Source organism: Rhamphochromis longiceps, linkage group LG20 (assembly GCF_057381845.1).
Source record: "Rhamphochromis longiceps isolate RC_006_pf linkage group LG20, R_longiceps_female_GT1.1, whole genome shotgun sequence".
NCBI lineage: Eukaryota > Metazoa > Chordata > Actinopteri > Cichliformes > Cichlidae > Rhamphochromis > Rhamphochromis longiceps.
In genome coordinates this window covers 28,837,276-28,909,364 of record NC_140576.1, presented here as the reverse complement: position 1 = coordinate 28,909,364, position 72,089 = coordinate 28,837,276, and the positions used below count along the sequence as shown (strand labels likewise).

The 72,089-nt window shown below is 40.5% G+C and overlaps 2 protein-coding genes and 1 long non-coding RNA gene across 3 annotated transcripts; 2 read left to right on the top strand and 1 right to left on the bottom strand.

Moving 5' to 3' along the window:
- The first annotated feature begins 27,839 nt into the window (after window positions 1-27,839).
- On the top strand, window positions 27,840-37,350 carry LOC146645558 (deoxynucleoside triphosphate triphosphohydrolase SAMHD1-like). The gene is made up of 10 exons (XM_085392585.1): window positions 27,840-27,935; window positions 28,091-28,170; window positions 29,494-29,649; window positions 29,744-29,838; window positions 29,928-30,036; window positions 30,136-30,227; window positions 30,358-30,473; window positions 30,722-30,877; window positions 36,411-36,541; window positions 37,243-37,350. The coding sequence occupies exons 2-10, from the start codon at window positions 28,123-28,125 to the stop codon at window positions 37,348-37,350; spliced, it is 1,011 nt and encodes a 336-aa protein (XP_085248711.1). The 5' UTR covers window positions 27,840-27,935; window positions 28,091-28,122.
- A 153-nt stretch (window positions 37,351-37,503) lies between these two features.
- On the top strand, window positions 37,504-38,404 carry LOC146645557 (uncharacterized). The gene is made up of 3 exons (XR_014908991.1): window positions 37,504-37,539; window positions 37,678-37,792; window positions 38,267-38,404. It is a non-coding gene; the product is annotated as an uncharacterized LOC146645557 (long non-coding RNA).
- A 19,640-nt stretch (window positions 38,405-58,044) lies between these two features.
- Window positions 58,045-71,421, bottom strand: LOC146645556 (G2/M phase-specific E3 ubiquitin-protein ligase-like). Its single transcript, XM_085392584.1, has 7 exons — window positions 71,322-71,421; window positions 60,407-60,488; window positions 59,880-60,172; window positions 59,377-59,600; window positions 58,888-59,088; window positions 58,584-58,773; window positions 58,045-58,352 (listed from the first exon to the last, which is right to left on the bottom strand). The coding sequence occupies exons 1-7, from the start codon at window positions 71,419-71,421 to the stop codon at window positions 58,045-58,047; spliced, it is 1,398 nt and encodes a 465-aa protein (XP_085248710.1).
- Between the last annotated feature and the right edge of the window lie 668 nt (window positions 71,422-72,089).

Below are 72,089 nucleotides of genomic sequence, written 5' to 3'. Positions count from 1 at the left end.
GGATGAGGTGTTCCAGGCATGTCCCACCGGGAGGAGGAGCCGGGGCAGACCCAAGACACGCTGGAGATTATATCTCTCGGCTGGCCTGGGAACGCCTTGGTGTTCCCCCGGATAAGCTGGAGGAGGTGACTGGGGAGAGGGAGGTCTGGGCCTCTTTGCTTAGGCTGCTGCACCCGTGACCCGGCCTCGGATAAAGCGGATGAAGATGGATGGATGGATGGATTCAACAGTTTAGTAAACTTAATAACTTACCTAGAATTAAATTGAATGAAATTTAAGATTCCCTTGTTACTCCCTGTGGCACTTATAGTGTTTTCAGTTATTATTTTTAATAAATGTGTCCAAATCAAAGATGAGTTACTCACAGTAAGCAGTACAAAGGCCTCTAACGTTGTGTTGTTTCCGGGCGCTTGTGAAGTGCAGTTAGCTTCTTTAACCTGTAGATGTGAATCAGGTCAGTGCCTGATGCTGTGCAGTTCTTCATAGTGGAGACTTTCTTGCATGTCTCCCACTGTGATGGTTACTGGATCTTGTTCAGTGAGGTTGCTATGCTCTGCTTTTAGATCCACTAGCCACTGAATATTGTTGTTGTGTTTCCTCCATTTCCCACATGCTCTTCCAGAATTGCGAGCCTTGGTGGAGTTGTTCTCATATTGTTCCCCTGCCAATGAGTGTACACTGTGGATCATTAAATGGAAAACACCTGATTTAAACAGTCCTGTTTAGTTTTCCGGAAAGTTCATGCTAATGCAGCAAGTTGAAGATTTTAGCTAGCCTTACTGTGAAACAAACGCCTGTTTCATTTGGATTTAGCAGCTAAAGCTCCTGGGCAATCTCAGTCCACGAGGGCCGGTGTCCCTGCAGGTTTTAGATGTGTCCTCGAACCAACACAGCTGATTTAAATGGCTAAATTAGCTCCTCAACATGTCCTGAAGTTCTCCAGAGGCCTGGTAACAAACTAATCATGTGATTCAGGTGTGTTGAAACAAGGTGAGATCTAAAACCTGCAGGGACACCGGCCCTCGTGGACTGAGATCAGTGAAGTCACTGAGGGGTTATGTATTTCACTGCGACCTGCTTCTGCCATCCTGACCATTGTAGAGGAAATTTTAAAAAAATACACGAGTTGGGTCAGTCATACTCTGAATAAGCTCACTACACTTCTTAAAACTGAAACAACATTATCTGATGAGGGTATTGCCAAGCTTTGTGAGGCGGTCAAGGGATCCAGGCTGTTTTCTGTATGTCATAAAGGGCCACTGAGGACAACATACTCCAGAACACAGACCTTCATACACATGTTGAAGTATGTGGAGTCCAAGAAATTTTTTTTAGGATAAAGTAAGAATAGAACAGATCATTTTGCATACTATGTACCTCTAAGAGAGACTCTGAAATATTTGTGGCAGAGATGTGTAACAGGTGAGCTATCAGCTGAGTCTTCATCAGATGTACAGTGTGACATTAGTGATGGTCAGATATTCAAAAGTTGTAATTTTTTTTTTTTTTTTTACCAAAATCCATTATGTTTCAAATTACTGCTATACCAAGATGCCTTTGAAGTTGTTAATCCTGTAGGTAATGGAAATAAATAGATAAAACTATAGTTAAAGGAACCTTGTTTTGCATGCTGGAGATAATTCGGGCTCACATTGCACTGGTGGCTTCTCCTTTAGTCATACACATCATTTCTGTAGATACTGTTTAATGACACAATCTGTTTTTCAGGGTGGTGATCCAAATCAGTGTGGAGCAGAATGCACCATAGAGATGTACAACTCTCCGGTTGAACACCTCAAGACTTAAGGTACACCAGAAGGAGTAAAGTTTGAGTCAGTTTTCAACTGTTTAAAATATTTTCACATTTGTCAGCCTGGTTTGCCATTTTGATTAGGGCACAAGATTTTTATGGCATGTCATATGATGTTGTGCTGTTTCTTAAATTTTTTGGTGAAAAAAAAATAATGGTTTTTGGAGTTATGTAATAACGACAGGAGAGGTCTCAGTGTCTCACTCCAACTTCATTAACTGACTCAAAATTTGTCTGAACACAAACTGCACTTGTTGGTCCACTGTGATGTATGTGGCTGAAAAAAACAAATTGCTGTTATTTTTAGGTTGTACAGTCCTGATCAAAAGTTTTAGACCATTTGAAAAATGGCAAAAAATCATATTTTGCATGGTTGGATCTTAACAAGGTTCCAAGTAGAGCTTCAACATGCAACAAGAAGAAATAGGAGTGAGGTAAAACATTTTTTGAGCACGCAATTTATTAAAAACAACGCTTAAACTGAAAAAGGCTGTTTTACAGCTGATCAAAAGTTTAGGACCACACATCCAAAAAACATGGGTATACCCCCAAAACAGAAAGTTCCAAACTTGAACTCAGTAATTAATTGGTCAGCTGTTCTTGTTGATCACTTCATGCAAGCGTTTCCATGAGGCGAGTGGGAACATTTCTCCAAGTGGTGAAGACGGCCACACAAAGGGCGTCTACTGTCTGGAACTGTTGTCCATTCTCAGTTGGATTTAGATCAGGGAAAAACACAGGATGGTCCAAAAGAGTGATGTTATTCTCCTGGAAGAAGTCCCTTGTCCTACGGGCATTGTGAATTGTAGCGTTGTCCTGTTGAAAGAGCTCCTTCAGTGACAGACTGCTGCATCCTAGATGCATGAAGGAGCGTTTCCGCAGGTCCTTCCTCCCTGCAGCTGTCAGACTGTACAATCAAAACTGCTCCCAACAAACATAGATGTTTACATCTGCGCTGTAACTGCTATAATTTAATCAACCGATTCGCACTACAACCTGGTTTGCCTCTTATCTGTAGGTATTTGTATTTAATTTAATAACTGTACAGCACTCTGTTTATAGTAACCATTGTCCTTAATGTAAATATGTAAGAAAAATTGTGTATGTTTCTGTTCTGTGTCCTGTGTACTGTTTGTTGTATATGTGTCTTTCTGGCTGCTGTTACAACCAAATTTCCCCTTGTGGGACAATTAAAGGATTATTCTATTCTATTCTGAAAAACCCAGTCGTTACCACACAAATGAGGGCCTTCAGTCATGAGGGATGCTCTCTGCAACATCTGGACATAGCCAGCAGCTTCATTGTTCCACTGAAGGAAAAAGCATCTCCCCAATCATTGTGGCGCCCCCTCGTCTGCAAGGCGAAGAAAACATCTCAGGTGGGACCTGTTTGTCATGTCAGTAAGGTTGGAAACCATCAGGACCATCAAGGTTGCATTTTTTTACAGGAGAAAAAAAAAGGTTATATTTTTTTCTCATCAGAGAATTGGTTTTTGAAGCCCTTCAGTCTCAGATGCCGTGTGATGCTTATGGGGTGCAGTTGGCACCACTAATGGCCTTAATTCAGGTTGAAGATTTTTTAGGTCTTCCACTTCACGTTTTTGTTCCATAACCCCCAGGATTATTTAAGAAATGACCGTCTTAACTGCATCCCACCTCAGCAGCGATGGCGCGCTGTGAGCGACCCTGCTTATGCAGTTCAACGAGCTGACCATGTTCAAAAAGAAATGTTTTTTTGCTTTTGCCATCAGAACATCCTGACAGTCTGACTACCTGACAGAAAATGACAATGAATCCACAGTTTTGAACAGATTTGGCCTTTTAAAGGCATGTGGTCCTAAATATTTGATCAGCTGTAAAACAGCCTGTCCCAGTTTAAGTTTGTGAAATGTAAGTTAAATGTTTTGTCTCATTCCCATTTCTGCTTGTTGCATGTTGTTGGAACCTTGTTAAGATCCAACCATGCAAAAGATGATTTTTTGCCATTTTTCAAGTGGTCTTAAACTTTTGATTAGGACTGTATTTAATAACCGATTAGTTTCTTCTGAATGGATTAAGAATGCTTTTTTTTCCCGCATTGCAATGCATCACAATTGTAAATCATTATACGACTAATTGTGTCAGCTCTATTACATGTAAGATTGTATATTTGCTTTTGAAATGGGCAGTTTGCTTTATTGTGCTTTGTATTTGCTTTCAGACTGCAAGGAAAGAATGCTAATCTACACCAAGCATCTGAAGAACAACATGCAAGTCCTCCAGCACATTGAATCCAAAACCAGTTCCAGTTCCTCAGACACCATCAGAGACTGTTTTGAAAGCCCTCTAAAAAGAAACTTTGTCAACCACTGCAAGTATTAAGTGTTTTAAATTTTGTTTGACTGTTTATTATGTACTCATTTATTTTTGGTTGTATTAAGTTTGATATTAATTAGATCAGTGCCTTTTTAGTCATTAATTTTATAATTAAATATTAACTGTTTAGTGCAGCACGGTGGCATGGTGGTTAGCACTGTTGCAGCACAGCAAGAAGGTCCTGAGTTCAATTCCACCATCAGGCCGGGGTCTTTCTGTGTGGAGTTTGCATGTTCTCCTCGTGTTTGCATGGGTTCCCTCCGGGTACTCCGGCTTCCTCCCACCGTCCAAAGACATGCAGTTTGTGGGGATAGGTTAATTGGATAATCCAAATTGCCCATAGGTGTAAATGTGAGTGCGAATGGTTGTGTGTTAGCCCTGTGACAGACTGGCGACTTGTCCAGGGTGCACCCCGCCTCTCACCTTATGAAAGCTGGGATAGACCCCAGTGCCGCAACCCTGAAAAGGATAAGCGGTAGCAAATGGATGGATGGATGGATGGATGGATCCCTATTCTGTTTATTACCTCATTTGTTGGACCTTAATTTTTTTAGACAACATTCTGGCTGCAACAGCTGCCAATAATTTTGTGTAAATATTAACTTTTGAATAAAAAGGTACGTTTTGTATTATACAGCCCTTCTGTGCTTTGTCAATAGGAGACGGTAAACAAGCTTATTAAAATGTATTTTAACTGGTTTACTTTATATTAGTTTTTTATTTCTGTGTAATAATTGTACAAAAACCAAAGTTCACTGTGAATTTTACATTTATCAACAAGTATACCGTTATGTATTCTGCATTATCACAATATTTTCTACGGTGAAATTCTGGCAACCACAGTTGCCAGTAATTTACAGTAATATTCAACTTTTTAGGTATGATACTGTATTATTTTATACAGTTTCACTATATTTAACAAAGTAAGACTGTAATCAGGTTAACGGAATGTCTGTTGTTTTCACATGAATTTATGTTTAAATTCAGTCATTTAATGTAAAAAAAATAATTATTATTTAATGTGAAATTTGAGGTTACCAAAATAGGATACCGTTTTGTGTTCTACATTTACAATTTATTTTCCACGGTGAAATTCTGGCAACCACAGCAGCCAGTAATTCACTGTAAATTCTACAATATTTTTTTACAGTGTACTATAAAGAGAAACTTCACAATTATAATTTACAACTGAGGAGTGCAAGGAGGTCCTACTTCTCTGACATCATCACTAAAAACAGCCATAATGCTCGGGTCTTATTTTCTACAGTTGACAGGCTAACAAACCCTCCTGTGTCAGTGGCAGCTGAACTTCATTCGACCATGGCCTGCAATGACTTTGCCAAATTCTTCACAGAAAAAATCCAAAAAATTAGACAAGCAATTGGTACATCAACAGCAGATCCAGGATATGTACTGTGTCCACCAAAAAACTGTTTAAATACCATGAAACAGTTTCAACCTATTAACAGCAAATACCTGGAGGACATCTTAGGTCAACTGAACTCCTCCTCCTGCTGTTTAGATGTCCTGCCAACAAGTTTTTTCAAAAAGGTCTCAAAGACTTTAGAGTCAGACCTGTTACAGATCATCAACTTTTCTTTAATGTCAGGTGTGTTTCCAGAATCACTAAAAACTGCTGTAATAAAACCTATACTGAAAAAGGACAATCTTGACAAGACACAGATGAACAACTACAGGCCGATCTCAAATCTCCCATTTTTAAGTAAGATCATTGAAAAAGCAGTTTCTCAACAGCTCAATTACTTCTTAAAACAGAATAATTGCTACGATGCCTTCCAGTCAGGTTTTAGACAGAACCACAGCACTGAAACCGCTCTGACCAAAGTGTTTAATGACATATGTCTGAATACAGACAGTGGAAAAATGTCAGTCTTAGTTTTACTGGATCTCAGTGCAGCATTTGATACAGTTGACCACAACATATTACTCAAACGACTGGAGAACTGGACAGGTCTTTCAGGAACTGTACTAAACTGGTTCAAAACATACTTAGAAAACAGGAAATATTTTGTATCAATAGGTAACTTCACATCTGAGCAGACAAGTATCACATGTGGAGTTCCCCAAGGTTCCATCTTGGGACCCCTTCTGTTTAACATTTACATGCTCCCACTGGCACAGATTATAAAGAACAACAAAATAAACTATCATAGCTATGCAGATGACACACAAATATATATCACAATGTCACCAGGAGACCGAGGCCCTGTACAGGCTCTTGGTAAATGCATTGAGGAAATCAATGACTGGTTGTGCCACAATTTTCTCCAGCTAAACAAAAACAAAACTGAGGTAATAGTCTTTGGCGCCAAAGAAAAACGATTACAGGTCACCAGAGAACTTCAATCTATACATCTAAAAACCACAAACCAGGCGAGAAATTTGGGTGTAGTGATGGATGCAGACCTAAACTTAGAAAAACACATTAAGACAATAACAAAGTCAGCTTACTATCACCTCAAGAACATTTCAAGGATAAAAGATCTGATGTCTCAACAGGACCTGGAAAAACTAGTCCATGGACACATCTTTAGTAGGCTTGATTACTGTAACAGCATCTTTACAGGTCTACCTAAAAAATCAGTCAGATAACTACAGCTCATTCAGAACTCTGCTGCTCGAGTCCTCACTAAGATCAAAAAAGTGGACCACATCAGTCCAGCTCTGAGGTCTTTACACTGGCTGCCTGTCCGTCAGAGGATAGACTTTAAAGTTCTGATGCTGGTCTATAAAGCTCTGAATGGTTTAGGACCAAAATACATCAATGACCTCCTGACCCAGTATGAACCTTCCAGATCCCTCAGGTCATCTGGATCTGGTCTTTTATCAGTTCCCAGAGTCAGAACCAGAAACGGAGAAGTTGCATTCAGCTTTTATGGTCCTTATATCTGGAACAAGCTCCCAGAAAGCCTCAGATCAGCTGAAACACTCAGTTTATTTAAATCCAGGTTGAAGACTCACCTATTCTCAGCTGCATTTGAATAAAGCACCAAATCCACACTTTTAAGCTTAAATTTTAAAACTTACATTTTTATCTACTGTTCTGATTTTATCTGTTTTGATTTTATATACTGTTTTGTTTGTTTTTTTTTGTTAATTAGTTTGTTTGTTTGCTTGTTTTAATCAATTTTAAATCCATCCATTTTTCCATCCATTCGCTACCGCTTATCCTTTTCAGGGTCACGGGGGGTGCTGGAGCCTATCCCAGCTGTCATAGGGCGAGAGGCGGGGTACACCCTGGACAGGTCGCCAGTCTGTCGCAGGGCTAACACACAAGGACAGACAACCATTCATACTCACATTCACTCGCACATTCACACCTAGTGGCAATTTGGATTATCCAATTAACCTATCCCCACAAACTGCATGTCTTTGGACGGTGGGAGGAAGCCGGAGTACCCGGACGGAACCCACGCAGACACGGGGAGAACATGCAAACTCCACACAGAAAGACCCCGGCCTGATGGTGGAATTGAACTCAGGACCTTCTTGCTGTGCGGCAACAGTGCTAACCACCGTGCCACCGTGCTGAAAGAGGGAAAGAAAAAGAACGGGGAAGAGGGATGGTGATAAAGGGCAAAAACCAACAAAACAAACTGACAAAAAATACATATATCATTCACCTTGTTCACCCTGCTGAGAAAGAAAAAAGAGAAAACAAGCAAAGAAAAACAGAGCAATATAATAAACAACATCATCGCGATGATCTATGTGAATATAACAGTAAATATTAAATATTATTGTGCAGCACGTAAAATCGACAGCGCACAGTGTGTTTTGAGGTAGCAGCCAAAAAGGGTGTAGTTTGTGTCTGTGAGCACCCGTGTGTACACCTGTGAGCATGAGCGCGCTTGTATTTAAACGGTTCCTTCATGTAATGATCTGCTAGAGGTTGTGGGGAGCCATAGCCCTGTCCTCCTGGGTATGAAACAGCTATGGAGGAGATCCAGGCTAAAGACATCCAGAGACCCCCAGAACACAAGAGACCAAGGAAGACCAACGAAGGGGCAACCGTGCCACTATCCCTGAAAGAGCTGAGGAGAGCCCCAGATGAGGGGTCGCTCAGCAGCCACGGAGCAGAAGCCAGGGGGAATTGCAGTGGCTCTACCGGCAGCCAGCTGTGCCAGAGTGACCGAGCTCCAGGCCCAGAGGCTGAGGGCCCGAGCGAGCCCCAGGCTCCAGGCCCCGACAAGCAGCCACCAGGAGTGAGCCGGTGGGTACCTGGACGCCCATCCCCGGACACAAAGAACCACCAATGCACCGATGTCTGAGGGCGTCTGCCACTGGCAGGGGGAGTGGTGGGGGGAGATAGGCTATTTGCCTTTTTTTAACCTCTGCTGATTTCTACTGGTTTCCATTAAATAATGTGGGTTTCTGCATAAGCCATTAATATATAGTAAACAAAGAAATATAAAGGGACACGTTGAAAACACATCGGATATCAATGGGGAAAAACAATGTATGTGCCAGATGTGCATATACACAGTTTTTTCTCCAACAGTGGCAATTTTCTGGGCAGAAAAATCTAAATCGAAAACAAAGATCTCCTTTGCAGGATTTGTTGCCAAATGTGTCAATCATTATTGGATCAAAATCAACACATAGGAAATTGACCTCCACTGAAGACATCGAACAACAGACAGCAAAACAAAGGTCACCTTGGAGGATGTCACAGCAAAAGCAGAAGGTGATATTACCACCGAAGTACACAAAAGCCCACACACAAATAAAAATCTACGTACAGCACTAACACCTAATCAGAAGAAAAGAATGTTACAGTGAGCTAAAGAGAAGCAATCATGCACTGTGGATTACAGTAATATTTACAATCAGGTGATCATGAATCAATCAAAACAAATAAGAACTAGCCAAGGATGATGATTGAGGAACTGTAGGCTGCTTCTCCATTAAAACATAAAGATGACTTCCTTAACAAAATACACATTTTCCATGTGTATTTTGTTTGATGAAAAATGTGATGAAAAGCAAAAAAGTTCAAAGAAAGAAAAGAGGAACTATAATTTCTGCCAGGGGTTGTATAGTTTCCTGTATGTCTAAGCCAAATGAAGTGGAGATGTTTGATCATAAATGTGATTTGCATGTTTTAATACACAGTAATTCAAAGTGGGATCAGTTTCTTTCTGTGTCAAGAGGGAAGGTCAGTGACACAGAGGTAGATAATCAAATATTGAATTTGCTATACAAATGGGTATCAAAGTTATTACCTCAATGCTCCACCATTTTGAGATCTGATGCTGTCCGCGTACGGTGTCCATCTCCCACGCGTGTGATCATTAAAATCATCGTTTGACTCAACCCGGCCGGACCAGTGTTGTTATTTTGGTTTTTCCTCTTGTATCCATCCCCAATATTTGAATCCGTAACACTTCCTCCATTGAAACAAATGTAATATTGTTTTCTGCTGTGATCCATCAGATAGCTCTATTACTAACAGGCCCAGCTTAGTTCCCATGGCTTAGGTTGGATTGGTTTTCTAAAGAGAGAATTTAACACACTCATGGGCAACAACAGTGAGACCCAGAGGGTCCTAACTGGGAGGAATTCCCTGCTGCAATTTACCTAACAAAAAATTAAAGGCAGGTTTTCAAAGCAGATTTGTCCAAATTTCCAGCCAGTGATAAGTTAGTGAGAAATAAAAGCTTTAGTATACACTTCAGTAAACACTACTGAATCACACTTGTCTGGCTCTTTTCCACAGAACATCTTTAATCCTGTCTCCCTTCTCTCACCCCAACCGTTTGCACCAGATGGCCCCTCCCTAAGCCCGGTTCTGCCGAAGGTTTCTTCCTCTTAAAAGGGAGTTTTTCCTTCCCAGTGTTGCCAAAGTGCTTGCTCATAGGGGGTCATGTGATTGTTGGGTTTTTTTCTCTTTATGTATTATTATAGGGTCTACCTTACAATATAAAGTGCCTTGAGGCGATTGTTGTTGTGATTTGGCGCTACATAAATAAAACTGAATTGAATTGAATTGAACTGAATTGAATTAAACATGTTTATCCCACCCTGAAGCACACGAGCATGTTGTTGCTAATTATTTTGTTTTGTTTTGTTTTTTGTGTTTTTCCCTTTACTTCACATTGTATCACGTACCTTGCTAAATTAGAAAACTACAATTTTATTAAGGCAATCTTTCTAAGATTTACTAAGCAGGTAAATTAGCACGATGTCACAATCACAAAAATACACCAATATGAGGCAAATTTCTGTGGATGATCTGCTGTTGGTAGCAAACAGTAAAAGCGAATGACTGAGAAGGCTGGAGAGAGGGCTTGGGTGAAAAGTGAGAGATTGGCAGGCTTAAAGGACCTCAGGCCTGCAAGTAGGAACTGGTGGCTGCAGCTAAAACTAAATACCTGTCACCTATCTGGCAAATTCTGCCACGGCACTGGGTCTACAACCCAGTGTTTTCATTTGTTTTAGTTATATTCGTTGATTATTGTATTTCATGGGTTTTGGGATACACTGTGTAGATATACACAGCTATTGCAGCAGTGATGTAAACACCACAGCCATAGATACACATACACAAATAAAAAAGACAGCACAGGGGCAGAGATTAAACACCAAATACATCTTATAAGGAGGAGAGCTTGAAGTGCATAGGAGTCAGAACTTGACATCAGTAACAGAAACATTGTTTTTGTGCAGACTGACGTTCATCACCATTGCCAAGGTAATTAACACACACAGACTATTACATGTAAGATCCTTCAGTTTAAGGTTTTAAATGGCAGTTATCACAGGTCTGTATGTATTAAAATGATTGATCCGCTGAGTATAACATGTTATCAACACAAGGAAAGCGGCGGGGCCAGACGGCATCACCGGCCGTCTGCTGCGCTGCTGTGCTGACCAGCTAGCAGGTGTGTTCACTTACATCTTCAACGAGTCCCTGGCGAAGTCTGTGGTCCCCACATGCTTCAAAAGATCCACCATCATCCCTGTGCCCAAGAACAGCAAACCCTCATCCCTGAACGATTACCGGCCAGTTGCACTGACCTCTCCTCCTCCATCCCAGACACCACAGATCCGCTGCAGTTCGCCTACAGATCCAACAGATCCACAGAGGATGCCATCGCCCACGTCCTACACACCACTCTCAGCCACGTGGACAAGAAACAGGGTAACTATGTGCGAATGCTGTTTGTTGATTACAGTTCAGCGTTTAACACAATAGTGCCCTGCAGACTGTTCACAAAGCTCAGGGATCTGGGACTTAACAGCCATCTGTGTGCATGGGTGTTGGACTTCCTCACTGGCAGAACTCAGGTGGTGAGGGTGGGCAGGTGCTTCTCCAACAGCATCACCATCAACACAGGAGCACCTCAGGGATGTGTCCTCTCGCCACTGCTCTACTCCCTCTACACTTCAGACTGTGTGGCCACCCATGGCTCCAACACCATTGTGAAGTTTGCTGACGACACAGTGGTGTTGGGTGCCATCTCCAACAACGATGAGGCGGCCTACATGGATGAAGTGAAGAATCTGGCATCATGGTGCCAGGACAACCACCTCCAGCTGAACGTCGGCAAGACGAAGGAGCTGGTGGTGGACTTCAGAAGGGGTCAGCACAGAGACTACAAGCCCATTATCATCAATGGAGCTCCAGTGGAGAGGGTGCAGTCCTTCAAGTATCTTGGTGTTCACATCTCCTCAGACCTGACATGGGCTGCCCACATTCAGGTCCAGACCAAAAAGGCTAGGCAGCGCCTGTATCACCTACGACAACTGAGGAAGTTCAGGGTTTCTCCAAAGATCCTCAGGATTTTCTATACAGGCGCTGTGGAGAGCATCCTCACACAGAACATGACATCGTGGTTTGGGAACAGCTGTGTGAAGGACCAACAAGCTCTCCAGAGAGTGATCCGTACAGCAGAACGCTGCTGCAGGATTGCTCTCCCCCCGCCTCAGGACACCTACACCAGGAGATGCCGGACTAGAGCAGCACAGATACTGAAGGACCCGTCCCATCCTGGCAACAAACTGTTCCAACTTCTGCATTCTGGTAGAAGGTTCCGCATCTTCCGGGCAAGGACAGAGAGACTCAAGAGGAGCTTCTATCCCCAAGCCATCCGTGCCCTAAACACACACACCCGCCCTCTCACATCATCTATAATTGACTGAGACAGGACTCTTCCAGACACTAAACCAAGGAACAATGTACATTTCAAATTCCTTTAATTTTAAATATGTTTATATTGTCTATCCTGTAAAATAGTCAGATGTCTATTCATATTAATGTACAGAATTCACCTGCTTGCGGCTACTACTGCACATTCACCCAATGTGTATATATATATATATATATATATATATATATATATATATATATATATATATATATATATATATATATATATATATATATAGATATAGATTATATATATATATATATATATCTATATATATATATATATATATATATCTATATATATATATATATATATATATATATATATATGATATATATATATATATATATATATATAAATAATGTTCTTCCTCTACAGCCACCCCCCCAATTTTTGCACATGTCAAGGAGCGTGTCAGGCTACATTTCACTGTGTGTTATACTTGTATAACTATGCATGTGACAAATAAAGAGCCTTGACCCTTGAACCTTGAACCTTGAATTTTATAAAGAAAGCAGAACGTTTTGGGTTTTTTTTAAAAAAAGGAAAAATATTTGGCAATTTTTTTTCTCTATTTTGTTCAGAAGAAAAAAAAAATCAGAGTTACAAAAAGAAGAATTTATGGTTCCTGCAGTGAACAAAACATTTTTTCAACTTTATTATGAAAAACAATTGACAGTCAAAACAATCAGTAACTATAAAGTCAGATCAGTCAAAGTCAACAGAAACCTAAAAAAAAGGACTTACAGCTCAGTATTGCAACAATGCACAAAGTCTTCACATTTAGTGAAGGCTCCAGACATGAAATGATACCTGAAAGTGAATTAGTTTTTACATAAAATCGGATATGTCACATCTTCAAATAACATGCTAACATAATCTGGTGCTGAAGAGACACGGACTCACCACATTCTAATATTTAAATAATGTTTCATTTTCTCTGAAACACCTAAATACTGAGTATGTAAAAGGAAATGATATGTAGGTGACGTGACCCTGAAGATACACATTTTCCTTTCCATCAAAATCAGGCACAAAAATGGCAAACAAACTGCATAATTATTTAAAGTATGCATTGGGTTTGTCAAAATATGATCAGAGTGACTGGTAAAGGAAAACATTTGCTGTTTACCTCGATTAAAAATAATCTTAGACCCTAATAATTTTAAAATAGTCAGCAAAAAATGTGCTGTAGTTAATTTAAAAACAGTAAATAGGAAGAAAAATATCTTGATATTGTTTGAAAGAACAAGGAACATTATTGTATGTGCACCACACACATACTGTTACTACACTACACTCACACAGCAGCAAAATAAAATTAAACTAAATCACTGAAAATGAATCAGGTCAGTGAATTTTATTAACTTTAGACATATCAGCAACTGGTTTGTTACGCATTGCACTGAATTATTAAGTAAAACATCCTCATAACAGAAGCACAATGTTCATTTTAGTCACAGCTTGTTGTCTTTTACAATCTCAATGTTTTTTGTTCCTTTCCTACAGGGATTTCTTCAAAACATGTTTGTTGAATTTTCAATAGTCTGGTATAATAATAAGAATTATATATAGGAATTCTATATGTAATTCTTATATATATTTCTTATATTATAAGAATTGTTCATGGCCTGTCTGCATCATTGTTTCACAAAATAGGATTATCAAGACCTGACGATAGCAAAAAGTGGACAACAAATGTTAGATTGTTTCAAAACCTAAATACCTCCTACAGTTTTCCAGAGCCTTGCATTGCCCATCACTAAAATTAAAACACACATTAAATTACATATTTCTTTCTCCATCAAAACACAGATGAATCCTCCACTTTTTTTAAGTGCATTTCAGTGCAATCATTTGCATGTTTTGGTCTCTGTCACTCCTACAGCTTTCTGGTAAGGGCCACCTCTACTTTATACATACAGGAAAGGACTAGCCCTGGCTAAAAGCTTTCTATTGAAAACAAAACAAAAACTTTTTTCATCAAATAAGCAGATCACAGATATGATCAAAACTATTTTTGTTTAATACCTAAACATTCTGGCTTTTCACCTCCTTGGGGTTTTAAATTGTTTGATGCATGGACCCAAGTTTCTGTAACCATTCTCACAAACAATAGTTAACATGGACCATTTGTACCATGACATTCCTTTCAGATTGAAATCTAGATAGAGTGCTGTGCAAGTTAATACTTAATATAAGTTAATATATGAGTTAATATAAGTTTCCTGATGTTACGTCCTTGGCCTAGGGGTAACCTGGGCGTGACCCACCCACTCCAACTCCACCCAAAAAAGAGCCAAAACTCTGAGCAATTAAAAATTCTATCAAAAATGATTATGCTTTAAATCAGGAAAGCTGTAAGCTTTACAGATTACTGAAAGAGGGAGGCTAACGTCATTTCAACGAGATTAACGCTGACAGCACTAGTGGGAACACAACGAATATGACTGCACATTTAGCCTTGAGGCGACTTTTGTTGTGATTTGGCGCTATATAAATAAAATTGAATTGAATTGAATTGAATTGAATTTACTCCGACATCATCCTAGTGCAAAGACAAGTTGAAGCAGACAAAAACAACAAGCACGAATGCTACAAACTTTACCCGAGTCATTAGACAGCCGTTAGCACATGATTCCCTTCATGGGGAACTGATATGTTTAATATGCTGCTGAGAATATAGCCCAGAAGAAGCGTATAGTATAGCTTTTATTTTAGAAAGAGACATTTCTCTGTAATAAACTCTTTTTTCCAAAGATGAGTGATTCCTCAATCAGATATATATATTTTTTTTATTACTTTGTTTCAGCAACATTAAATTTAAAAACTGTACTTTTGAGTTAAAATATATATGTATAATTTTAAAAAATGACAAATTAAAAAGGCATGAACATTTTTTTTTGTATCGAAAAAATATCGAACCGTGACACCAAAGTATCGAACCGAACCGAACCGTGAATTTTGTGTATCGTTGCACCCCTAAAAAAAAAAATATATATATATATATATATATATATATATATATATATATATATATATATATATGGTTCTGTCCCGTTTGGTTCTTTTGCCATCAGAATTGTTGTCTATAGGCAAAGAAAGATACCCAACGGATTTACTTTATCAAATGGACCATCCCAGCCTTGCCATATTGGTCTATTTGATTCACCTTTGCTTTTATTGTTTATTTTATTTTCATTTGCTGAACACGGGACAGACTTAACTGGGGAAAAGAAACAGGAGAAAGAAAGAGGGAAAGAAAAAGAACGGGGAAGAGGGATGGTGATAAAGGGCAAAAACCAACAAAACAAACTGACAAAAAATACATATATCAATCACCTGGTTCACCCTGTTGAGAAAGAAAAAAGAAAAAACAAGCAAAGAAAAACAGAGCAATATAATAAACAACATCATCGCGATGATCTATGTGAATATAACAGTAAATATTAAATATTATTGTGCAGCACGTAAAATCGACAGCGCACAGTGTGCTTTGAGGTAGCAGCCAAAAAGGGTGTAGTTTGTGTGTGTGAGCACCCGTGTGTACACCTGTGAGCATTAGCGCGCTTGTATTTAAACGGTTCCTTCATGTAATGATCTGCTAGAGGTTGTGGGGAGCCATAGCCCCGTCCTCCTGGGCATGAAGCAGCTATAATAATAATAATAATAATAATGGATTACATTTTATATAGCGCTTTTCGGGACCCCTCAAAGCGCTTTACAATACCACTATTCAGTCACTCTCACATTCATACACTGGTGAAGGCAAGCTACAGTTGTAGCCACAGCTGCCCAGGGGCAGACTGACTGAAGCGAGGCCGCCATATTGCGCCATCGGCCCCTCTGGCCATCACCAGTAGGCGGTAGGTGAAGTGTCTTGTCCAAGGACACAACAACCAAGACTGTCCGAGCCGGGGCTCGAACCAGCAGCCTTCCGATTACAAGACAAACACCCAACTCTTGAGCCACGATCGCCCCTATGGAGGAGATCCAGGCTCCAGACATCCAGAGACCCGCAGAACACAAGAGACCAAGGAAGACCAACGAAGGGGCAACCGTTCCACTATCCCTGAAAGAGCTGAGGAGAGCCCCAGAGGAGGGGTCGCTCAGCAGCCACGGAGCAGAAGCCGGGGGGGTTGCAGTGACGTGCCCGTGAGCTTCAACCAGCCAGCTGTGCCAGAGTGGCTGAGCTCCAGGCCCAGAGGCCGAGGGCCCGAGCGAGCCCCAGGCTCCAGGCCCGGACAAGCAGCCACCAGGAGTGAGCCGGTGGGTACCTGGACGCCCATCCCTGGACACAAAGAACCACCAATGCACCGATGTCTGAGGGCGTCTGCCACTGGCAGGGGGAGCGGTGGGGGGAGATAGGCTATTTGCCCTTTTTAACCTCTGCTGATTTCTACTGGTTTCCATTAAATAATGTGGGTTTCTGCATAAGCCATTAATATAAAGTAAACAAAGAAATATAAAGGGACACTTTGAAAACACATCAGATATCAATGGGGAAAAACAATGTATGTGCCAGATGTGCATATACACAGTTTTTTCTCCAACAGTGGCAATTTTCTGGGCAGAAAAATCTAAATCGAAAACAAAGATCTCCTTTGCAGGATTTGTTGCCAAATGTGTCAATCATAACTGGATCAAAATCAACACATAGGAAATTGACCTCCACTGAAGACATCGAACAACAGACAGCAAAACAAAGGTCACCTTGGAGGATGTCACAGCAAAAGCAGAAGGTGATATTACCACCGAAGTACACAAAAGCCCATACACAAATAAAAATCTACGTACAGCACTAACACCTAATCAGAAGAAAAGAATGTTACAGTGAGCTAAAGAGAAGCAATCATGCACTGTGGATTACAGTAATATTTACAATCAGGTGATCATGAATCAATCAAAACAAATAAGAACTAGCCAAGGATGATGATTGAGGAACTTTAGGCTGCTGCTCCATTAAAACATAAAGATGACTTCCTTAACAAAATACACATTTTCCATGTGTATTTTGCATGATGAAAAATGTGATGAAAAGCAAAAAAGTTCAAAGAAAGAAAAGAGGAACTATAATTTCTGCCAGGGGTTGTATAGTTTCCTGTATGTCTAAGCCAAATGAAGTGGAGATGTTTGATCATAAATGTGATTCGCATGTTTTAATACACAGTAAATGGTAAATGGCCTGTATTTATATAGCGCTTTACTAGTCCCTAAGGACCCCAAAGCGCTTTACATATCCAGTCATCAACAGTAATTCAAAGTGGGATCAGTTTCTTTCTGTGTCAAGAGGGAAGGTCAGTGACACAGAGGTAGATAATCAGATATTGAATTTGCTGTACAAATGGGTATCGAAGTTATCACCTCAATGATCAACTGTTGCTTCCTCCATTGAAACAAATGTAATATTGTTTTCTGCTGTGATCCATCAGATAGCTCTATTACCAACAGGCCCAGCTTAGTTCCCATGGCTTAGGTTGGATTGTTTTTCTAAAGAGAGGATTTAACACACTCATGCGCAACACCAGTGAGACCCAGAGGGTCCTAACTGGGAGGAATGCCCTGCTGCGATTTACCTAACAAAAAATTAAAAGCAGGTTTTCAAAGCAGCAGATTCCAGCCAGTGATAAGTTAGTAAGAAATAAAAGCTTTAGTACAACCTTTAGTAAACACTACTGATTAGGCAGAGGATCAATAGGGGGTCCATGACCCTCTTAGGGACATTCCTAATAGAGCTTAAATCTGGGACTCTCCTTCAAGCACTCATAGAACTGAAGAAGCTCCTTGGATGAGAGGTGAACCGTCTTCAGGAAACTTAAAGAAGTCCAGACGTTTTTTTAAGACTATGTTTGTTGAGCATAATGATTAACATACAATAATCATATGTTGGTGCAGTGAAGTTTGTTTCTCAAATAAAATAGAAAACTCTTACATGAGAAGAATAATTTAAAAATACAAATGTTGATGCATGAATATGCAGTGAGTCCAAGCATCAAGTTAAGTGTACATATGGGTCAAAGGAGCTTGCAAAGAAAAGCGTCTGGACTTCTTTAAGTTACTTGAAGACGTTTCACCTCTCATCCGAGAAGCTTCTTCAGTTCTAAGGTCAAATGGTTCCCTTCCCTGGTTGAGTTCCCTTCCCAGACACCTTAACGCCCACTCACATCCTGGGCCATCTGACCTCAGGAATTCGCATGATAAGGTGGGGCCAGGTTTCACAATGAACCCACCCGAAACTCTGGCTGATTGGAGCCCACACCCAGTTTCACACCTTGGCTCAGGCGATTAGAGGATCATCAGGGGGTCCTTTTGTCCCTCTGAGGGGGGTTACTCCCACTAGGTTTATATCTGGGACTCTCCACCATTTGACCTTAGAACTGAAGAAGCTTCTCGGATGAGAGGTGAAACGTCTTCAAGTAACTTAAAGAAGTGTGGTATGGTATGGTGTGGTCTGCTGGGGCGGCAGCATCTCTGCTGGGGACAGGAAGAGACTGAAGTTCATCGCCATTGCCAAGGTAATTAACACGCACGTCAAACTTTACATGTGAGATCCTTCAGTTTAAGGTTTTATATGGCAGTTATTAAAATGACTGGTCTTATGAGTATAACATGTTATCAATACAATTTTAGTAAGAAAGCAGGAAGTTTTTTTAAAAAGGAAAAAGATGCAGGTATAATGTAAAGTACATTTGGCAAAATGTTTCCACCTTTAATGTTCTTATTTAATTTTTTTGTTCACTGCATCTTTAAATCAAATCAAATCACTTTTATTGTCACATCACATGTGCAGGTACATTGGTACAGTACATGTGAGTGAAATTCTTGAGTTGTGCAAAATACAATAACGTAAATAAGCAAAATATAAGAATGGCTAATCTGAAACTAATAAATATATGTACAATATATAATAGTATACTTTGTGAGTGAGTTAGTGTTGGAATTTCTGCATAGTTCCATTTTGTCTTTTGTTAAGTTTTTGATATAATGTCAACCATTCTTAAAACATTTTGTGTTCAGAAGAAAAAAAAATCTGAGTTACAAAAAGAGGAATTTATGTTTTCTGCACTGAACAAAACTTTTTTTTTTTCAACTTTATTATGAAAAAAAAATCATTGGTCAACAAACAATCAGTCACTATAAAACTCAAATAAGTCAAAGTCAACAGAATTGTAGAAATGCTATTTCAGCTCAGTATTGACTGTTTCAAAAAACTGACTATGTTAATTCCACACATCATACAAAATTGTATAATAGTTCTTTTTGGTACAGCTTCTTGATCCACAGAGTTGTGGATCCAGACTCTCTCACCACCTCTCTTTAGTGATGTGTGAATCATGAACGAATCGTTCAATACTCGAGAATCACTTTACTGACTCGTGAATCATGATTCACAAGCTCAACTGACTTATTCACTGACTCATCCCTGTTGCTGTTAGCAAACTAATTTCATAGAAATATATCTAGCTGATAATTAAAATTGTGGAAAGAAAACAACAGCCAGTTTCTTAACAAAAAAATTTCTGCTCTGAACTGGAAGAAAAAACCCTGAGTGGAAACTCACATCAAGACAATAGCTCATCAGTTTACAGTAGCATCACTCTGCTAACATACTAACAGAATCGTAGCATGAACGAATCACTCACTCACTCACCCCCTCCCTTCCTGTGCTGAATCGTAGCATGAACAAATAGGGGCCCTTTCTCAATTCTCAAGTACGCGAGTTCGTTCTCGGTGAGAACGCATGTGAGTATGGACTTGCCGAGAACGTGAACACGAACTCGCGATTTGTACAATTGGGACACCAGCGTACCTGATGATGTCACAGGTCCAGAGTTTTTACTGCCGTCCCCTCTTAATTTAACTGTGATTAATATGTTATGAAGCTTAACTTTAATCACATCCAAACCGATTTACTCAGGAACAAATAAAACACTGAAATAAACCAAACATCAACATTTAGAAGTGATCTAAGTGACTTATATATCATGTTTAACCTCAGTAGCAAAAATAATGTACATGTATGGCTTAATATAAACAAACAGGTGAGATGTTAGAACACTTTATTTTTATATTAGTGGACACATCAAAAATTACAATAGACAGATGCTGGGGTTTGGAAGAGAACTGAACAAATATTTAAAATATAATCTGATCATTTTGAAGCAGTCTTTAGAATCTCCATGTATTAACATGCTGTTTTTGTTAGCAGTGAAAATGTTTCCTCCTGAATTAAAATATATCTCAGCCAAGCCGATTTACTCAGGAACAAATAGAAACACTGAAATAAACCAAGCATTAACATTTCGAAGTTATCTAAGAGACTTATATATCATGTTTAACCTGAGTAGCGAAAGAAAACGATGTGCCGGGAGTCCGCCAATCTCGTGATCCTCGACCTTCCGGTCTGCTATGGAGCTGGTGGGTAACAGACGTCTCTGAAAACGTCGGAGCACATTTGGAAATATATGATATCTTGATAAATCGAGCAGATATTTGAAGCTTACACTTGAAAATAACGTAAAAGTTCATTTTGCGACCCATAAAGAGTAATATTTAAAAGTTTGTAGCTGCGCTCCTCCCCCGCCATTGCTGCATTTGGGATTTCGACGAAATGCATTCTGCAATATTTAGCTGTACCAAGTAAACACAAGTCACCACTGATGGATGCTCGATAAAACAGGCGGAGCGAGAGCACACCCGGGAATTTTTTGCGTTCTCGGCTTCATGCGTACTTTGAATTAGAACAGTACTTGGTCTCCAGCTGATGACATATCACGAGTACACAAGAACGCAAGAGTTACAATCTTCACAAGAAAAGTTAAGTCTGCAGAGACAGTTGCAAACAATCTGTCCCTAAATAATTTATACCGCGCAAAGAATACTTTATAAATAACAATATTACATAAACATGACCTGGTCATCTGAGGTTGGAAAGAGTTTGAAGATGGAAAGATGGCTACTGGCTAGCTTACCTTTGAGGGTGTTTGCACTCCAGGTGCCTGGTGAAGGTTGAGGTAGTCCCGGCTGTCTCGGTCAAGGAGACTTTGCAAAATCTGCATTTTGCCGAATGCTTCTTTTTTGCACTTACCGAAAACTCTTTGTGTTCTATGAACGCAAACTTTATGAAAAAGTCACTGACATTTCTGGAACTTACTGACTTGGTTTACTGCTCAATCTAACGGGTTGCATTTAGTTGTGTTCGAATGGCACGGAAGGCTAAATAATAATATGCCACAATATGGAGGGATTTGAGCATAGCTGAGCCACTGTGTGCCACTGTTTGAAAACTGATCAGCGAAAGGAAATTAAGTGAGGAGCCTGACTTAAAATTCTTGCTGATGCTACAGCAATAGGACAGTTTTTGTAAAAAATGCCTTTAAGTCAACAGACCCTGAATCAACAAAAAGCCCTGAGAGTGATCCCAGAGCTGAGGATTATTTGGGGATTGGTTTTACCTGTAGAGTGAAACCATTCCGAGAGCAAGTCTACCCTGTTCGACCAGGAGAGTATGTCTTGACAGGAGGTCCTAGTTGGTCCACGTAATGATGCTAAAAGCCAGCCTAACATTTTATATACACATTTTTCAAAGGCTAAGAAAAGGTTACAGAATACTGAAAGAGGGAGGCTAGTAGCTGAGCAAGCTGAGACTAGAGGAAAATAAACTTAAAAGTACAAAAAGCCTTTTCTTAAGATTGTTTATTATGTTCGTACTAGGCCTGTAGAAATATGATAAAGGCAACTGGATTTGTAAGCCAGCCAATGTGCACTGATGCAGTTTTGAAAAATTAAGGCCTTTTATTACTTTTCCAAACCTATTTTTAGTCCCGAGACTCGAGTGTTTGATGTCATTTTTTTGGTCATAGGTTTTCCATTTTCCTTTCTAATACATTCACAATTATTTCTAATAACAGGATTATGAATACTTGATTGAAAATAAATAATGATCCTACACACAGGTGTCACAGTAGTATTGTAACAATGTGGAATTGGGTAATCGAGAGGAGTGAAAGTGCCACATCCACAAAGAGAGAGACAGAAAAACACGATAAGAGAAAAGGGTGGAGGAGAATCATAAAACACAACACGATTGTTCAGAGCTACAAATACACAATTATGAAAATTATTAGTAATTATGAAAACAATATTCTCTTTCTGAAAATAGATTCACTAAATCCTCTGCACAGGTATTGCAGCAGTGATCCCAACGCCACACCCATAGACAGACACACACACACACAAATAGAAATACAGAAAGCACAGGGGGAGGAGACTGAACACCAAACATCTCTTTATATAAAGAGGACAGCTTGAGGTGCATATCATCAGTAACAAGGACATCCTTTTCATGAAGACTGAAGTCAGATTCATTACTATTGCCAAGGTAACTGACACAAACATACATAACATGTCTCTTGATAATCGGGTTTTAAATTGCAATTATCACAGAAGATTGTATGAAAATGATTGACAATGTGTCTGTAATGTGTTATTGATAAAGAGTAATTAAGAAAGCAGAAATAAAGAAGAAATTGAGTATGATGGAAATTACATTCTGCAAAATGTTTCTGTTGTTTACAAACTTGGTTTCATCTTATTGTTGAATGCATCTTTACTTTATACAAGTATTTAATTGTTCTAATTTCTGCATGTGTTGAACTAATAATTTCTCTTTTTCTCCTCCCTTAATTCTTACGAGGAAATCCAAAGTATTTACTTAAGATTGAATTCATTTTGATTCCACATCATTTTTTCATCTATTGTAACACAAATCTATTTGTCAGTGTCAGAATTGTTCAGTTATTTGAAAGTATAATATATTGAGTACACATGAGTACTTTAGGCACTTTAAGTATATTTTCATACTAGTGCTTAGGGGAAATACTACTACAAAATCACTGTTTTGATAGAGTTGCAGTTCAGAATTTTTTCAATAATATCAGTATGGAAACAAAACATTTTCATACATTGCAAGTAAAAACAGGGTACTATTCAAATTAAGAGAGGGGAATGATATCAGGTAGTTATTTTTTAGAGAATAAAAAGCTTGCCCCTTTTAATACTTCTAATTGTTCTGCCCCCTTTCTTCAGTGTCTTGGTGAAGTTAAAGCCTGGAAGTCAAATAATCTACCCCTGCACATCAGACAAGCTCCTACTGTCAATCTTTTTTAATCTTATCTTAAAACACATTTTATTCACTGGCTTTTAATACAGTATGAGAGTTATTTGGTATTTGATGTTTGGTACTAATATTATAAGTCATTTAACTAGTTATTCTGTATTTTTGTACAGCACTTTGATCAACATTGTAATTAAATGTGCTACATAAATAAATAAATGATAAACAAAAGGACTATCCCGTCCTAAAGGCTTGACATCTGAGAGCATTCTTAACTTGCCATTATTGCTAATAATAATAGTCTAATAGTCACAGTTGATAGATCACAGGACTGATAACCTTTTCCTTATGTACCCAGAAAACAACATCACTGATCTTCGTCAGCTAATTCCTGATCAGGTGGAGAAAATTGGCATAGAGTAAGTTTGTCCATGTTAAAAGAAGTTGCATTGTTTACTCTGTTAATTTAGTATGTTTCTGCTATGCTTTCTTATGTTTTTTTATGTACTCTTTAGGGATAGTATCCATCTTCCAATCTACAACACTATGGAAAATCAACATGACACCAAAGAAAGCAAGGTGATTTAACATGACTCTCGGTCTTCATCTTACAATAACTGATAAATTGATGAAACCCATTTTTCTAATTTGATACAGTATCAAAAATATTCAAAAGGACAAGGATAAAATATCCTTTAGATTTCCTCGTGGGAAAATACATTCTTTCATTTAAAATTTTCATTTGGGATGAAAGACACGAACGTCATTCAAAGTAAATCATTTGTTAATCACAAGAAAAACCCTGAGAAATTAATTCCAATCTCCCACTCAAAGATGATAACACAGCATCACTTTCCATGCACTGTTTGTTCTTCTTTTATGCATCTCCATAAGACGACTTTGGCTGTCTAATATGTCATTTTTGTGCTGTTGTCCCTGGTGTCCGGTGTCCAAGAAGAATGATTCTGAGCGCATATCAGAGGCACAGACAGGCAACCAAAAGCGGTGCAAAACACCACCCTTTGAGGTACTACTTTATTTCATTGTAGTATACTACAATGAACAAACTGTAACTGAATACCCAGCAAGAGTGCCAGTCTTCTAGCTTGCTTACTTGCCACAAGTGCACTGTGCCACCTACCAATAGAAAGGAAAAGATAATGTGCATATTTCCACGAGAGAAATCCCACGCCTGGACCGTCGTTGACCGGCGCCTTGATTCTAGCCTACGTCACAGCATCATGTGCACGTTTTACATCCAACACGAAAACTGCAGTCGTGGTGCTTTTGATTGTACTCAGAACTCGGAAATTCTGCCTTCTGAATAGGAAGATGTCGGTAACACCAGACTGCAGATGAGCTGCATACAGAACTGGACTGGGACAAAAAAATTGGCCCGGACATTTTGACTAGAGACTGGCCCACCATTATAGGAAAAATCATAAAGCCTTTGAATGAAAACAAACACTGTTGTGACAGTGATGTACACTGTCTTGTGTCAATCTATCAATCGTTCGTTGTAAGACTCAGACAATTATTTTTTAAAAGCTAGACATTTTAAATGAGAATAAGAAAGTATTTCCTTGTGCCCCCCTCTCCCTGTTAATGCCCTACCTGGCCCCCTGGCAACACTTTGCTAGGCCCGCCCCTACACAGTTACCAGCTGTCAGCTACTTAGAAAAGGATCCTGGTGTTATTTGTCTCTCAGAAACAGTTCAGAACTTCCCTTCAACTCATCCATGTCACCTAAAAGGTAAACCTGTTTCTCCATCACCTGTTCAGCTCTGATGATTCAGTAAGGACATCTCCTGGTTTCATCTTCATGTTTCATTCTCACCAGATAACCAAACCGATAACATGACCAGCAGCTTTTACAGCTGTGGCTCCAGCAAACATCAGCTGATACTAGAAAGTTCGTGTTCTAGATTTTCTGTTTTATTCTGAAGGTCTCTGTCTGTTGTCATTGTGTTCAGCTTGTGTCCTCCAGTCATCATGTGTATTAGAATCAGCTGTTCTTCCCTCCTGTGTGTGATTACCCAATTACCTTGTGTGTGTATATTTAGTGGGTGTCGGTCTGTGCTCGTTGTTGGCTCGTCTGTGTTTCATGGTGTCCTGTTCCTCGTCTGCGTCTCTCTCCCTCCCACCCCGTTCGTATGATCTCCGGTTTGTTATTTAGTTTTCCCAGTTTAGGTTTCCGTTAGTATTTCTCATGCTTCGTTGTCTGTTTCTGCCACTGTCACCTGTAAATAAACCCTCACTCATATCATCAGTCGGCTGCCTGTAGTGATGGGCAGATGAAGCTTCATGAAGCACTGAAGCTTTTCATCCAATTGGTTCACCCCAGCGCAAAGCTTCTTGAAGCTTCATTTGCTCTAGTAGGACACCTACTGGACATAAAAATATTAGTTGGCATGAATTTGAAGAGTGTGGCATTTTGCACACAGCCTGTAAATGTCAACAACAAAAGGAGTGTGTAAAACATGTATATTGTAGTGATGGCATTATACTGTGTATATTTATACTGGCAGTATGGAAAATGGTTATTTGGAAATGCTTAAAATGGAAATGATCATTTACTGTGAGGTGAGGTGTGGTTGGGGTGTGGACAGTGGTTGTGCTTTTGTAACGTTGAGGTATGGACAGCTACACACTGAGGCTTTGAGCCTCAGTCCTGCCTGTTCACATTTTATTCTGTAAAAACTAAATTTTCACTGCTTTCATAACCTTTAGTGGGGAGAACATAGCCAGGATTTAATGATTTAACAAATCTTTTAAATCCTTTGTCCTCCACAATGCTAAATGGCTGGGAGTCCTCAATCACCATGCTAACCAGGTCATCTATTTGAGATTGTTCTCCTGAGGAAAGACAATAAAAGCAAAGCACAAATATAAATATCACACATGTAACTTATTACAGTTGTATAATATTGTTATATCATTTAGTAACATTACAGTATGCTATGTTATCATGACATTTGATGGCTCACCTGGTCTTGCTCCACAATCGGTGTTCCCCTTATTCTCATGCAAAGCTCTGTAGTGCCTAAGCATGGATGAGGTGTTGCTGTTATATCCCAGCTCCCTGGCACATAGCAAACATTTCATCTTGTACAAAAGTAAAGACAGCTTAACATAAATTGTATTGCACCATTATGAAAATACATCTTCTGTAGAAATTTACATACCTTGTTGGGAGGAATAAAATCAAAATGTTCCCACACAGGGGAGGACATCCTCCTCTTCGTAGTCAAAGGAGCTTGCAAAGAAAAGCGTCTGGACTTCTTTGCAAGCTCCTTTGACTACGATGACCTGGATGACTGAGAACCTACACAGACTCCTCTTCGTAGCTGGCTCCATTCTCTCCTGACTTTCTCTCCTCACTCTCCTAAACCTCCAAACTGTCTCCAAACTCTCACTAACCACAACTCTCCATCAAACACCCACATTTTTGAATGAAGTCTGCGGGGTTTATATCGCTGCCATAGCTCGCGGCAAAGTTCAAACCACTTCATGAACCAGTCACGTGGTACAGCCGGGCAGCGAGGCTTCGGACGTCATCATTTTCAGCTCCTCCCATAAATGAAGCAAGCCTCGATACGCGCATCGCGGAAACGCCCCCTCCATTACTCGACACAAGCTTTGAAGCCTTGATACGGAACGTCACATCACTAGCTGCCTGCATTTTGGGTCCTCCTTTCATTCCACAACGCAACTGCTTCCCTAGCCATGACAAATGATCAGATCTCTCATAGTTTGGTATTTTCTAATTGGCTTTTCTTTTTCTTTAATTCAGACTTTCTGTTTCCTCTATATGCTTTTATTTTATTTTATTTAGTTTTCCAAGTTTAAGACCAATCAGTCATTTCACCTAGTTTGAACTTCTTTTAAATGTATTTAGTATTTTTAACTGAAATGTTTTTTCAAACACAAAAAATTTGATTTTTAAAGTAATTTTTTTTTATCTTGTTGGGGTTTTCCCACAACTTATGATCACACATCTTAAGACCACAAAATCAATACTCGGAATATTGAATTTCTACTATTTTGGCTATCATAGTTTTTATGAAATAACTCAGCTACATGTGTCTTATTTTTGTTTTTTCCAGGTCTTTTATGATCCTATCCATGGGCTTTTAGAGTTACACCCACTTCTTGTCAAAATCATTGACACACCTCAGTTTCAGAGACTACGAAACATCAAGCAACTTGGAGGGGCCTATTTTGTTTTCCCTGGAGCATCTCACAATCGCTTTGAGCATTCACTTGGGTATTTATCAGATATTCTGCAGTAGGGTAACTACTGACCCATACCTCCATAGAGTTATTGAAACAGTGCAACTCAGTTGTACATACATTGTGTTACAGAGTGGCGTACCTAGCAGGCCGGTTTGCAGAAGCTCTAAATACAAAGCAGCCAGACCTCAAGATCACGCCTGAAGACATCCTGTGTGTGCAGATTGCAGGACTTTGCCATGATCTGGGTAATTGATGAACAACTAGTATAAAAGTGAATTAACAACAACCTAATGGTGTATTATAAGTCCAATGTGACAAAAAGAAACCTCAACGGAAGACTGTTTTTATATGAAACTATATATGCAAACACTGATAACAAATGTATTATATCTGTATGCAGGACAAGGACCCTTTTCCATTGTCTTTGAGGAAATGTTCATCCTGGAAAAAAGGGTAGATCTGTCGGACTGTAGCAGGAAGGTAAGAAGCAAAGTTTTCTCATGTCTGAGATGCATCACCAAACTCAAACACGTGAGCATTTTGTTGTTAAGGTCTCTTGATTTTGTACCACTGTGGGTCAGCGTTTACTCACATGGGTTTGGAAACTTTCTAATTAATTAAACCAGATTACCAGGAAAGATTTAAAAATTATCTGAAATGCTCAAATTCATTTTCTGTGTATCAAACATGGAGCTGGAGCCAGCTGTTGGTTTATGACAATGAATAAAAAGAGAATTTAAAGATTGTCCATGCACCTGATTTTATATGGCATGGGACTCCATCAGTCGTTTACTGAGTGCTTAATTTTTCCTCCAATGCTGTATATTCAGGAGGCATACAACAATTATTCTTTGAAGAGGCATGGAATTTATACAGTGCTTTTCTCATGTTTTTGACCACTTAAAAAATGTTTTGTTATGAAGCATCATCACTCCTCACTGGGCCAATAAAAGTAATACAACTAATAACATAATCCTAAAATACTTAAAGACAGATTTTTATATGCACCTTGCTCTGAAAACAGTGACTCAGATTATGAGAAGCAGCTGAATAAGAATCAATATGTTTTTTATATAATGGAAAACTCCGTTAGAAGTTGCTGGGAACACAGGATTTTAAAAGTCCGAAGGACCTACACTAGCTTCTGAGGACTTAGTGTAGAAGAACATACAACATTATTTAGATCCTAAGCTGTCCATGTGTTAATGAGGTTACTGATAGTGTACAATATAAGCTACTGTGTACATTCCTCATGTTTCTGTAAGCCCTTAATCATTTCATTACTTCATATTGTAAGATTCAGACATGAAAACAACAGAGAGCCATTAACAGTTACATTCTAAAACTTAAGCTTTTTAAAATAACCTGTAATTTTAATCTTCCTCTACTAGGATTTTGATACTCAAATCACTACTATAAGCCTCATTCATACACAAATACATACAAGCCCATTGTTTGATGCCTAAATGCATGTAGACTGCAGGAACCAGCTGTAAAGCCCCTGATCTTCCAGCAGGTAGTTCACCCAATCTACCCCCTGAGCTACAGCTACCTGGTGGAGTGCCTCTGTTGATAAGGTTAATGGTGGAATAAGATATTTTCTATGTTGCATCCTTTCTTTGAAAATTGTCTGTGAGAACTTCCCCATCGTATTTCCAAGTATTTTGAGTATTTAAAACGATACAGTTCATAATGACAGAGTATGTGAAGAAACTGTTTCCCTTCTTCTCTGTAATTTCCAGACAGCATGTAACAATTATTATGAGTAGATTTTTTCGTATCTTTCATTTTTGTATTTTTCAGCGCCAGGAGATTTCTGTGAAGATGTTTGATCACTTATTGAGTACTGATCTCCGTTCATCAATGAAGGATTATGGTCTGAATGTGGATGGTCAAATTGAAAATGACCTGGTGTTCATCAAGGAGATGATCCAAGGACTTCTGAACACTCAAGGCCAGGTTTATATCAGTTTCTGTGTAAAAACAGTGAATTCAGTTCTTAGTATTGCTGTAGGATTCGATGTCTGTGCTATTCGTCTGTGTTTTTTCACAGTTCATGGGTCGAACAAAGGACAAGTACTTCCTCTATGAAATTGTGGAAAATGAGAAAAATGGCATTGATGTGGACAAGTTTGACTACATTGCCAGGTGGATCCTCTTAAAGAGACCAGTTTTTAACATAAGTTACAATGTATTATTTTGATTTCTTAACCTATTTCCACATTATGTCCTCTCAGAGATAGCTATTATCTGGGTATTCAGAGTAGCTTTGACCATCGCCGCTGCCTCATGTTTGCCCGGGTGTGTAGGGTGGACGGGATAAACCACATCTGCTTTAGAGACAAGGCAATGATTTAATTTTTTTTAAGTTTTCATAAAGTTCAGTGCTTTATTTCTAATATTTTATGTTTAGTTGCAACTAAACTGTAGGAATACTTTAAACAGGAGGTGAGCAATCTGTATAGCATGTTCCAAATAAGGAGCTTACTCCACAGAACAGCCTACCAGCACAAAACGACCAGGATCATAGAGGTTATGTGAGTATCTGCTCTTACAATATACTTGATCATTTAGCATGATCTCCTGAATATAGCATATGTAATTTCTGATTATATTGTATAGTAAAAAAAGTTTCTCAAAGTAAAATATTGAAATTGTTTATTTTAGGATCAAAGATGCCTTCTTACAAGCAGGTGAATGCATCCAGATTGAAGGCTCAGAAGGAAGTTTATTCAGTTTATCCACAGCTATAGAAGACATGGAAGCCTACACCAAGCTCACAGGTCAGTCAGCAATTATTGTCTTAACTCATGTTTTAAACTTTGCCACTAGATGGTCATATTTTGCTGTTGCCTTTTCTAATTGTGGAGCAGTGTTTGCTTATTTTTTAAAGCACTACAAAAATGTGCGAATGTGTAAAATGTGAGAAGTTTAAAGCTGCTTTTTTGATAAAGACTAGAAAAGTCTTGATATTGACCGATTTTGCCATAATTAAGCAGCTCAAGGGCCTGATTTTTTATTTGTCTCATAGATTGTGTATTTGAAAAAATACTCCACTCCTCCGAGAGGCCTGATGTAATGATTCAGATGCTAGACCACGAGTTGAAAACAGATCCCTCCATCCTGTTCAGTGACTCAAGTCTCTCACCCACCGAAGAAAACATGGAGACCTACAAAAAGATGAAAAGTCAGTGTTCTACCACTCAAGATTGAAGAACATTAAGACACTTGTTTGTGCCATGTTTAAAATATGTTTTTAATAACATCTGGAGTTCTGTATACGTATGTTAGCAAAAACAGGATCCAAATACAGGACGAAAGGGAAAAAATAGCTCTAATAAACCTATAGGTTGTTAAAAGGAAAATGCTGTGGACATAAGCATGATAAGGAAAAGCCGAACAGTAACATGAGGAAACAGGACCATCTGTAGAAAGCTATTTTAATAAACTCCGAGTTTAACTATGAGCTCTGAGTTAGCTTATTGTGAGTACCATCACCCTGAGTAAAAATGTGCTTGGGTAATGAAAATGATTCATGATAACAACAGAATAATGATGAATATTGCCTTCGTGTTAATTCAGAGGACCAAACAATATAATTTTGTGTCACTGTGGACTATCAGGTTCATCTATTAAAAATAGGAGATGTGTCCTTTTAAAAATAAAATAGAATAGAATAGAATAGCTCTTTAGTGTCATTTTACATGTACAACAAAATTGTGGGTGCTCCACCCCAACTGTGCAGAAATAAAATATAAATAGTCAGACAGGAATAACATATAATAAATAACAAACAGAAAATTATATACAGTGGGCCATGTGTGGCCAACCTTTCAAATGCAGATTTGACATGTTTGTGAGTGTAATGGTTTACTCATTTTTTCCGGTGGGAGGCTGTAGCTCAAGAGGTAGAGCAGGTCACCTACTGATTGGAAGACTAGTGGTTCAAGCCCTGGCTCCTCCAGTCTGCAAGAGTGTCAATGTGTATGATTGTAGTTAGGAATTGCAGTTTAGAGAAAGTGGATGAATGTGGCATGTTGTATAAAGATTAGCGATAACTCTTTAGAGAGAGATAAGAGAGACTCTTTATTGTCATTGCACAGTCATACATAGTACAGTAGTACAATGAAATTGGAAAACTGTCCTATGTCGGCACTACATATAACACAACACGACACGATATGACACATCACAACACAGTATATTAACTTAGTAAATAGAAAAAGAAGAATAAGTGTATGTGTATTGCACACTGTTATTATTGCACATTAATTATTATTGTGCCTTGTTATAAATATAAATATTATTATTGTTATTGTTTTAAACATTGTTACCTCCCCCCTAAAAAAGTCCAGGGAGGTAGCCAATCAGGTCAGCTATTTACATTGATCAGGGCTATTGCCCTGTTGTAAAAGCTGTCCTTGAGTCTGTTTGTTCGGGACCTCAGCAGCCTGAACCTCCTGCCAGATGGCAGCAGCTTAAACACCCGATGTTCTGGGTGTGTACAGTCCCGTAGGATGCTGCATGCCCTCTTGAGACAGCGAGTGCTGTACAGGTCCTTCAGGGAGGGAAGAGGATGTCCAATGATTTTTTGGGCCATATTGATGACCCTCTGGAGTGCCTTTCTGTGTGCTGTGGTGCAGCTGGAGAACCACACACCGATGCAATATGTCAGCACACTTTCAATGGAGCAGTGTCTTGGTGGTATTGAGGTCCAGGTTGTTATCTACACACCAATCTGACAGCCTCTGAACTTCAGCTCTGTATGCCGTCTCATCTCCCCCTGAGATGAGCCCCACCACGGTGGTATCATCTGCAAACTTGATGACTGTGTTGTCTGGGTGGGAACTAACACAGTCATGTGTGTACAGAGTGTACAGTAGGGGACTCAGTACACAGCCTTGTGGAGAGCCGGTGTTGAGGCTGAGGGCTGAGGAAAGATGAGGCCCCACTCTAACTCTCTGTACACGGTCTGAGAGGAAGTCTCTGATCCAGCGGCAGGTGGTAGAAGGAAGTCCGATTTCCAGCAGTTTAACTATTAGTCTGTCCGGGAGTATCGTATTGAAAGCAGAGCTAAAGTCAACAAAGAGCAGCCTGGCGTAACGGCCCTGCACTTCCAGGTGAGAGATGGTGGTGTGGAGCGTTGTAGCAATGGCATCTTCAGTTGATCTGTTAGCTCTGTATGCGAACTGGAGCGAGTCAAGTGTGGGTGGCAGGCAGGACATGATGTGACGTCGGACCAGTTTCTCGAAGCACTTCATTATAACAGGTGTTAGAGCAACTGGTCGGTAGTCGTTGAGGCTGCTAATGTTAGTACGCTTTGGCAGTGGGACAATTGTGGCTGACTTTAGGCACGGCGGGATGCAGGACTGGGACAGTGAAGTGTTGAAGATCTTAGTGAAGACCCCAGCCAGCTGGTCTGCACACTCTTTTAGGACCTTTGCGGTTACCCCGGCGGCCTTCCTGGGGTTCACTGCCCTCAGTGTGCGCCTCACCTCATATTCCTGCACTATGAGGCTTGGGCTGCTGCTGCTGTCCGATGTTTTTGCTGCTGCTGCCTCTGGTCCCTTCACCTCAAAGCGTGCGAAGAAGTGGTTCAGCTCCTCCGCAAGCTCCGCGTTACCTTCAGTCAACGTGGTATTGCAAGGTTTACAGTTGGTTAAGTGCTGAATTCCCTGCCATACCTGTTGTGAGTTGTTCGTGCTGAAGTGGTCTTCAATCCTTCTCTTGTACGCTGCCTTGGCCTCTCTGATGCCTCTTTTCAACTCAGATCTGGCTGCACTGTAATGCATACCATCACCGGATCTAAAAGCGGCGTCACGTTGCTTCAGCAGGACCTGGACCTCTTCAGTCATCCAGGGTTTCTGGTTGGAATACACCCGGAGACGTTTGTCCACAGTGACACTGTTGACACAGAAGTTAATATATGAGAGCACTGATGTTGTGTGCTCTTCAAGGACCTAATGTTCGAACACGCTCCAGTCCGTGTTTTCAAAACAGTCCTGCAGCTGATGTGATGCACTTTCTAGCCAGGTTTTCACAGTTTTTGTGACTGGGGGGGCTCTTCTCCTAATGGGAGTGTATGCAGGGATCAGCAGCATGAACATGTGGTCTGACAAACCTAGATGTGGTAGAGGGGTTGCTCTGTAGCCCTTTTGGATGTTGCTGTAGGCTTTATCCAATGTGTTTTTCCCCCTCTTTGCACATTTAATATGGTGTTCAAATCTGGGCAATACTGACCTTAAATCAGCATGGTTGAAGTCCCCAGCTATAATGTGCACTGCGTTTGGATGGGAGTTCTGCTGGTTGTCTTGTGCAGCTCCTCCATGGCCGAGTTAGCATTAGCATCGGGTGGTACATACACGGCCGTTACCATGACAACAGGAAACTCGGGAGGTATGTAGACGGGTCTTCATTTCACAGTCAAATATTCCAAATCCGGGGAACAATGGCTGCCTACAGTCTTTGTGTTTTTGCACCAGCTGTCATTGGTGTAGATGCATAAACCCCCTCCTTTGATCTTACCGGAGTGGCACTTCCTGTCGTGATGGTGGACCGTGCGGCCTGCTAGCTCAATAGCCGAGTCCGGAATTGATGGCTGCAGCCAAGTCTCTGTGAGTAATATTATGCTGCTGTCCCGTACACACTTTTTGACTGCAATCTGTAATCTCAGTTCGTCGATTTTGTTGTTTATGGACCTGACGTTGGAGAGGAAAATACTCGGAAGCGGTGGCTTAAATGGCTGTTTCTTTAGCCAAGCTAGTGGGCCCTCCCTGCAGCCACGCTTTTGCCTCCTTTGTTTATGTTTGCTCTTTGTCTTGCCGCTGGGAAGAACCAACCACGGAGACCCTGGAGCTCTTATTATGTCCTCCAGAATGCCGTGAAAGTGGTGGTAGTCCGATGTAATGCTCCTTGCACAGCGTAATCCCAAACTCAGGTCCTGACGACTGTAGGTGGACTCTACTCGATGTATAATAATAAAAAACACACACATCCACACAGATACCCGTAGAAAAAGTAAAAAACAAAACACCGAACGTGAGGAGCAGTGAGCCGCTGCGTCTGTGCGCGCCGCCATCTTTACTCCTGGCACATTGAGTAGTCCGGGAGAGTAGGAAAAGAGTAGGAAAGCGCTATAAATTAATCAGTCCATTCACTGTCTGAACAGAGTTTCGTCATGTTACTTTTGTACTATTATGTTCCGGCACATGTTGTTATTACATGGCTTGATTAAGGTACACATTAGGCTGACATCTGGGAGGGCACAGGACCACCAGTGTGTCTGCAACTGGCCATGTGCCCATTTCTGGGCCACCTCTGGCAAACCTGGTCTGGGCCACCAAAGGGCCTCTTTTAGTTTTAATATGCCAACAATTTTTGTTTTTTGTTTTTAAACATTTTCTTCCATGCATAACATCAATAAGCTATTTTAGGTTAATCATCATTTCAACAGCAGGCTCGTCTTTTAGCTGCAGCTGCTTCTGTGTCAAAATAATTTTTCTAATATCAAATATATTTTTAACACTTAAATCAAAAGTCTTTTTTGGTTGTAGTCTTCTCTGTGTTAAAATCATGTTCTATCAGTTTGTTTCCATCATCCAATTCTGAACAACAGTCATGATCTATGATCTTAGTATTCAACACTTGTCTTTTCTGGGGTGGTTTGAAAATGATTGCACGGGCGAATATCTTTGTTTTTAACCTCGATGTTGACAACATACTAAGCAGTGTCAACCTGTAGCACTAATGGTATTGTCAGTATGGTTATAATTTTCTTCACCAGTCATTGTTTTCTGTTTGGTTTGACTGACTTGAAAAAAGCTGTCTTGGATCCAGATTACCATGTTGGAAACAACATTGATGGCTGACAGGGGATTTCTAAGAATCACCCCGCAGTTCTTCAGCTTGAGACACCTGAGTTAGAAAACACAAACACTGCAGCTGTCTTTCACTCGCGAGGGCAGTCATGGAACGCAAGACCTGCGTCTCATCACTGTCTGCGTTCTTTATTTATATTTTTCTGTGTGTGTGTGTGTGTGTGTGTGTGTGTGTGTGTGTGTGTGTGTACAAAGATAACAACGTCACTCAGAGCAACGGGTTTTTCCCTTTTCTACATCTGTATGTTCTCGTAAAAGAGCTGAGCTTTCTCTTCTCTACATCTGAATGTTCTCTGAAATGGATGCGGTTAGTAGCTGAATAAGTTCATCATCACAAAAGTTATTAGGTGAAAAGTCACGTAGACATGTAGATTGCTTAGTGATCAATAAAAAGGGCACATCTCATGAAGCTGATCACATTATATACAATTTTTCCTCTGACAATGGCTGAAACACAGAACTGAGTGATTTAAGTCAGGATGTGACCATTGATAGTTGTTTTAAACTAGCTCCGTCTGCAAGGTGTTTAATAATTCCTCCAATCCCATCACACAACCTTTTTTCTACTGGTTTCTGCAACAGATTGCCTTGTGCCAAAACATGTGCCATACGTGTTTTGTGAAAACATCAGTTCTACATACAGTTCTATTATTTTGAGTATTGACTTTTCAGATTATGTTTCAGTCTGAACTAACTTTACAGGCTTTGCTTATGACAATAGAAAATAGGGGAAATGGGATTTTACATTAAGTGGGTTGCTTTCATTTGTGTAAGCTTTTCACTTTTCTTAAATACTTATTAAATGTTTTAACTGGCAAATCTTGGATTCTGTTTGTTCTGCAGAGAATATTATTGCAGAAGCCATCAACTCATCCTCCAAAGAGATGGGTGGGGCCAAGAGGCTTCTATTAAAGATCGTCTCTCGACAAATCTACAAGTGTTTGGGCAAAATGCAGTCTGAAAAACCCACCATGGTGTGCAGTAATCTCTTGTGTTTCTGAGCTTCTTTACACTTTCTGATTGTGGCAATATCAATGCACATTTTAATTGTGTAAGGGTAAAAACCTGGATATTGTTATTAGAATTTTGTTAATCATTAGAAAATAGAAGCGTTAACTGCCGTTTATATAATTTGAAATGAAACCATCATCAAAACCATTTATTACAAACGGCACAACTTTCACACTCAACATCATACCTTTCAAATCACACCTTTAAGGTTTTGTGAATGGTTTTGTCATCCGTCCTGAACACATGACAAAACCATGTGTTTGCCTGTAGTTTATACCTTTTAGGTTCCACTTTTTGGAACACATTTCTGTGAATTTCACTTTTACACAGAATGATTCATCAACACTGCCAAGCTGCAATGTTTCGACACAAATAGCTGGCTATTTTCAGAATGTTTAAAACAAAAAACAAAAAAAACCCAAAAAACTAAATAAATAAGCAGAGCTAATTTTAAATACATTATTGAGGCAGATAAATCCATTTCAATAAGTGTGAGAATATTATTGCATAAGATCTTCATAAGGAACGAACGTTTATACTGACATGAACTAAAAGTACATTTTGCCTGTGATGTGGACATGCTCTTACTGTGTGTGGACAAGATGGGCTACATTTCAAATCTCTTGTCCCTCTTACTTCTCACTCTTTCTTCTACCACCATTAGCAAGAGATTGATACTTGGAAAGAGGAATTGGCTCAATCATGCCCACCTGGGGACAATCAAAAGGTCACAGTTACAGCCAACGACTTTGAAATTGTGGTGAGTTTTTGATCATCATTCGATTTGTAAGATATTTACCTCTGCTGTGAAACCATGTTTTTGTGTGAAACAGGCTTCTTTATAACTTTCTTTTAGCACTTTACCATGGATTATGGGATAACAGAAAAAGAACTCATTGAAAATGTATTTTTCTACAAAAAGAATCAACCTGACAATCCATTCAACCTCTGTGAAGATGAGGTCAGAACCAAAACAATGAATTAAAAAAGTTTTGATCTTGGTATATTTCTATAAGTTTTTTGCTGTTTGTGTGTATATTTTTAAGACAACCTTTAGGCCATTGTTATTTTAAACTTGATCTCTCATCATTCTTGTCAGGTTTCTATGCTTCTCCCAAAGTGCTCATCTGAGCAGTTCATAAGGGTGTACTATAAGAACATCGATGAAAAAGTCGTTGAGACTGCCCAGAAGCACTTTGATAAGTGGCTCTCAGGTAATTTCTCTGACATCTAACGTGAAATGTACATGACTTGTTATTTTTTATCAGGGGTGATGACCAGCAGTCCTCACCTGCTTTCATATCATCACAAACTAACACAGGTGGGGCTTGCAGGTTAAAAGACAAGGACTGCAGCTAATGCTTGTTCTAATCTATCATCTGAAGAATATACTGGTCATTTTCTTGTTAATCATGAAGTAAACCTTTGACAAACAGACACTTATAAATGATCAAGTGTCTGCTAATAATAATGGGGATGCTGGGATCGAGCCCTTGTTTATAACATTTGTTAACTATTCAAGCTTAAAAAATATCGAGTATAACATTAAAATATCTAGAATTAATTGTTATCAGCTACAGATGCTAATAACAGATCATTTCCCTGCTCAAAACTGAAGTTTATATTAGGCACTCTGCACTTCTCTCCTTAATACTAATGGACTAATTCTGTCTTTATTTAAATTACAGACTGGAAAATGCAGCAGTAATGAAAAATGAAGATGACCTAAAATGAAAAACATGAAACATTCAGTGACTCATTGAGATTGAGGACTCTAAAATAATGAATACATACTTTTAGTCTGATCTTTTTTTCTTTTATATTAGACTTCAGAAATTTGTAGCTTTTTTTTTTTTTAACTGATTAAGTTATAACATAAGAAAAGTATGCAAATATTTAAGAAGACTCAATTTACTTAAAGTACCATATATTATATATCAGATTGATGGGTTTAGATTTTATTATTGTCATTTGTATTAGGAAATATTTAACCATATATTCTTAGAGGTGTATAATCAATTTTGTAGTGATAGGATGTGTGATCTTTAACAGGCTACAAAGGCTTGGTGTGTATTCCACACCTACATCCTGGGAGCATGGGAAGAGGTCGTACCTTTTCTTATTGTTTTATGGTAGGATTAACGTAGCTACGTCTGTTCTAGTCTAAGTGTTTTTTGTTTAGATGAACTGCTGGACTTCCTCACCATGTTATCTAGGGTGAACCATCTAGGGTGAGGGGGGGGGGGTCTACCCTCTTCCTGTGCAAGGATGTTTGCCTTTGTGCTTTCATGTTATATGACCCTTTGATCAGCAGTGCCACACACACACACACACACACACACACACACACACACACACACACACACACACACACAGTATTCTTTGTTCACACGTATACCTATGTAAGATGCTATATGTTAATGACCCTATGCATATTCATGTAACCACAATAAAAGGAGTGCTATGGGGAGCCTGGCTGAGAGTCTGATGGAGGTCAAGTGTCAAGTGGTGGGACGACACTTGGCTCTAGGCAGGTCTCCCTCATGCATGAGTAAACCAGAGAACTTTGGTGCCTTGAGTCTTGCTTTTTGCTGCGTAGCAGATTGTCCTTAATGTTCCAGCGAATAGGTTCGAGCTACGAACCTATCACAGATAATGGCTATATTCATGTGCTAAAGTGGAGGTTTGAAAAGAGGTAATTACATTGAAGGTTAAAGGACAGATGATCATGGCTGTACATGCTGTAAAACCCAAATGACATTTGTTATTTTATTATTTTAATTTAATTTGCTGGTTGGATGTCTGATTTGGAGAGTGTCATACTAACAAAAAGATGAGTGGCAGAGTTGAAGATGATTTTCACTGGGAGCGACCAGGATGAACAGGATTATAAATGAGTACATCAGAGAGACAGCTCAGCGGTTTGAAGACAAAGTTAGAGAAGCAAGCCTGAGATGAGCTGGACATGTGCAGAGGAGGGAAAATTGATATACTGGACAAAGAATGCCGAATATAAGGCTGTCAGGTGTAGAGGAAAAGAGAAATATAACAGAGAAGATTCATGGATATAGTGAAGGACATGAAAGACAGTTGTTTGACACAGGAGGCAGCCAGGGATGGGAAAGATGCAGGCTCATGATCCACTGTGGTGACCACCCTAAGTAAGCAATGGAAAGAAGATGACTCTTTGATGAGAACTGACCTCAACATCATAAGTTCATTTTAAGGTCTACTTCTTAAATGTGTGTATTTTCTGTTGTGCAGTCTGCATTTTATCTAATAGTTTGAGATCTTAACTCTTTGTTTTGATCATTGGGAAACTTTAACAGGTGTAAAAGCAGTCTACTTATCCCTTGTGTGTCCCATCAGCTGGAATTCACATTTATTTAGAGAAGGATGACCCACATTGTGAGACTTCAATTAATCTTTAGAAAATGAAAAATAATAATACAAATAAAAATAATTTTTAAAAACCCACTTGGGAGGTTTAATTTGTTTATTTTTATTTGTTTTTCACCCGCTGTACATGTAATGGAAAATGATTCTTTGCAAAAACTGAAAAAAACAAAAGACAAATGCTTTCTGAATTAGGGTCAAGATCACATTGTAATACTTTTTAAATCTTGCTTGTGTCAATTACTACTAGACTGCAGAACTCTAAACATTTATTTGTGTAATTTAAAGTACCTCATGGGCTGACACACTGAATCAAAACATAGATTTGAGGGGAAATGTACAGCTTTCACACACATACAATGCCTCCTGAAATAACTCTCATTCTATTTATTTATTTTTAATTAGCTTTTAAAGGACTAACCTAAAACAACAAAAGGAACAGGAGGCAAATGTGTATACAATGAAGTGTCAAGTCCATGCGTAGCTGGACTGGCAAATGCCCGGTATGCCCGATGGTGATTTTTCGTTTTTATGGGCCGATGGTTTTTTTTTCTTTTCGTTTTTTTCCATAACGGTATAAACACTGCACATGTGTAAAAGTCAAGGCCCGTGGGCCACATCCGGCCTGGCGTACAACAAATCCAACGACTGGAAAATACATTTTTTAAAACGTATGTCAAAGTGTAACCGACGTGAAACTGCCCTGGGACAAACTTGTTGGACTTACAACAGATGGAGCGCTGGTGTTGTGCGGTAAAAAAAGTGGACTAGTCAGCAGGATGCGAGTAAAGATGCAGGAGGAGAACTGTACCGGTGAGTTAACAGCATATCACTGCATCACACACCAGGAAAGGCTGTGTGGTAAAATCCTAAAAATGGAGCATGTAATGATCACCGTGACGCAAACCGTACATTTTATGAGCTAAAATTTTAAATCACCGTCAATTTCAGTCTTTTATGTGGGAAATAGATTCAGAGTATGCCGACATTCCATATCATACAGAGGTCCGTTGGCTGAGTCGCGGAAAAGTTCTCAATAGAGTTTTTGAGCTCATCAAGGAAATCTGTCAGTTCATGGACATGTATGTATGATGCGATGAAGGCATTTCAAGTGAAGCTGTCACAAATGTACCAGTGCAACCTGCCTCACTTTCCTTGTTGCCAAGTAATGTTGAACCAAGTCAGCGGACTTTGCTGAACTGCACCTGTGCAGATTCAGATGGAGCAGCAGTGTAATGATACACTCAAGGCAAAGTCCGACACTGAATGGCCCGCACAGTTTATTAGTTCCTGAAGCAATGCCTCAGCTCCGTCAACATGCGGCTCCAACCTTGTATATGCTTTCATTTATTTTTTCTGGGGGGTTTTGGCAGCATGTTCATATTTCTAACTTGCATAATTTTGACAGGATATATTTTTATGAAGAGCAAAATATTTAAAGTTAAAGTTTTTTTTTTTTTTAAAGTTTATTTAATCTGGAATAATATTCCTGTCTGTTTTTATTCATATTTTGTGGAGTTTATATACTGCTGGGCGGGTGCTCTGATGTTATTGATGTTGAACTTGTTTTATCTTATTTTATTTATAAGGTTAGTTATTAGAGTTTCCAACCGTCCCGTAAAAAACGGAATGGTCTCGTATTCAGAGAAAATATTGCGCGTTTTTCGTATTGAGGTGAAAAGGAACAGTTTGTCCCGGACTTCAGCTACAATGAAAAAGACACAAAGCTGGAGTTATTCTGTCTTTGCTGCACAGCTGCCTCTTCTTCTCTCATTCTCTCCCCTCCCTCTCCTGTTTCTACTTCAATCATGAAACTGATCAGTGATCAGCTGATTTTGCCAGTATTTTCCCACATTTTCTAGATTCTGTACCAGTACTGTGTGTAAAATGCCAACAAAAAGTCAATTATGTTTTATTCTTTCTCACCTGTCTTTCTGTTTCCTTTCACTTTGGTTTCTTTTTAAACTTTCAACCTGTCACTACTAAAATGCATGTCTGCGTATTCTTGCAGCACGAGGAAGCCTCCATAAAGACGTTTGATTACTTACTGAAGGAAAATGGCCTGAAGCCAGTGATGTTGCAGTATGGGCTGGAAATAAAAGACAAAAAGGAAAATGACCTGGTGTTCATTAAAGGAATGATTGATGAAACTCAGAAAAATACAGCTCCGCACAAGGTACTGGCCAGTTGTGTGAATTCAGCATCATCTTTTCTGAAGAAGTCAGTATCTAATATTGCTCTTATGGCTTTATCTCCACAGCAGTATCCAGGTCGAGAGAAGGAAAAATCCTTTCTCTATGAAATTGTGTCAAACAAGGAAACCGGCATTGATGTTGACAAGTTTGACTACTTTGCCAGGTGAAGCTTGCTTTAAAAAGAAATATTCAGTTCGGTGCAATGTCCAACACTATGTGCACTTATGTGCACTTTTTTCTGCATTCAATTTTTACTATGTGCCACACACTCAAGGGTGCATTGAAGAGTTTATCATAATTGGGGGGGGGGGGGTTTTGTGTGTGTGTGTGTGTGTGTGTGTGTGTGTGTGTGTGTGTGTGTGTGTGTGTGTGTGTGTGTGTGTGTGAGACTAGCTAGAACTAAACAATGTTGTCAACAGGAAATAGAAAATCTGTATGACATATTCCACACAAGGCACTCTATCCAGCACAAGATAAAAATGGCTGTAGAAATTATGTGAGTACTATTTTTATAATTATTTAATTTGTCTGCAGTGTGCCCCTAAAGTCATATGTTGGGTCTCTATATCCAGGATCAAAGATGCCCTCCTAATAGCAGATAAGGATCCATACATCCAAATTGAAATTTCAAATGGAAATGGAACTTCAAAGAAGGTTCCTCTCTCCAAAGCCAAAGAAGAAATGGAGGCATACATAAAGCTGACAGGTAGTGACTTCAATCTGTGTTGTGTATAAATTATAAATTATTTCTCTGTCTCTCTCCCAGTATATTTACTAATGTCTGTTCTAATAATACAGTTGTTGTTTTTTTGTGATACAAATTTGTGTAAATAACTTTGTAAGACACTTCTGATCAATTTATGAAGCTGAACTGTATTGTTTGAACTGTCTTAACTTCCAATTTATTTCTGTGTTTACTCTGTAGATCAGGTCATTGAAAGAATACTCAACTCTTCTTCAGATTCTCTGAAGGAGGCAAGGGAGATTTTACACAGGGTCATGACTCGGGATCTGTACCGCTGTGTGGGTCAAGCCATGGTATGCAGCTATGTTTTTATGTATGTGCCTGTATTACAAGTCAAGTATTCACCCTGAATGGGATGCATGGATGGAGGGAAAAAGAGAAACCTGAGCTTTAACAAATCCCCACCCTGGGAAAATTTTTCAAAAGATCAGATTTTGGTGATTCAAAGTACATTTACATTTGGAGAAAAGGCCAAAAGACACAGGAAAGGCTGTGTTTACGAAAAAAGTTGTGTACATGTGGACATAAACCGTCATCAGAGGCTGACACAGCAGCTCTTACTCTCACACATGCCTAGGCTTGTTGTAGTTAATGTTGCTTAAAAACACTATTTCAATCCATATTTAGTCTTTGATCATTCATCAGCAACCAAACTCACAATATCATTTTCCTTAGTGGAAGCTGGGAAAGTGTGTTGTTGAAACGAAAACTAAGCTGCTGTTGGATAAAATTAAATAAATATGCAAATTATAGGTTGGCATCATGTGATCATGCTTGCTGTGTGTTTTCTGCACTGAATAAATAATTTTCTTCACCCTCCCACTTTTCCCTTTTCTCAATTCTAGAAAAAAGAGGAACCGAAAATGTCAGGGGTAAGAATGAAAACAGCTCATAAAACAAGATTAACAAAACAATAATAATAACACACATGTTGTCTCCTCCATCCTTCAGGAGATGAGGGAAAGTTTAAACAAAATGGTTAAAGGCATTCTTGAGGGCGGGGAAGGCGAGTTTGAAGTTATTGTAAGTTTGAATAATTAGTCAAACTTTTCTTAAAATCTTGATTTTATTTATTTTTGTTAATTTTATTTAAAAGATGTTTCCAAGCTCCACAGGGCCGCTATTTACATGTAAATACAAACAAATGCCTCTCTGTGACATTTCATTTTAGGTTGTTCCTTTGGACCCTGAGAAGGAAGACAATGACCCCATCAGTAAAGCGTTTTTCTATCGCAAGGATAAGCCTAACAAAGCAATCCCAATCGCCAAATCAGAAGTGAGAATTACAGCCTTGATTTCCATGTGTCGTTCTTTTTTAATGCAGCTCCATAAGACAACATTGGCTGTGTAATATGTCATTTTTATGCTGCTGTCCCTGATGGCAGGTGTCCAGGTTTCTCCCACAGTGCTTTTTTGAGGAGATACTTAGGGTTTACTGGAAGGAAAAGAGAGAGAAGTTTACAGAACAGTTTACATTTTGGCAAAAAGTCAAAAGGCACATAAAAGGCTGTGTTTATCAAAGAAGTAAGTGCGCATGCGCCATTAGCGTGCTGCCTGCTGTAACCCTAATTTCCTTCGGGATTAATAAACTATTCTGATTCTGATTCTGAAGCCATGTACATGTAGACATAACCTAAATCGTCATCAGAGGCTGACACAGCGGTTCTTATTCTCAGACATGTCCAGGCTTGTCTCATGCAGTAGTAGTCTTTCATGATTCATCAACAAAACTTAGAATATAATTTTCTTTACTTAAAGCTGGACGAGTGTGTTGTTGAAAGGAAAACTAATAAGTTAATCATAGCCAAGCTGCTGCAAGGGGAAAAAAAACAATACAAAATCAGCCTTATTATAGATTCATGACAGGACAAGTGGTGTGTGCTGTTCTGACAATACCTTATCACACAGTACACTCTACACATTCATTATCACATTCTTCATGTAATCCCAGACAAACTCGATGATGTTGAGATCAGGGCTCTGTGTGAGCCATACCATCACTTCCAGTACTTCTTGTCCTTCTTTATTCTGAAGATAATGTTAATGACTTTGGCTGTATGCTTGGGGTTGTTGTCCTGCTGCAGAAATAATTTGGGGCCGATAAACAATCATTTATATTTCTGAAAAGATTCTTTGTTTACACCATTTTTTTACACCTGCCTAAAATGTTTGTACAGCACTATATATCGTAAATAACATTTTGGAACAGTTTGAATTTGGTGGGTAACAAAAATCTTGTTTGAAACAGAGAAATTAAGAAAAACAGATTTTCTTTAAACATTTGGTCTCGAGTTATTGTGTTTTCTGCACTGACTAAATCCTTTTCTTCACTGTCCCGCTTTGCCCCTTTCCCAGGTCAAGAAAAAACATAAACAGGAAAAATTGGAGGTAAGAATGAAAACAGCTCATAAAACAAGATTAACAAAACAATAATAATAACACACATTTTGTCTCCTCCATCCTTCAGGAGATGAGGGAAAGTTTAAAAAAAACTGGTTAAAGACATTCCTGAGGGCGGGGAAGACGAGTTTGTGATTATTGTGAGTTTTAATAATTCATCAAACTTTTCTTAAAATATTTTTTTTTTGTTTGTTGTTCATTATATTTTAAAAAATGTTTTCAACTCCACTGGGCCATTATTTACAATGTGAATATAAACACAGGCCTCTCTGTAACATTTCATTTTAGGTTGTTCCTTTGGACTCTGAGAAGGAAGAAAATGACCCCGTCAGTCAAGCATTTTTCTATCGCAAAATCCCAATCACCAAATCAGAAGTGAGAACTACAGTTTTGATTTCCATGTGCCGCATGTTCTTTTTTTAATGCAGCTCCATAAGACAACATTGGCTCTGTCAGTGGCGTCGTTAGGCCTATTTTAGGGGTGCTTAAGCCTCCCTAAAATATTCTTAAGCCCCCCTAAATAATTTGGTGTTTAGTTTTTTTTTGTTTTTTTTATTTATTCGTTTTTTTGTTTTTTTTTACAGAACTTGCAGACAAATTCAATATAAAGATGCAGGAATATGGGTTTAAAGAAATAATAATATAAACCTGTCGCTATTCACATAAATATGATCATAACTCGGTTGGTCCCTTTCACTTTACACTGTTAAGGTAGCGTCAGTGCTTCGTTATCCAATCCGTTCCAGTTGTTCACAGGGGACATCCACATTACTGAAAATCCAGTCCTCGTTTTCACTGCTACTTTACACTCTGCTCGTATACACCTGCGGGCACACTAGCGTACATGCGGCAAACAGCAAGAAATCATGGATATACGCAAGTTTTTCAAGAAAGTAAGTCTTCATCACTGGCTGGTAGTAACAATTAGTTAGCTCCAGCTAACAGCAGAGAGTCCCATGTAAATAATGAACCAGGTGCTCCCCATTTTGATAAATAAAAACCTGGCTAGCGCACTAAGTTAAATTGTTAGCATAATGTTAATTTCTGTCACTCGTTTTAGCTCTGAAAAATCGAGCTGAGCTCATTCAGGTATGGTTATCATCAGTGGAAATAATAATAATCACTCCTCCATCCCCATTAGGGGAGGTAGCGGGTCCAGATGGCATCAGCTCGAGGGTCGTCAGGTCCTGCGCGGACCAACTGTGTGGGGTGATGGAGCACCTCTTCAACCTGAGCCTGAGGTTGGGAAGAGTTCCACAGCTCTGGACAACCTCCTGTGTTGTACCAGTGCCAAAGACTTCACGCCCCAAGGACCTCAACAGCTACAGGCCGGTGGCTCTGACATCCCACCTGATGAAGACCCTGGAGCGGTTGGTCCTGGCTCAGCTTCGGCGCCTAACAAGCTCATCACTGGACCCACTTCAGTTTGCCTACCAGCCTGGCATTGGAGCGGATGATGCCGTCATTCACCTCCTACATCGTTCCCTCGCTCACCTGGAGACCGCTGGAAGCACTGTGAGAATCATGTTCTTTGATTTCTCCAGTGCCTTCAACACCATTCTTCCCTCGGTTCTAAAGGACAAGCTGGTGAACTCTGGAGTGGACCATCACCTCACTACCTGGATCCTGGACTACCTCACCGACCGACCACAGTATGTGAGGACTCAGGGCTGTGTGTCGGACAGGGTCGTCTGCAGTACGGGGGCCCCACAGGGAACGGTTCTGGCTCCGTTCCTCTTCACCATCTACACTGCAGACTTCTCCCACAATTCCACCCAGTGCTTCCTGCAGAAGTTCTCTGATGACTCTGCAATAGTCGGCCTCATCACTGATGGGGACGACAAGGAGTACAGAGGTCTGACCCAAGACTTTGTGGACTGGTGCCAGCTGAACTACCTCCAGATCAACGCCAGTAAAACCAAGGAACTGGTGGTAGACTTCCGCAGGCACAAGCATTCTCCACTGCAACCACTGAACATCCAAGGTATGGACATTGAGGCTGTGGACAGCTACAGGTACCTTGGTGTTCATCTGAACAATAGACTGGACTGGACTCATAACTCAGACGCCCTCTACAGGAAAGGGCAGAGCAGGCTGTACCTGCTGCGGAGACTCAGGTCGTTTGGGGTGGAGGGCCCACTCCTGAAGAAATTCTATGACTCTGTTGTGGCTTCTGCTATCTTTTATGGTGTGGTCTGCTGGGGCGGCAGCATCTCTGCTGGGGACAGGAAGAGACTGAACAGGGTGATCCGAAGGGCCAGCTCTGTTCTAGGATGCCCTCTGGACCCAGTGGAGGTGGTGAGTGACAGGAGAACGGCGGCTAAGCTGTCATCCCTGATGGACAACATCTCCCACCCCATGCAGCAGACTGTGACAGCACTGAGCAGCTCCTTCAGTGGGAGACTGCGGCACCCACGGTGTGGGACGGAGAGATTTCGCAGGTCTTTCCTCCCCACTGCTGTCAGACTCCATAATAAAGACTTTAACTGATCAAGCACACACATCCATACATATGCAATAATACTAAGTGCAATAATCCTTTCTGTCATCGTTGTATTTTTACTCAGTTGTATATAGTATTTGTATTTGTATTCTATTTTTATCTTATTGTATATTTATTTTATTCTACTGTATATAGTATTTTATTTTATTCTATTCTGTACAGTTGTGTACTGTATTTATTCTTATTGTATCCTAATTTTTGCCTCATAACTTTTGCACTGTCCACTTCCTGCTGTGACAAAACAAATTTCCCACGTGTGGGACTAATAAAGGTTATCTTATCTTATCTTATTAACCTGTAGGAGTCAGGGCAGAGGATCACAGAGAGTGAGAGGGGAGAGACCTCTGCTGAAGAGGTGAGTCAAAGATTTCACAGGATGGAGTCATTTGTGATGCAGATAGTCTGATTAGAATGTTATGGAACTCAATATGGATATGAATATGAAACATATATGACCTGTTTAACTTGAGCTTTTATTTAGGAGAGTCAAGGTTAGAAAGTCAGGCTAATTTGACACACACACACACATATATATATATATATATATATATATATATATATATATATATATATATATATATATATATATATATATATATATATATATATATATATATATATATATCCAGCTGCTGGATAGCGTAGTGGTTAAACTACACGCCTTTGGAACAGAGGATCGCAAGTTCGATTCCTGCCTGGGGCGTCTGTATCCAGTAAGGGTCCTAAGGCTAGACCCCCTATGCTAAGCAAGCCTACCGCAGACATGAGCGAGACAGATAAATATGAAGGCATGCCGGCTCGGACGTCGCCCGGATCAACAAGGTCCGCGTCAGGTGTTGAGGAACCAGGGCACCCTGACGAAAAGTGGGCTACTGGAACAAGAAGGCATCGGTGGGCTAGGGACGAAAACAGGGCGTTGTTGGAATGCTACTACGCAAGTAACCCCGGCGGAAGGGGCTACATGAATAGGATGAGGGACCTATGGATTCTTCGATACCCAACATCCACAATGACGGCGAAACAACTAGTAGCTCAGTGTTCCAACATTCGAAAGAAGGGACTGCTCTCACAGCTAGAGATTGACGAGGTACAACACAAATGCTACGGCAAGGAGGAGTCAGGACGCCAGGTCAGGGGGGAGATATCATCACCCCCACCCGAGATTGGGTACATAGCCCCAAGTGCGATAGGAGAAGGATCGTTGAGTGCGAGAGGAACTGACCTGAAAAATAGGATCATGGCCAAGCTTGAAACCTGGATCCCCCGTAGCCGGTTACCAAGATTACGTGAAGTACCCTCAGAAGGTCTGCTAGATGATGTTAATGCAGCACTACGGGCAATACCTACAACCACGATTACCGACACTAACAAGCTGATCTACAATACGGCAGCAGTGATCAGTGAGATGCTTGGCTACAAGTTGAACAGCCACAAGGGGCAGTACCCTCCATGGAGAAGGAGGCTAGAGGGCAAGATCAAAGTAGCACGGAGGGATGTTAGCCAACTAACAGAGTTGCAGAAAGGTGCGACAAATAAGGTGCCTAAGAAATACAGCAAGCTGTCCATACCTGAGTGTAAGCAAAGACTCACAGCCTTGGCCAGCCGCTTGAGGAGGTACACCAGAGAGATAGAAGGCAGGAGAATAAACCAGCTGTTCTCCACAGAACCAGCAAAGGTGTACTCTCAGTGGCAAGGGAACAATAAGAGAACAGCACCACCAAGGCTGGAGACGGAGCAATACTGGAAGAGCATATGGGAGAAGGATGCAACCCATAACGGCAATGCTCAGTGGCTAGTGGATCTGAGGGCAGACCACAGCGACCTCCCTGAACAGGGTCCAGTAACCATCACAGTGGCAGATATCCAAGAAAGGGTCTCCAGTATGAAGAGTTGGACAGCACCAGGGCCCGACATGGTTCACGCCTACTGGCTGAAGAAGCTGACTGCACTCCACGAGCGTCTGGCAGCACAAATGAACCAGCTGCTAGTTAACGAGAGACACCCGGAATGGCTAACTGAAGGCCGGACGGTCCTGATCCCCAAGGACCCCAAGAAGGGACCGGTCCCCTCCAACTACCGACCAATAACCTGCCTCAGTACTACATGGAAGCTCCTGTCAGGCATCATATCGGCTAAGATGAACAGGCACATGGGTCAATACATGAGCGGGACACAGAAAGGAATTGGCAAGAATACCAGAGGTGCAAAACACCAGCTACTGGTAGACAGAACAATCAGCCGAGACTGCAAGACCAGACTGACCAACCTGTGCACTGCCTGGATTGATTACAAGAAGGCCTATGACTCAATGCCCCACAGCTGGATACTGGAATGCCTAGAATTGTACAAGATCAATGGGACCCTAAGAGCCTTCATCAGGAACTCAATGGGGATGTGGCGTACAACACTAGAGGCCAACTCCAAGCCCATAGCACAAGTTACCATCAAGTGCGGGATCTACCAAGGAGATGCTCTGTCCCCACTGCTGTTCTGCATAGGCCTGAACCCCCTCAGTGAGATCATTAACAAGACTGGCTACGGATACCGACTACGGAACGGAGCAGTTGTCAGCCACCTCCTGTACATGGATGACATCAAGCTGTATGCCAAGAGTGAACGAGACATCGATTCACTGATCCACACTACCAGGCTATACAGCAATGACATTGGAATGTCGTTCGGACTGGAGAAGTGTAGTCGGATGGTAACAAAGAGAGGGAAGGTAGTCAGAACTGAGGGGATTGAACTACCAGAAGGCAACATTGCAGACATAGAGGACAGTTACAAGTACCTGGGGATCCCGCAGGCAAATGGGAACCATGAAGAGGCCGCTAGAAAGGCTGCAACCACCAAGTACCTGCAGAGGGTCAGGCAAGTCCTGAGGAGTCAGCTGAATGGTAAGAACAAGATCCGGGCCATCAACACATACGCCCTGCCCGTGATCAGGTACCCTGCTGGGGTAATAGGCTGGCCAAAGGAGGAGATAGAAGCCACTGACATAAAGACAAGAAAGCTCCTGACCATGCATGGAGGGTTTCACCCCAAGTCCAGCACCCTGAGACTGTACGCTAAGCGGAAGGAAGGGGGCCGGGGACTGGTGAGTGTCAGCACCACAGTCCAGGATGAGACAAGGAACATCCAAGAATACATTGGGAAGATGGCCCCAACTGACCGAGTGCTCAGTGAATACCTCAGGCAGCAGAAACCCAAGAAAGAGGAGGGAGACGAGGAACCATCATGGAAGGACAGGCCCCTGCACGGTATGTACCACCGGCAGATAGAGGAGGTGGCTGATATCCAGAAATCCTACCAGTGGCTGGACAAAGCTGGACTGAAAGACAGCACAGAGGCACTAATCATGGCAGCACAAGAACAAGCTCTGAGTACAAGATCCATAGAGGCTGGGGTCTATCACACCAGGCAAGACCCCAGGTGCAGGCTGTGTAAAGATGCCCCAGAGACAATCCAGCACATAACAGCAGGGTGCAAGATGCTAGCAGGCAAGGCATACATGGAACGCCATAACCAAGTGGCCGGCATAGTGTACAGGAACATCTGTGCCGAGTATAACCTAGAAGTCCCGAGGTCAAAATGGGAGATGCCCCCAAGGGTGGTGGAGAATGACCGAGCTAAGATCCTGTGGGACTTCCAGATACAGACGGACAAAATGGTGGTGGCTAACCAACCGGACATAGTGGTGGTAGACAAACAGAAGAAGACGGCCGTAGTGATCGATGTAGCGGTTCCGAATGACAGCAATATCAGGAAGAAGGAACACGAGAAGCTGGAGAAATACCAAGGGCTCCGAGAAGAGCTCGAGAGGATGTGGAGGGTGAAGGTAACGGTGGTCCCCGTGGTAATCGGAGCACTAGGTGCGGTGACTCCCAAGCTAGGCGAGTGGCTCCAGCAGATCCCGGGAATAACATCGGAGATCTCTGTCCAGAAGAGCGCAGTCCTGGGAACAGCTAAGATACTGCGCAGGACCCTCAAGCTCCCAGGCCTCTGGTAGAGGACCCGAGCTTGAAGGATAAACCGCCCGCAGGGGCGTGCTGGGTGTTTTTTATACATACACATATATATATATATATATATATATATATATATATATATATATATATATATATATATATATATATATATATATATATATATATATATTTTTTTTTTTTTTTTTCTATTTTAATATTACTTAAATTCAAGTAATTTAGTAATATTTTTCAGGGCTTTAAATTGCAACCATTTTAGTCACATGCGTGCTCAAAATGTAATGTTTGTAACTTCAAAATATTTGGGAGCAACAAATTACTGTGGTGCGTGAGCAGAAGTCATGATATTAGCAATTTACATTACAATTCACTATGTTTTAATGTATCTTGAAGGGTGAGGCAGAAGGAGAGGCTGAGGGAGAAAAAGGTCAACAGGCAAGTTCAAGTCAGAGAGAGCAAGGAGAGACAGAGGAGCTGCAGCAAATGGATCGAGAAGCAGAGGAAGATCTAGTTATTACAGAGAGAGGAGATCAAACAGGTCAAGAGAGGGAAAATGATGAAGCAGCTGCAACAACTCATTATACTGCAGGGTTTGATTTAGGTGACAAAGACACAGGGCCCAGACAGGTGAAGCTGAAGAGCTATCCACATGATACTTTTGGTACACAGAAGCGAGCATTTAACCACAGCTGGTTTGAAAAGCACAACTGGTTAGAATATTCAGTCAACCAGAATGCAGCTTTCTGCTTCCCATGTAGAGTGTTTGGCAAAAACATCAAACATGATAGTTTGATCAGTAGCGGTTGCAAGAACTGGAAGAAAGCTTTAGTCATCTTTGGCAAGCATGAGATGGCTCAAACACATAAGGACAGTGTTGTTACATGGAAAAGCTACCAGAGAACTAGCAAACAGGGAAACGTTGCACAGATGATAGCAACTGCAAATGTGAGTGAGATAGTCGAAAGATGAATTGTTGCAGTCACCTCTATGTTAGGGAGACAGGGACTCCCTTTTCGTGGCCATGATGAAGGTGAAGACAGCCCAAACAGAGGGAATTTTCTTGCGTGCATGGAGCTTTTGAAGGAGTTCGATCCTTTTCTTCAAAAACATAATCCCCCATCAAATGCACAGTATATCTCGCCAACATCCCAGAATAACATGATTGACTGTTGTGCCCAGGAAGTTACTAGTGTCATTGTATCTGAAATGACAAAGTCTAAAGTCTATGCCATCATGGCAGATGAGGCAAGGGATGAAAAGGCAGAGCAGTTAGCTGTTTGTGTCAGGTACGTGTCAGAGGGGGCAGTGAAGGAGCGTTTCCTTGCACTAGCAGAGATAAAATCATTTGATGCCCAGTCCATTGCAAATGAGATTCAGCAGCAGATCCAAAACTATGGTCTTGCAGAGCTTAAATGTGTAGCACAAACATATGATGGTGCAGCCGTTATGAGTGGCTCCACTGGAGGTGTACAAGCACATTTTAGAAGGCTCCATCCTGAGGCTATCTACACTCAACAAAAATATAAACGCAACACCTTTGTTACTGCTCCCATTCCCCATGGGATGGACGTAGAGACCTAAAATTCATTCCAGATACACAATATAACCATCCCTCCCAAACAGTGGTCACAAATCAGTCCAAATGTGTGGTAGTGGGCACATCTGCTATATTGAGATAATCCATCCCACCTCACAGGTGTGCCACATCAGGATGCTGATCTGACATCATGAGTAGTGCACAGGTGTACCTCAGACTGCCCACAACAAAAGTTGAGTGTATGTGCATTGTTATGCTCATCAACTCAACCTGGTTTTGTGCAATACTTGCAAGGCTGTCCCAGAGGCTGTGGAGCTTTTCAGCTTGTTGGAGTGTGTGTATTCTTTCTTCAGCACCTCCCTAGTCAATCATCATAAGTTCATGGAGACTCAGGCAAAGCTTGGATTGACAAAAACTGAGCTTGTGCAACTTTCAAACACTCGCTGGGCATGTCAGTTGCGATCAATCAGTGCAGTTCTTGAGACATTGCCTGCTATTTTGGAGTGCCTATCTGCAATTGGATCCCCCATAGCTGTTGGTCTCAGAGCAAAGCTATACAAGTTCTCAGCAGTCTATGCACTACTGATGTTTCAGTCGATTCTGTCTGTAACCGAAGGACTCCACAAATTCCTGCAGAAAGAGACTTTAGACCTGGCAGAAGCTTTTATCTGCAAACAAGCTGTGTGTGAGACACACTTAAGGGCAAACACTCAGATGCATTTGCTACAGAGCTGTATGAGAAAACCAAGGCCCTGTGTAACACCCACAGTATCCCTGAACCAGGTGCCAAGACAAGGCACAAGCAGAGGAAAATGGAGGATTTTGTCCTGGAGGCAACTGTGGGTTCACGCACTGAATTGAACAACTCAGACACATTAAAAAGAGAGTTACTTTTCCCTTGTGTGGATCGGATGGTTGGCGAGCTTGATCAAAGATTTTGCAGTGTAGATGCAGGGCTGCTAAAAGGCATCCAGGCATACAGTCCTAAATCTGAGAACTTCTTGAGTGAACCACACTTGAATGAACTTGCAAAGCACTACAGACTTGACCTGAAAAAAGAGGAGGTTCTGGTGGCCAGAAACTTTCTTACCCGGAAAACAGAGGCTGTATGTCCACCCAAAAATATGTTGTCTGTGTACAACCTCCTTGGTTTCCCTCCAGGTTTCCCCCTCTGAAGGCAACCATACAAGTTGCCCTAACACTGCCTGTCAGCAACTGCTCGTGCGAAAGGTCCTTTAGTGCACTCCATCGGCTGCACTCCTGGCTACGTCAAACAATGGGTCAGAAAAGACTTCAGTCTTGCAGTCATGTCTATTGAAAAAGACATGCTTCAGCATCTGAGTCACAACAGAGTGATTGACCGATTTGCCACTCTTAAAAACAGACGTCATTCTTTGATGCTTCCACCCACCAAGTACAGTGGGGCAAAAAAGTATTTAGTCAGCCACCGATTGTGCAAGTTCCCCCACCTAAAATGATGACAGAGGTCAGTAATTTGCACCAGAGGTACACGTCAACTGTGAGAGACAGAATGTGAAAAAAAAAAATCCATGAATCCACATGGTAGGATTTGTAAAGAATTTATTCGTAAATCAGGGTGGAAAATAAGTATTTGGTCACCTCAAACATGGAAAATCTCTGGCTCTCACAGACCTGTAACGTCTTCTGTAAGACGCTTTTCTGTCCCCCACTCGTTACCTGTATGAATGGCACCTGTTTGAACTCATCATCTGTATAAAAGACACCTGTCCACAGCCTCAAACAGTCAGACTCCAAACTCCGCCATGGCCAAGACCAAAGAGCTTTCGAAGGACACCAGGAAAAGTATTGTAGACCTGCACCAGACTGGGAAGAGTGAATCTACAATAGGCAAGCAGCTTGGTGTGAAAAAAATCAACTGTGGGAGCAATCATCAGAAAATGGAAGACATACAAGACCACTGATAATCTCCCACGATCTGGGGCTCCACGCAAGATCTCATCCCGTGGGGTCAAAATGATCATGAGAACGGTGAGCAAAGATCCCAGAACCACACGGGGGGACCTGGTGAATGACCTGCAGAGAGCTGGGACCAAAGTAACAAAGGTCACCATCAGTAACACACTACAACGGCAGGGAATCAAATCCCGCAGTGCCAGACGTGTTCCGCTGCTGAAGCCAGTGCATGTCCAGGCCCGTCTGAAGTTTGCCAGAGAGCACATGGATGATACAGCAGAGGATTGGGAGAATGTCATGTGGTCAGATGAAACCAAAGTAGAACTTTTTGGTATAAACTCAACTCGTCGTGTTTTGAGGAAGAAGAATACTGAGTTGCATCCCAAGAACACCACACCTACTGTGAAGCATGGGGGTGGAAACATCATGCTATGGGGCTGTTTTTCTGCCAAGGGGACAGGACGACTGATCCGTGTTAAGGACAGAATGAATGAGGCCATGTATCGTGAGATTTTGAGCCAAAACCACCTTCCATCGCTGAGAACTTTGAAGATGAAACGCGGCTGGGTCTTCCAACATGACAATGATCCAAAACACACCGCCCGGGCAACAAAGGAGTGGCTCCGTAAGAAGCATTTGAAAGTCCTGGAGTGGCCTAGCCAGTCTCCAGACCTCAACCCCATAGAAAATCTGTGGCGGGAGTTGAAAGTCCGTGTTGCTCGGCGACAGCCCCAAAACATCACTGCTCTCGAGAAGATCTGCATGGAGGAATGGGCCAAAATACCAGCTACTGTGTGTGCAAACCTGCTAAAGACCTATAGTAAACGTTTGACCTCTGTTATTGCCAACAAAGGTTATGATACAAAGTATTGAGTTGTATTTTTGTTATTGACCAAATACTTATTTTCCACCCTGATTTACGAATAAATTCTTTACAAATCCTACCATGTGGATTCATGGATTTTTTTTTTCACATTCTGTCTCTCACAGTTGAAGTGTACCTCTGGTGCAAATTGAATATTAGGTGGGGGAACTTGCACAATCGGTGGCTGACTAAATACTTTTTTGCCCCACTGTAACAATCACTCTATTTCCACTGAAGGTAATAGAACTCCCATCCAGCTTTTTTCCTGCGGAACTCATGTGTCTCATCGTCACAACCCAGAACTTTCTACAGCAGAGGTCTCCATACCCTCCTTGTCAAACTCTGAAAGTAGGTTTGTCCCATTAAATGACAGCGATTTACAAGAGCTATATACAAGCATTCACCCTTTCGAAGAAGACAACAATAATGGTAAAACATTGTTTCAACGAACACAGCAGTATATTTTTAACAAACTTGTAAATGTGTGACCTCAACCACAGGATACCAGTGATGTTCTAAAGAGTGATGACACTTAGTCTTCTGCCCTCAGCTGAACGTCTCTATCCAGCTTATGCAGTGAGCTAAACATTAAATGGCTTCAGTAAACACTCAGGAGACCGCGTGGCATTCTTCAGAGCTTTACTGATCCTTATTTTCCTTTTTTGTAAAACTGTAATAACATAAACAGAATACAGTGTATTCACTCTCCATACAAATACACAAAGATTACATTAACTATTGTTGACTTATGTAAACAGTCACTACACAATCAAGAGATACAGAGATGGTAAGAAATACAGCTAACACCACATGCTGGTATGCTTCATGTTAGCAGGCTAAACAAAGGGCTAACAGCTAGCTTGTGCTAGTAATGTAACAAACTCGCTAAACACACAAGAAGCTCATTACTTTGCTGAACAAGGTACTAATAAGTGGGAACAATAAACCGTTTTGCCACACTTACAGATTATGCCTTTTCAAGGGCGTCAGATGCAGGAATTTACAGAGACACAGCCAAATGGACCTTCCCTGTCGAGTGCTGGGAGAAAACCACTGCTTGCGCTCTAACATGGTGCTACCCTGTCAACCCACTAGATGGCAGGCTTTGCCCAGACAAGATCAGGAATAAACATCTTTTCTGACATGTTGCAACAGTTAATTACAGAACGAATGATTATGACCCGCCATATAACAAACTTATAAAAAACATACCTTAGAAATAACAGGAGGGACAGAATACTTAGTATTCTTAAATGCTGTACAGCAAATGCGTTTTTTGTACTACTGCAGAAGCCCCTCCCCTCTAGCAGTGATGCCTCCTGCCACATAAGGACTCAGAGTTAATGACTGACAGTGACTCATAGGCTATTCAGAAGGCTACAACCACTTTTAGTTTATGGGTAAAACCAGTTATTCAGATTGCAGTAAAGATCAAATTCACACTGTAATACAGTATAACAGTGAAAATTATCAACACGGAACAGTCAGTCTTTAAATCAATTCACAAGATTATCTACAGTATTGTGCTAATCATTGTAAAGTTACAATAGTCTTAATAAATGTTGCTGTTAGATGTCCAAGTAATCCTGGCCTGTTCTACAAAGCATGTTTAGTATACTCTGTGCATAAACTGTTTTGAAATGTCCTTGTTTAAAAAAAGAAAAAGCTTAATAAAATTATTAATTGTATTACACCAGTGACTTTATTGATTTGTTGTTGAAAATACAGAGTTAGCATTTTTATAAATCTATTGAAGCTTTGAAAATTATTACATTTCAACATTAAATGCAGTCAGAATTTATTTCAACTATCTTGCAAGAAGCAAAGTTACTTGAAACTACAACTAATGAACAGGATTAAAGTTAACAAACCCACCATTTTAATTTCACTTTTTTGGAACATGTTTAGATGGTGCTGAATAAAGCTCCATTCATGAGTGCTACTAAGAAGCAGTAATGAAAAGCATCATCATCAGCCATTGTTGTTTCATTCACAAAAAACTGAAGCTCATTTGCACATGTGTGTGCAATCGGGAGATGTTTGCTTTCATCGTGAATGAATGTTATTTTAGGAGCTGGTTGAAAACCTATGGCTGGAACCTTGCTGCTCCCGGTGGAAAAAGCCAAGATGTGACCAGGCCTCAAAGCTTTCACAAATGCCTCTTCATCCTTGATAAGAGTCCTTTCTCCAAGTGAGTCTCTCAGCTCTTTATCTAAAACCTTAACCTGGGGACACTAAAATAATTAAAGCTTGAGCTAACAACTAAATGATGGCTAATGTTTTTATAAAAAATACAGAGGTTTTGTCTTTGCCTTGCTTGTCAGTTGTAAGCTATCATACATCTTTATTCCTGTTTTGTGTGTGCGCATGTGACATAAAAAGTTTTACTTTAGTGTCCCGAATTGTTTCATGGCCAGACTACATTATGTGAATTTCTGCTTACTTTCGACACACTGGAGAAATTCCCGAAATTTGACCACCATCAGCTCCTCTCTAACTCTTCTGTTGCTCCCAAGGACAGAATAGCTTGGCCTGAGAACCCCAGCAATTAAACTGGCTGTCAGATCTTTGTCCTCCCCCGATAGGTCAAGCAGAACGCGCAAACTGGGGTTCTCTCTCAGGAGTGATAAAATCTAGACAGAAAAGTTTAAATAATGGTTAAATTCCCGTTTTAAATACAAAAAGTAGCTCACTCTAAATGATTATAAAATAATGACCAATTGATACAGAAAAAAAATAAATCTCACTCCATAGTAGGACAAGCCATCAGTTAGTTGATCGAAACAGCTTTGCCGTTGCAGAACTGCAAGGTATAGAGCTGCATTTTTCACGAACAGATCTTTATTGGCCATGGTGACTGTGAGGGGAAGACCTTCAACTTGATATCGCCATGAGTCGCAGCAGCTGACTGCTTCCTCCAAATCATGTTGAGTTGTTGCATTTACAACCTAAATATTTAAGAAAAACACTTTAAATGTTTGTTTTTTTTACCAGTGTACACAAATACTGCAGATGGTTCATTTTAAAATGGACTCGAAACGGGGTTTTTTTGGTTTATTTGGCTGTATTTCACCAATAATTTTTTTTTTTAACAAAAAGGAAACAAATTGAAAATATAATACATGGAATTGCCTCTAATAACCAAAAGTGTATTTATTATATAGTATAAAAGAAGCCCAGAAGACTTGTGAATATAGGAAATATTACAATATTGTTGTTATAATATTGTAATTCACCTTTTTCAGATTCTCTATTAACTCTGGGTCACCTATATTATCCGGTGTTAGGTGTACTTGAAGAATGTCTCCTGACACAATGTAGTCTACTACATGTGGAGAGAGAAAGGCAGGTGCTTCTCCACCTTGCACTATTATCGTGGACAACATCCTGCCAATGGTTCGATATACTCCATTTTGCAAGTCTAGGATGTTAAATTTCAGTGTGCATCCATTTGGTGTAGCTGAAAAATAACACACAAAAAAGTATATTCTGTACAGACCCCAAACTGATATCTTGAGATTGACAGACAAAAATGTATTACTTTTTTTTTACTGTCTCAGACACACAGAACATAACAGATTTATTATCTGTAGTCATTTATTAACTTGTTAATGTTCTGTCAAACAATGTTCAGATCAGGTGGTTGTTGCGTTTGTAACATTATAAAAACGAGTGTCGTCAACAAGCCTTTAGGCCTTGAGTAAGTAAGTTAGTTAGTTTGTCTATGAAATCATATTACCTTCAAAAGCACCACTGTTCTGAAAGATGGCCTTCACCAGTAAACGGAAAAACTCCCGCCTTGGCCCCCCAAGGTCAGCAGCATCTTCCTCTGTATCATGTTCATCGCTTGCAAATGTGACATAAAGCATCTCACAGCTTTCTGCAAACTTGGGTCTCTTGAACTGACGCAAAGCAGTCGACCACACATTGGCTCGACTGATATGGAGTTGTCTTGTTCCTGGTGTAATGACTTTCTCACTATGAGCTCTAAGAAGACCTTCAATTTCTTCTTTGCTGAGCTTCTTAAAAGACCTATATAAAAAAGGGACAATGACAAACAGATCTTGGGGAAAAATGGAAATTTGCTGTACATTTGACTCAAGTGCATAGAGTTACAACAGATAATTATGTTGTGATAGTCCATATTAAATTAGTCAGAAATGTAATGTAAATGTAAACCTTTGTAATTGTGTAACTGCAAAAAAATGATGCAAGTAAAGATGCAAATAAGATATTCAATTATCAAAGGTTACTTTCAAATCTTACCTTGAAATATGAACTTCACTCTGTCTATCAGACTCTTCTAGGAGGCTACGCTGAATTGCCTCTTCAAGTCTGGTAGTGTTTACTGAATATGTGACACAGGACTGAAGCAGCTGAATGTGTTCAGAGACATACTTGTCTGCTTAAGTCCAGCTAAAAGTAGTCACATTGATTGGGCAGCATTTCATAATAAAGGTGGAAGATGACCCAAAACATACAGTCCAAGCACCCCATGACTTTAATAAAGTAAAGAAGTAGAATATTCTTGAATGGCCAAGTCAGTCACTGGATTTTAACCCAATTGAGCATACATTTCAGTTGTTGAAGACTAAATTTAGGACAGAAAGGCCCACAAACAAACAGCAACTGAAAGTCAATGCAGTAAAGGCCTGGCAGAGCCTTAGTAAGGAGGAATGCCAGCATCTGGTGGTCTCCATGACTTCAAGACTTCAGGCTGTCATTGCCAACAAAGGGTTTTGAATAAACTAATAGAAATGATCATTTTATTTTCAGTTATTTAATTTGTCTAATTACTTTAGAGCCTCTGATATGGACTGTGTTTACAAATTAATTTTTCCCCCTCACATTTTTATGCATTCATTTAGTCCAACCCACTGAATTAAAACTTAAAGTCTGCACTTCAACTGCATTGGAGTAGTTTCATTTTTAATTCATTCTGGTAATGTACAGAAGCAACATTAGAAAATGTGTCTGTATCCAAATATTTATGAACCTGACTGTATATCAAAACCAGTCAGCTAAGATAAGATAACATACCTTTATTAGTCCCACAAGGGGAAATTTCATGATAAATAAATTAAATGATATGTGTAAGAAGGCCTACCGAGCAGTATGGTATCCCAGTGGAGACGGCAGGTCTACTTGGTCCAGGTGCATTGCTGGATTTCTAAGGAAACATTTACATCAAGAACGACTGTTACCTACCTACCAAATAAATAAATAGAGTTGTATGATGTTCGATCTCTGTCTGCTGCCTACCAAATGAAATAATTGAGGACTAGCTAAGTAATTTAGCTTTGCTAGTTTTGCTAACACTGCTATCAACCCGTCCAAAATGCTATACAATAAACTTACCAAGTGCTGCGTCGTTTGTGAGGTCGAGGGTGCACTACCGCTGAATCGTTGGCTGGACGAAAAAACGGCTCTTCCAATGTTTTCAGCTAAATCGCTGGACATGCTGGTAGGGAATAGTTGAAGCAGCTCATGGCAGTCAAAAGTGACCGTGAGAGGAGAGCAAACACAGAACCTGACCACGACCGGCACACTTTAGCGTGGGAGGTTTTCTTGAAGCTTTCATATTGGTATTTCCGTTGACCCGTACAATAAATTTGCATATTAGCTAAATATTTAGTTTACCGTAACATTTAGATTTAACATTTAACATTTAACATTTAGATTTAACATTTAGATTTATATATAACATTTAGATTTATATATAACATTTAGATTTAACATTTAGATTTAACATTTAGCATTTAGATTTAACATTTAGCATTTAGATTTAACATTTAACATCCTGTTTTAAATATAAAAAGTTACAAATGTTTTACTAAATGTTGTAAAAAATGACTCGAAAAAACATGTTTTTGTAAGATTTAGAGCTAAATGTGGAAAAATGTTGCTGTTAATTTCGGCATGTTTCAGTTTACAAACGGCGCCCCATAGTGTACAGAATCACACAGGTGCTCAATTACAGCATAAACTTACTTTAGACCTTCCTCCATCATTTTCCTCCTAATTGTGCTCGGAGACACAGAAAACGTGGACGTGGACGACCAACATTTGAAGACTGTTCTTCCTCGGCGTATTCCAAACGAACACGGTGCTGAATTGATCTTAAACTTTCGACAATGTTGTCATCGATGCTAACATCTTGAAGAGCAATTATCATCCAGGCATTTCAGAAACATCATCTAAACGACTCAAAACAGTATCTACTGGTAAATGATCCCTCTCTCTGATTTGCGTAAATGAGCAGAACTGACTGAAATTCACACCAGTCCGCCATCCTCCGTGACTTTTGACCTAGGACGCTGTTGCTAGCTGTAGCAGCCGTCCGCGGAGCAGGTATCCAGGAAAACTAGTCGATGGTAAACGATAAGCCAGTAGGTGCAAAGGTCCAGCCCACTTACATTGATTGACAGACAAAGTCATTCTGCTGAAAAGTCGCATTATGAAATAAATAGACCATCGGGAAAAACGGGATTTTGAAATAAAGACTGACTTTGAAAAAAGGTCATTTTGGAATAAAAACGGCTGGAAATAAATAAAATGCCTCAGGAATAATCTCTGTTATTGTGAAAATAATGACCATGAAATAATATTTCACAATAATTAAGTAAATTTATATAGCAGAATGCAATATATTTCACAATAATGAGCATTTTTTTCAAAATGTGTTCCATTATTTCACAATATAATTCTCACATTACATATTTGTGTCTTATTTATTCACATAGTTATTTATTTCATCTTGACCTATTTATTTATTTATTTAATATTGAACACTTGCACCAAAGAAGAAGAATAAGGAGGGGCTCTAACTACTAATGAACATAACTACTAGGGGTGCAACGATACACAAAATTCACAGTTCGGTTCGGTTCGATACTTTGGTGTAGAGCTGGGCGATATGAGATTTTTTCATATCACGATATGTTTGTTTCATTTCAGGCGATAACGATATCTATCACGATATAAGCCAAATAACTATATTTGTAAGATTTAAATGTGCCGTTGCTCACAAGTAAAATGTGAAATAATCAGCAGCTTGTTTTTATTTAAATATTTATTTCCCATAATAAGTTCAACAGGGTAGATGTACTTAAGGAACATGAGACTTTTTCAGATAAATAAAGGCAAACTTGCAAACTACACAAAAGGCAGCCGCTAAAGCGTTTAAGTTTCAAAGTAGAACAAACGAAACAGACTAAATTGTCAATTCCACTTAGAAACAAAATATTAATTCTAAAAATAAATCTTAGTTTGTTTTACAGAAGAACAGACAAAACTGACTAACTTTTGTCAATATCAAATAAACTGAGAACTAAAAGGAAATTCTCAATCTCTCCTTGTTGTATAGCTTAGCTTTTCAAACAGTTTTAACAGTTACTTTAGTCTGACAAAAGCCGAATGACGAATTAGCGCTTCCAGTCAGAGACTGAGGCTACGTCCACACGTACACGGGTATTTTTGAAAACGGAGATTTTCCGTTTTCGTTTTAAAAAATAATCCCGTCCACACATAAAGGCAGAAATGAAGGAAAACGCTGCTATGAACATGCCAAAGCAGCAGGTGGTGCTAGATTCCTAACCGTGCAGAAATGTTGGCCAATCAGAAGTCTAGAAGCCTCGGTGGGAAAAAGTAAACAAAGCTGGGGCATAGAAGCAGAACCGAGTCGTATGTGTGGACGGACAGTAACTGTGTGTATATGTAAGCATTTAAACACTGCAGAGAGTAGAATTAACAGTAACAGTATTGTAGAAATTCATTTCACCGAAACAATAAAGTGGCGCACAGTGTGACGCATGCACCAGTTTATTGTATTTCCAGACATGCTTTCGGCACAATTTACAGTGCACGCTACTCTGTTTTTTGTCAGACTTGAAATAGCCGAAATACCTTCACACTACGGAAATTCTATGGCTCTTCCGTTCGACAACCTCTCCGGCATTGGAACCATCATCTGTTTTCTCTTCAGTCACGCTCGGTTGATTTTTCTAGTCGGCACACTCATTTCCTCCATTACCCGCTGGCTGCTTCCCAAACAAACACACGTGCGGCTTGGCACTTGTGCTGTACGTAACAAGTCACGCGACGTGACGCTGCGGCTGTGATTGGTTCAGCTCTGCGCTACTTAATTTGGATTGGCTGACCTTTTTTTTTTTATTATTATTATTATTTTAAGTGGACAAGAGCGGCGAGGTCTATCGCGATAGCTTAATTTCTCTATCGAGTAAAAGTTATATCGCGATACATATCGTTATCGTTCTATCGCCCAGCTCTGCTTTGGTGTCACGGTTCGATATTTTTTCGATACAAAAAAAATGTTCATGCCTTTTTAATTTGTCATTTATTAAAATTATAAATATATATTTTAACTCAAAAGTACAGTTTTTAAATTTAATGTTGCTGAAACAAAAAAGTAATAAAAAAATAAATATATCTGACAGGGCTTGCAAAATTTCAAAATCCCTGGTAGCCCTTCGGGCAGGGACTCTTCAGTTTTTGGTAGCCCAAAATAAATTTAAGTAGCCCGAATAAAAAAAAGAGCAATTTTTTGATTGATGTTTTGTTTCCTTTACAATATTATACATTAAAGTATAATATTGTAAAGGAAACAAAACATTAATCAAAATAATAGCATTCGCTGTCAAAATAAAAGACGCGCACCAGATAAGAAGTTGCAACGCGCGTTTGCGTCCATATAAAAGGCACTGTTTTTGTCCGCTAGAGTGGGATTTTCACGGCACATTCCGCACCCCATCTCAGTGCGTTCATCATTTGTTTGAAGCCAGCTCACCTCCTGCAACCACTTTTCCGAGAATACGAGCTTCTTTTGTGGTTCGGACTCCTTCTGACATTTCTTTGGAGGTGGAGGAACACCAAAGTAATTGCTTAAAAGAGTTTGTTCGACATCTTTAAGAGTTCTAAACAAATGTCTGTCCTCCAGAAAATCTTATGTACGCAAACATGCGTTGCAACTTCTTATCTTGTGCGCGTTTTTTATTTTGACAGCGAATGCGCACCTGCGGACCACTTATGTGCACCCCTGGTTATTTAGCTTGTCATATTGCAGCCACAGAAATTCTTTTGTCCATGAAACCATAAAGCTGCACTTTCTTTTTGCCTTATAGTCTGATTTGTCATAACTTTTCCGTTTTGTGGTAAGCTTTTCTTTGGCTGTCACTTCTTCACCCTGACCTGTCTTATTTGGCTCAGCAGAACTAAAATATATATCCTGCTACTTTTACACACGCACTCACATAACGCTCAGCGATTCTCTGCGCGATCAACCTCTCACATGTTTAAGCTGCGGGAGATTTCACTTGTCATGTTTGCATAGTAAGCTAACGATTGATAAGACGATGTCAGAGGAATTGGTGCGCAAATTATCGTCACTCACCAATCAGTACTGTTGCTCTCTATACACAGTTGCCGCGATTGCAAAGTGAAAGCAAAAAACAAGCGCAAATTCAAACCGATTTCAATATGTCACATATTGACAGTGGCTCACCGATGCCAATGACATAATTACCCAGCTACATTTCCAAAAGAATGCAAAAGCATTGACATATATTTTCCCTTCCTACGATAGCCTGACGGGAAGGGCAGAGATAGATTTTGGTAGCCCGACTGGAAAAATCGCTAGCCCTGGGACATCGGGCTAACGATTTTGCGAGCCCTGTATCTGATTGAGGAATCACTCATCTTTGGAAAAGAGAGTTTATTACAGAGAAACGGCTCTTTCAAAAATAAAAGCTATACTATACGCTTCTTCTGGGCTATATTCTCAGCAGCATATTAAACATATCAGGTCCCCATAAGGAGAATCATGTGCTAACGGCTGTCTAAATGACTCGGGTAAAGTTTGTAGCATGCGTGCTTATTGTTTTTGTCTGCTTCCACTTGTCTTTGCACTTGGATGCTGTCGGAGTAAATGTGCAGTAATATACGTTGTGTTCCCACTAGTGCTGTCAGCGTTAATCTCGTTGAAATGACGTTAAAGCCACAACACGGCAAATCTCCGTTAACGAGCTACCGCGGATCGCCCCGTGCGTGGGGCTGGACGACCAACGCGTTAACGAGCTAACTGCGCTAACACACTAGTTCCCACCCATGTAATTGAGCATTGCGTGGCACATCCAACATACTGTTTTACTTTAGTCCATGACACGCTTACCTTCAGGGTCATATGTCACATGAAAACCAAAATAGTTCCAAACGCCAGATCTGAATGAGGGTGGGGGAGGTTCAATTTGCCATGTTGCAAGGAGAGCTTAACTTCTGTCTCGCTAGCTTGCCCTGTGCTCAGTGAATCTGCGTTTGACTACTCCGCCTAGGCTGCACTGTCGAGCGCAGATCCACTGAGCTCTCAACACAGACAGCATCGTCAGAAGGAAAGTTGATAAAATAAATTAAAAATGTTGTATTGTTCGATACATATGCATACCGAACCGAAAGCACTGTATCGAACGGTTCAATATCGATACGAGTATCGTTGCACCCCTAATAACTACAGGCCTGGAGGTCCCCCCCATTTTTGCACAAGTCGAGGAGCATGTCAGGTTACATTTCACTGTGCGTTATACTTGTATAACTATGCATGTGACAAATAAAGAACCTTGAAGTAAAGAAATACTACACCATGGTGCATGTTTAAACAAGGAAAGTTTATTGATCAAAATTATTTATTAAACAAATATACAACATTTTTTTTCACCCCCCAAAAAATACATGTTCAAAGCAACACAACGGTGGCCCACTATCAAACAGAACTCCACTCTGTAGAGTGGGCAATCATAATAAAGCAGTTCGTTTTATTTTGTAGATTCAAGATGCTCTTCATATTTTGGCCATCAGTTGTCACCAGAGAGGACTGTGTTGAAAAGCTTTGAGTAATGAATCCTTTTTCAATTTATGCTTCAGAAAGCTTCAATTGGCCAATACTAATTCAGCTTGTCCTAGGGTCACGGTTTCCTTCCACATATAGCTTTGCAAAAATTGATAAAAATTGCATAAAAAGCACTTGCAGCAGCAGAAACACGCTTTGCTGATCTGATCAACTGTTCATAACACTTCCTATGTTGGAATAGACGCCAGCGCAAACTATCGCCATTACCTGCCCGAAACCGGAAGTGACGTCATTTTCACAGAAAATGTAGGGGTTTTTTTAGGGGGGGGGGGGTTACCTTCAGAGCTTTATAAGCCTATACTGGTGTTTTTAAAAGTCATGTTTGACTTTATGTTTTTCTGTATCATTTCTGGGATGCTTAGGACTCAAATTGCACTGCTGGAAATAGTTTATTTTGATGCACATGCTGTTATTTATGCAAATTTGCATTATAATATTTGTTTTCGTTTTTCCTGCAGTATATAAAAATTGGTGTATCTCAAAAATAAAACTACGTATGAGAGCATGAGGGGGGGAATGGATGTTTGTGTCTGTGTGTGCCTGTATGTCTGTGTCTATATGTCAGGTTGGGTATCAGACGCCACCTCTCTGGGGACATCTCAGGCCCTCCAAGGTTTGGAGGCCTATCTCCACCCACCACTTCCCCTGCCAGTGGCGGACTCCCTCAGGTATCGGTGCGTTGGTGGTTCTTTGTGTCTGGGGGTGGGCGTCCAGGTACACACCGGCTCACTCCTTGGCGGCCGCTTATCGGGTCCTGGAGCCTGGGGCTCGCTCGGGCCACTTCGGAGGTGGGGTGCCCCCGGCCTCTCGGCCTGGGGCTCGGTCACTCAGGCACAGCTGGCTGCCGGCGGAGCTCACGGGCGCGTCATTGCAACTCCCCCTGGCTTCTGCTCCGCGGCTGCTGAGTGAACCCTCATCTGGGACTCTCCTCAGCTCTTACTGGGACAGTGGCGTGGCTGCCCCTCTGTTGGTCTTCCATGGTCTCTTGTGTTCTGGGGGCCTCTGGATGTCTGGAGTTTTGATCTCCTCCATACCTGCTTCATACCCTGGAGGACGGGGCTGTGGCCCCCCCACACTCCCTAGCAGATTGTTACATGGAGAAACCTTTGGAATACAAGCATGCTGATCCACACAGGTATGCACACAGGTGTACACACGGGTATTCACAGACGCGGACTACAGCTTTCTTGGCTGCTGCCTCAAAGCACATTGTGCGCTGTCTATCTTGCGTGCTGCACAATATAGTTTATTATTTAGTATCTACTGATATCTACTGCTAGCTAGTTTATTGTGATGGTGCTGTTTTTTTTTATTATGTTGCTCTTTGCTGTTTGCTTTCTCTTCTGTTTTTTTTCTCCATACAGGTGACTCAGGTGTTTTGTTTGTTTGTTTGTTTTTTGTTTGTCTTTTGTTTTTTTTGTTTTTTTTCTTTCTTCCCCCCCTTCTCACCGTCTCTTCTCCCCTTTGGTTTTCTTTCTCTCCCTCTCTTTCTTTCATTCTTTCTCCCTGTCCTATCCCCCAGTCATGTCTGTCCCGTTTGTAGCAACCGAAAATAAAATAAATTCATAATTATAATAAAGGTCAATCAAATGGACCAATATGGCAAGGCCATGATGATCCACTTGGTAAAATAAGTCCGCTTGGCATCTCTCTTGGCCTTAAGACAACAATTCTGATGGCTAAAGATCCAAACGGGACACAAAAAAATAAAAATAAAACTACGAAGACACTGAAAATAAATTTCCTGTGGTTGGAAACTATTTTGTGCAACTTTTTTGTATTTACAATTTTGAGGAATAAACTGCTTAAATTTCTCTAACTAGAAATATATGTAAAAAAAACAAAACCGATTTTGAATTTCTTTGTAGTTCATTGCACTTTTTTGCAATTTATGTAGTTACTATGCACTTAATGCATACATATTATTAAAGGCTGGGCTATAATGGTTGTATTGATGTATAGCAACTTGAAATGCTCCCAGAAATGGCACCACAGCATGTAAAAATATAATGATAAGCTCTGGCAGACTTGGTTCCTGAGGAGCAGCTGTGCAGGACCTAGGACCAAAAGGCTACCTACTGATTTTAAAATATGCAATAAATATTCATTAAATAATTAAACTTGTCTGTGCAAATGTTCTTCGTGTGCAAATCTATGCTCAAGGTGCAATGCTAACTAAAGTGCTGGATAATGTGCTTTTAATAAGGTGCAAATGGTGCTCTTAGCATGCTATAAAAGTTATAATGTACATGATCATAATAAAGAAGTCCTCGTCCTTGCAACCCCATAAAAGATTTACAATACTTTTGTTTGACCAGCTGTTGCCTGATAAGACTAAATGCAAAACCTCACCTGTCTCTGTCTCTCTGTAATTCAGCACAATAAAATTTTCAGTTTCAGTTCTCAAGTTCTTACATGATGTAGCTGCCCTGTTCTGTTTACTGCTTCTGACTGACACCTGGGATACAGATGACAGAAGCCATTTTAGCTTGCTAGTTAACACGTGGTCATGTCAAAATATCCCCAACTTGCTTTGGCTCTAATGGAAGCGGACATATCTCTCTCCCTCTCCCTCAACGTATCTTTCCTGCTTGGCTTCTCATATCCTTGTCTAGTCTCGTGTAACTTTAACCTTCAGAGAGTCTCTCAGTCTTGTTCTCTAAAACCTAAACAATATGGATTCGATCAACTGGTTCCTCAACGTAATTGACACCCTTTTCTCAACTAGGCTTTCTCAACAAGCCTGGGTTCAGAAGAGCCCGATTGTCCCGGAGGGACATTTCCTGCCGGACACAAGATGGATGGGTGGCAGAAGTGGCGCGTCGTTTGCCTGGTGGGGCTGTCGATTGAGGACATAGAAGATTTATACCTATTTATACCTATTCGGACCATGATAACAGGGTTCTTGCTGATCGGAGCTGGCTCAGCTCTGGGTTATTGAAGATTGAAGAAAGTGGTTACAGCTGTTCAAAACCCCACAAGGCTAGCTGCTATGATCAGGCAATGGGAAGAGCTGTGAGTTCTCAGACTGTTCTTATTGAACGCAACATGGAAAAGATCTTGGAGAAGCTCACGGCTCTTCAACGGGAAATTGACATACCCGATGACTAGTGGAAGACATTTAGACCGGCTGTAAAATTAGAAACAGCCCCTTTGCACTAAACAAAAACATAATTTCTCTTATGTGGATACCCACCATCAAGGCTGGCTGACTGAGAGCAACAACTAATTCTTCTCCTTGATAATGAGACTGTTATGGCTCTCTTTGCCCATATCTTTCCAAGGCCACCTGTGTCAGCTTTCGCCTAACTGGGTGGAAGGACACTCTCTTAAGCTGATCACAGGACACACATACACACGCAAGTACACTGTTATGACCTAGGTCATTGTTGCCGTGTGGTGCTGTTACTAGCCACACCAGGCAATGTTTGTGTTATGTAAGTTTCCAGGTGGAGGCTGACCATTGGTGGAAGATGGAATGAGGCCGGCTACAAATTGGGACCTGACTGGGCCGGCAGCCCCCTCCTACTTCCTTCGTGCCGTGTGACTGAGTTTTCTGAAATGAGAAGAGCTAGGCTGCAGTGAAAATAGGGTAGAGAGACTTCTATCTGGACATGGTAGCTGTAGGGGTGGGAAGAGGTTTCTTTTAGAACCTTTTTCTCGTGTTTTGTAGGGAGACAGGTAAGAGACTTGTATTTTCTTTTGGGGTTGTCTCACTACAGGTAAGTCAGTTCGGATTCATTTCTAGTGTGTTTGTTTGTTGTTTTGGCCATGCCCACCCCGACGTTCTCTACCTGTCGAGTTAATAAAACGACTAGTCATTGTAAAGCTGTAGCTGTGTGATTTACTTCTTTGCAGTCTTTTTCTTGTTTTCCTTGTCTTGCACTCCAGCCCCCTAGGCCGATGTCTGACATAATTGGGGGCTCGTCCTTGCCCATTTGTGTTTTGTGGTGTTTGTGTAAGTGCATAAGTGTTTGTTGCTTTGTGTGCCTATTTCTTGGTGGCTGGTTTGTGTTGTTGGCCACAATGGAGTTTGATTTGGATAAGTTCGTTGAGAAGCCTATCTTGCAGCAGTTGAATAAGTGTAGGAAGGTGATTTCCTGCTTATTGACAGCCTTTTTGATGTGCAAACACCGTTGGTGGTGAAGAAGGACGAATTCCGGCAGCTTGTCGCCGAGGCCTTGGGTGAGAGGAGCCTATTGGCAGATGTGGCGGTTGCAATAGGTGCAGGCAAAGCTGTTGTGGAGCCACTAGCTCCTTTACCTGCTCTTTCCACTGCTCCTCCTGTAACCACTTCTTCTGTAGCTCCTCCTATTCCTGCGGTGGGGACGTCAGCTGAGGAGCTCCAGCTGATGCTCCGCATTAAGGAAGTGGAGCTGAGTAATTGCAAGTTGGAGGTGGAAGCGATGCACCTTAGGGTGGGAGCGCTAGAGCTAGAATGCCAGCCTTGTAGCCCCACCCCTTCACCACTCACACCTGGTCTCCCCCAGGCTCCCCATCAAGATTTTGATGTGGGTAAGCACATTAAATTGGTGCCACCCTTTATTGAGACTGAGGTGGATTCGTTTTTTGCTGCTTTTGAGCGTGTTGCTAATGCTTTGAAATGGCCAGAGGAAGTTTGGGCCTTGCTGCTGCAATGTAGGCTTGTAGGTAGGGCTCAGAAGGTGTGTGCTAGCCTCTCAGCGACTGAAAGCTTGGATTATGATGTTGTTAAAGCTACTGTGTTGCGTGCTTTTGAGTTGGTGCCTGAAGCGTACCATCAGAAATTTTGGCAGTGTGAGAGAGGGGAAAACCAGACTTATGTGGAGTTCACGCGTGAAAAAGGTCTGCTTTTTGATAAGTGGTGTCAGACTAGCACAAAGTCAAGGAGTTTGCACAGTTGGGAATTGTTGCTTTTGGAGGATTTTAAGGGGTGCCTGCCAGAGTGGGTTGTTGTCTATTTAAACGAACAGAAAGTTGAGTCCCTTGCAAATGCAGCAGTCTTGGCGGATGAGTTTGCCTTGACTCACAAAAGTGGTTTTTCATCTCCGA

Coding starts and splice junctions, on each gene's coding strand:
- LOC146645556 (XM_085392584.1), bottom strand. CDS start 71,421: ATGCGGAGCATCAGCTGGAGCTCCTCAGCTGACGTCCCCACCGCAGGA. Junction 60,173..60,406: donor AGTGAAGTTCATATTTCAAG/GTAAGATTTGAA, acceptor TTTTTTATATAG/GTCTTTTAAGAAGCTCAGCA. Junction 58,353..58,583: donor ATTTCTCCAGTGTGTCGAAA/GTAAGCAGAAAT, acceptor TTAAGGTTTTAG/ATAAAGAGCTGAGAGACTCA.
- LOC146645558 (XM_085392585.1), top strand. CDS start 28,123: ATGTTCATCCTGGAAAAAAGGGTAGATCTGTCGGACTGTAGCAGGAAG. Junction 30,037..30,135: donor ACATCTGCTTTAGAGACAAG/GCAATGATTTAA, acceptor TACTTTAAACAG/GAGGTGAGCAATCTGTATAG. Junction 30,878..36,410: donor GACCTACAAAAAGATGAAAA/GTCAGTGTTCTA, acceptor TTTGTTCTGCAG/AGAATATTATTGCAGAAGCC.